At 45.7% G+C, this 71,879-nt stretch overlaps 1 protein-coding gene, 1 non-coding gene and 1 pseudogene across 6 annotated transcripts in view; 1 reads left to right on the top strand and 2 right to left on the bottom strand.

The window, feature by feature from the left end:
- ETV3 (ETS variant transcription factor 3) overlaps positions 1 to 1,379 on the bottom strand; it is a 15,104-nt gene extending 13,725 nt beyond the window's left edge. For 2 of the 4 annotated variants that reach the window (XM_043453187.1, XM_043453194.1), the window contains exon 1: positions 1,109 to 1,324. The gene's annotated coding sequence lies outside the window, so the exon portion shown is untranslated. Of the gene's footprint in view, positions 1 to 1,108 lie in introns of all 4 variants that reach the window. The other 2 variants (XM_043453170.1, XM_043453177.1) reach the window with 2 other exon arrangements.
- Positions 1,380 to 24,573: 23,194 nt separating this feature from the next.
- Positions 24,574 to 38,692, bottom strand: LOC122431736 (annotated as a pseudogene). Its single transcript, XR_006266614.1, has 3 exons — positions 37,970 to 38,692; positions 29,585 to 29,587; positions 24,574 to 24,583 (listed from the first exon to the last, which is right to left on the bottom strand). The product of XR_006266614.1 is annotated as a clathrin light chain A-like (transcript).
- Positions 30,599 to 30,670, top strand: TRNAC-ACA. Its single transcript has one exon. It is a non-coding gene; the product is annotated as a tRNA-Cys (tRNA).
- Positions 38,693 to 71,879: the final 33,187 nt, after the last annotated feature.

Raw genomic sequence — 71,879 nt, 5'->3', positions numbered from 1 at the left:
CTCCTTTAGCAAAAAGCAAAGAAGAGTAAAACAGCCAGAGATATGCAAGCAGGAGAAGGCAGATTTACCCTTACTCAGGCAGTTCCCCAGGGTGAATGACAGGCCCTCAGCACCAACATTAGCAGGAGTCTAGAGGGAATGTAGGTGCCTTGGTGACCCTAGGGCGGGGTGGATACAAATTCCTAATCTTGAAATTTCATCTAACCTAGGATTCTTCTAGATCCTTTGAAATTTTTTTTTTTTCTCCTCACCATACACATTTAGAAGATCAGCAAATTTCGGTCTAAGAAATTACCAAGGAATGAGGATGGATAAATGCCCCAAAGGAGGGAGAAAACAAACATAAACAGAAACACACAGTTACATACACAAGATACACAATAACAAGGCCCCAGAGCTGAGGCAGGAGTTTCCTCTCCTGGCTGCTTCCATCTCCGTGACAATGAGGGAGGAAAAACGCTAATTTCCCCAAGACTCCAGGAAGCTGCCTTGAACGTTAACAACTAGGTTGCTCTGTCAGATCGCAGGGTCTTTATCCTGACACGGGAATGCCTTCACTCACGACGACTCTGGGGTTCAAATCCCGCCGCAACAATGACGTGCCCAGGAAGCTCTCTCCTGACATCCCAACTCTCCGATTTCACCTATAAAGGCCTTCCTCCCAGGAGTCCGGAGGCGCCTCTTCATGCCTTTCGCAAATTCACTCCGAGGACACACTGTCGAAGTAGGGTCACTCATCTTAACTCTGCACAGCCCGGCAGGCCCCTCGCCCTCCCTCGGACTGCGACCATTCCCCATAGAGTGAGGCTTGCAGAGCCTGGTGCCGCGTCCCGGCTTCCACAGCCCCCGGAGCCTCCTATCTACCTGCCTCCCGACCGGGCCTTCCTCTCCCCGTGGTCTCGGGGCTCCGCGGAGCCGCCGCAAGAACGCTGCCCGGGTCCCCGTCGCCCCTAAGCCATGGGGGCCCCCTCCCTTCCCCGCCCCCGCGCAGGGGGAGGCCCAGCAGGGTTAGTACGTGGCTCTCCCCGCGGCCCAGGCAGCAGGGACGCCGTCCCCGCCGAAGCTTGGGGGTCGGCCCGGACGGGTCGGCGGCGAGGCCGGGACTCACCTCTCCCCGGCACGGTCGGTCTTCGGTCCGGTCTCCTCCGCGGCGTCTCCGGCTCCTCCTCATCCACCCCAGCAGGAAGTGACCTCCTCGGCTGCTTTCGTCACTTCCATCCTCAGCGGAGAGGGCGGGGGAGGAGGCGGCGCCCTCCCGCCGGTCTCCCAGCCGCGCCCCGCCGCACCCAGCCGCGTCTCCCTTTCCTTTCTCCTTTCCGCAGACGCTGGCTTCCGCCCGCACCCCGCCCCCGCCGCGCGCTCCTCCCGCCGCGCAGCCCGCGCAGCTTCCCCGGCGCGGCCCGTGCGTCACGCTGCGGGGGCACGTTACGCACGCTCGCGGCCGGTGGCCGGGCGGCGGGCCTGTGGTCGGAGGGACTCGTAGGGGGATGCGGCGGGTTTTCCCGCCGGTTCGGTGTGGATGAGGCTGTGCCCTGGGGGCCTCACCTGTCGCCGGAGGGCACCTCGCAGTTCTCACTGGACCGAAAGCTTCCTCGAGACCACTGGGCGGGGTGGGGGTGGGGGGGTCCTCCGCCCCGTTTCTCCTTAGCAGGGGCCTGCGACCTCCCAGAGAGGAGAGCCTTCACAATGGGAAGAGACCCGCGGACCTCAGTGGGAGTTCTTTTACCCTCTTAAGAAGAGCCTTTTCAGATACTTTGAAAAGACTCCATGAGGCTTTCTGTGAATCCTTGCTTCGGCATTTTTACTCCCTCCGCCCACCCATAAGGGGATTGTGATGTTTCTTCGCTGATCCCTGTCCCTCTGCATTTAGTCTTAATTTGTCCTCTTCTAAACAACTTGCACGTCTCCCTAAGTCATTCAAATACATCTCCCCTTTCTTTTTCTCTTTTGTTCCTGCTCAAGCAATGACAAGCATCTTGTCCAAAGCACTTTTTGTTCTTCCTTTAAGGTTCTTTAATAGTAAAGGACCTCAAACAGTTCAACATTAGCTCCATCCCTGCCCCGTATGTTTGAGTGATGTCAAGGCCTAGTTTTACCCTAAAGAAAAAAAAAAAAAAAAAGGGAGGAATGGGGATCAGTAAAGTTGAAGTGAATTGATCAGTAAGAATGTGCCAGAAGTGAAGAAGAGAAATGGAATTGAATGACAATTTGGATAAAGGAGTAAACTGTTTTGTACCGCTGTTCTAACTATACGGTTATGTCCTGAATGCCAAGAAGAACATGAAACATCACCATTAGTTAGAAAAGTTGGCTTCCAGTTTTGGGCTTGCCACTCGCTGTTCTCTAGTTACTGTAAATTAACTAGTAAGTTGGGCCCTTCTGGGCCTACAGTTGCCTTTTCTGTTTAAAAAGAGAATGGCGTTGGTGATACAAGGTCTTTTCTAGTGAGAAAATCCTATGTAGGTGAATAAAATGAGAAAAATTTAAGTGCCATATATAGATTACTGTAACAGGGAAGAATAGATTGCTTTAACCTTTGTATTGTATTGCTTTTCTTCAAGTTAATCCCTCAAGAAATGCTGCCTGTAGTCTTAAATTGTAAATAGTGGACCACCTCTGGGAACTGTGCCTGCCATGTAATGAGTGTTAACCTGAAGCATCTTTCTTTAGCACATAGGAAACCTCCTGACTAGGCTCTCTTGGAAATGGCTGCAGGAAGGAAGAAGTTAACACATCCTGAAATCAGGACTTTACCTGCATCCCTTTTTTATATAAAAGAAGCTTGAATTCTAACTCAGGGAAGATGGTTCTTTGGGACACTAGTCCACCATCTTCTCTGTCTCCTGGCTTTCTGAATAAAAGTTGCTCTTCCTTGCCCCAACAGCTCATCTCTTGATATATTGCCCTGTCATACTGTGAGCACTATGAACTTGGGCTTGGTAACATTTTACCAATATTTTCAGCTATACAGTGAGTCCCTTAAGTTCAGGAACTGTCTATATATCCTTTGTATCTTCTGCATAGTACCTAGAACAATGCTTTATATGTAGATTTGGCTAAACATTCTTTTAAAAGTATTGGAATTTGGGGAGTTCCCTGGTTGCCTAGTGGTTAGGATTCAGGCTTTCACTGCCAGGGCGCAGGTTCTCTCCCTGGTCAGGGAACTGAGATCCTGCAGCTGAGCAGTATGGGGGGGGAAAAAAAAGAGATTTAGCTAAATGATGTAAATTGTAGGCAGGTCCTAGTGCCTTCACTGACTAGCTGTGTGATCTTGGCTAAGTTACTCAACTTCTCTATGAACATAATACCTATAGTGTCTACTCACGTGGTTGTATTAAATGTGTTAATATATGTAGAGTGGTTAGAGAACAAAATGGCACTTTATAAATACGGCAGAGAAACAAATGTTGGTGAAAATAGTCATAAGAACCATCATAAAAATCCTCAAATTCTCATACCACCCACACAAATCTTAGTATTTGTGTCAACTCAGAAACTAGGATGAGCATCCTCCTCTGAAAGTATGAAATTGCTAACCTTTGACTCATGTCTCAAATTGTCGTGGATAAGCCAGCACTTCACCTCAAAAGATCTTACGTTCTACAAGGAGCCAGCATCAGAGTATAGGACTCTTTGCATATTCTTAGCCCAATCCCCCGGGCTTCTCTGGTGGCTAAGATGGTAAAGAAATTGCCTGTAGTGCGGGAGACCCAGGTTCGACCTTGGGGTCAGGAAGATCCCACTGGAGAAGGGAATGGCTACCCACTCTACTATTCTTGCCTTGAGGATTCCATGGACAGAGGCGCCTGGTGGGCTGCAGTCCATGAGGTCACAAAAAGTCAGACATAACTGAGCGACTAAGCACCAGCACATGGCCCAGTCTCCTACAGGTCCCCTGCTGCAGCTTCTCTTGCTAATTAAGGCCCCAGAGGATGACTTGAGTAAACAAAAATTAGCAGAGACCAACAGGTATCTCTACCTGGCTGGAGTTTGGTTTGATATATTGAGAAATGTTCATATGCCAGCAGAGCTCAACAGAGTTTTTACATTAAGAATCTGATCACTGACCTGAAACTCAACAGGTGAATTTGGGTCTGTTTAAAGCAAACTGAAAACTCGCTAACAATTTGTGAATCCGGATAAGGGAGTTTTGCCCTGGTAACCTCTCCTGTGGAGTTAGAATCTGGGGAGATGGAGTTTGAGGGCAAGATAGGGACTTCTTGCCTTCATGTTGGAACCTTGGCTTCACGTATCCAAGGTTCCTATCTCCTCCACCATGGCGCTGCTGCCTTCTTCATCTGCTGCAAACAGGTTTCACAACTTGGAATTTCTTGTTCCTGAAGTGTGGAGAGCTTGAATTTCCTGAAAGCATGGGGGTGGAAACACTTAGATACAGTCTGGGAGTCAGGACAGGTAAATACCTCTTGAGTTTCCACTTGCTCAAAGGCCCTCTTTGTCCACTCACTGCCTTCCACCTCTCCTTCCACCCATCTTTATGATTGTTCTATAGTCCTAAGGATAAATTTCTGTTTTAAATCTCACACTCTCAACTCTACTCTGGCTGCAACACAGCTAATCCATTGCTTCTTAACTTAAAAGAGAGGGGAAAAAAGAATTCAAAAATTTTTTTTTCCTTCCAAAAAACCCCTTCTGAATTGGTGTGTGTGTTTCTTTCTCCCCTGGCTCACTTTTCTTTATTGTTCCCATTTGTATTTATGCACTCACAGGCTTTCCTCTCTGTTCTTGTTGTAGGTCACTGTAGTAGCTCTGCTGTTAGATACCATCTGTATGTCATGTACGTATTTGTTCTTAGTGTGTTTGTCTTAGACTGCAGGCCCTCAGAGGTTAGAGTTGCAGTTGATAGGTCCCCACAGTGCCCAGAGCAGTTCTGTGTCATCATTTGAAATGCCTAATAATGATGATTTCCTTTTCTGTGAATGCGCTGCTGAGACTAGCTTCTTCCTATCTCCCTCAGAGTCCTCCAAGTCTCTCAGGAAAAATCAGGTAGCCTCTTTTCCCCAAAGTGTGTCTTCAGTAAACTTGGATTCAGAAGACCCGAGTTTCCATCTCATTTCTGCCCCTTCCTAATGAACTCTGTTCTGACTAGCCTCTGTGTTTCAGCCTCCTAATCTGTAACAGGGGCATGCTATTGATGTCCTTGATGAGGACAGAGTGTAACAGTGTCTGTGGAGTGCTTGTCAACTGTGAAACCCTTTATAAAAGTCAAGGATCCTGATTACTTTTGTTGCCACCCCAGACCCTACTCTGTTCTTGGTATCAAGAACTCAAACTTTACAGCACTTATCACCTAATTTCACAAACTTTGAGTGGATTTAATGTTTCAAACTTGGGTAGGAATCTAATGGAAAAAGAATTTTGCCATGAGAATTAGTGTTCTTGAGTTTCTCATCTAGGCACTATCTTATGAAGACAGTACATTGAGGCAGTACATTTCAATCACTCTGTGCCTTGGTTTCCCCATTTATAAAGTGATCATGACAGGAAATTCCAGAAAGAAAAATACTGTAACGTTAGACTATTTACAGTCGTCCCTGGTGGCTCAGATGGTAAAAAATCTGCATGCAGTGCAGGAGACCTGGATTTGATCCCTGGATCAGGAAGATCCCCTGGAGAAGGGAATGGCAACCCACTCCAGTATTCTTGCCTGGAAAATACCATGGACAGAGGATCCTGGTTGCCTACAGTCCACGAGGTCCCAAAAAGTCTGATATGGCTAACACTTCAAACTATTTACACTGATGAGGGCAAAGACTGAAGGGTATATATAAAATTAACTTATTCCCATTCATTGTGGCTCAGTTTCTTCTTCGGTAAAGTGAAGAGAAATGATAATAAGAGAATAAATTTTGACTAAGTATTATTTGCATTTTACCACATTGGACTCAAGTGTCTCATAGGATTTTGTGTTTTGGTTTAGTTTTCCCATCAACTCAAGGTTGTTGTGAGGCTAGAGGAGTTAATGTCAGTAACATGAGTGGGGATCCCCAGATTAAAGGTTAAGTGAGTCCAAAGCAGAAGTAACTTTGCCCAAAGTCACAGCTCAGCCAGAAGGAGTAGAGAGCCTGATTGTTTATTTAGCAGTGACTTAGGGACTCAAGGACTCTCCCCGATTCCACGTCCATCACAATCCACAAATACCCCTTCCTCTCATTTCCCTTTTCTAGGTCTTGGTTCCTTCATGTCAAATCAGCACTGTGGAGAAGGTAGTGAGAGATCAAGAAGGAACAGATCAGGAGAACAAGATTAACACGAGGAAATGGCCACTTAAGTTATTCTGACTTTCTTGCCCCCTGACAGCCTAGGAGAAAGGTTGCCCTAACCAAATGTTTGATTGCCAGAATCATGCTGCATGGCTTGTGGGATCCTAGTTCCGGGACCAGGGAGTGAACTCATGTCCTCCAGTAACAAAAGTGGGGAGTCCTAACCACTGGACCACCAGGGAATTCCTAGAATCCATCTATTTCTGAAGGTTCATTTCTTTCAGAAAGCCTGCTGAAGTTAACTGGAGCAGAGGGCTAGATTCCCTGGTCTTAACTTATATAGGATGTTTTTTTCTAAGACCCTAGGATATTTGTTCCCCAAGCTGAACCTTGACCTGTTTGCCATATAAACCTTTTGCTATCTTTTGTATTTATTCACTGTTCGTATCCGGCTCTCACTATATTCTCTTTATGACTGTCCACATCGTTTGTCATCTTAAGTGGGCAAAGACTGTATCTATCTAATTCTCATTATATAATGGCCAATAAAAGTGATAATCACTGTAATAGACTTGGAGAGCATAGTCTAACAAACACCAATAATAGTTGTAGTGAAAATGGAGTGAGGCCTCAGACCTAGTTAATTAACAGGTAATCACTTTAAGAATATTTTTTAAAGCATTCCTTTAATAATTTTGCACATATATTTTATATGTGTAGAATCTTAGAGATGGAATGAGTGTCAGAGGTCATCTATCACATCCTTTCTCTCAGTGCTCCCAGCCTCTTCTTGGACCCTCATGATGATAAGGAGGTCACTGCTTTGCTAGACACCTGTATTTTTTCAATATTTTAAAAAATATATTACATCTACAAAAGAGCATATGAAAGTATACATGTATCAGATGCAGAACAATAATAAAACAAAGTCCTTAAGTACCTACCACCCAGGCAGAGAACAGAAATTACCATACTCTAGAAGTCCTCTTTTGTACCTCCTGATTCATCCAAATTCAATGTTTAGATCACCCTCATTATAGAAAGTTCTTCCTTATATGGAGCTGAAATGTGTTCCACTGACATGACTAGCCATGACTCCTGGTTCTGGGCACTGGGGCTATGAAGATTAAATTTAATGTTTCTTCTGTGTGACAGTTCACCAAGTTATTTGAAGACAAGTATTATGCCTCCATTAGCCATTGCTGGAAAAAAAAAACAAACCTCCTTAGTTCCTTTTCTCTGCAAATGTGGCTTCAATAACTAGACACTGTCCTTCACAGACCTGGTCTGAGCAAAGTAGAGAGTAAAACTATTCTGCTGCCTTTATTCATATGCTCTCCACCCTCCTTTTATTGGGGGGGGGGAGGATAGGATTGACTTTTTCAGAGGCCACAGTACACTGCTGAGGGGGTGTGTGTGTGCTCACTCAGTCGTGTCCGACCCTTTGCGATCCCATGGACTGTAGCCCACCAGGCTCCTCTCTCCATGGAATTTTCCAGGCAAGAATACTGGAGTGGGTTGCCATTCCTCCTCCAAGGGATCTTCCTGACCCAGGGACTGACCCGTGTCTACTGCATTGGCAGGTGGATTCTTTACCACTAAGCCACCTGGGAAGCCACATTGCTGAATAGGACAGTCAGAATACTCATGGCTTTCTTTTGGGAACTGTTACCCAGGACTCTTCTGTTAAGTAGTTTTAAAATCTAAATGCCAGACTTTAAGTTACATTAATTCTTGTCAATCTTTATTTGACCTGTTTTGATCAGCCTGTCTACATCATCTTGATTTATTAGAGTATATTATGGTGTCATTTGTTGATAAACTGTATTTGGGGCAACTGTATCTGCATCTGAAAAAATGCAGAATATGCTGAAAGGCCAATGTTAAGCTATTCTAAACATAATCAAGTATTTTCTAAATGGTTCAGAAGTCACTGCAGTGTCTCCTCAATTATGATACCTTTGATCTGTGAGATGCCAGTTAGCAGAGTTGCAGGTAATGGGATTTCAAACAGCAGAGTGCCTAGTGCATGGGAGTCTGGCAGAGAGTTAAAGCCCCTGTGAAAGCAGAGAGCATCAAAGTGAAGCTCGTCATTATGTTGGCAGCAGGGAGGTGGGGTGGGAGTTCATGTACAGTAGTTGGACATCATAAGGAACTGGAAATCTATCATATTTTGGCATCAATTCAGAAGGCGGACTTCTAGATACATGTACTGCCAGGATATTTTTCTCTCAACAATAGATTATTGTAATGGGCTTGGCTAATGTGCTTGCAGTAATGCATTAAGACCAGGTTCCTTGGCACAATTAAAAAAAATCACCATCATTATAATAACAGGTCTTGATTTTGCAGCAAAAATCTGGGCTGCTAATACTTTAAGGAAAGAAGAAAAAATCACGACTTGGAAGGAGAACACCCTAGCACACACCTTCTTCTGGCTGTTAGGAAAGCACCTGGGGCACAGAGAATAGGCACTGCAGAAGCACACACACGCACACACAAGTGCCATCTTGTTCACCTTCTACATTATGCAGATGCTGTTTGCAGACCAAGTCCTCTCCTGCCCCTGCATGTCAGTGAGGCCCAGAACAGTGCTAGTTTCTCTTATATTCCTCGTGGAAAATATTTTGTTCTAAAACTGCCCCTGAATCCCTGAAACTCTAATTGAACCTGAATGTTTTAATTGAACCTCATTACTTGAACTGCATGAGGGAGATGTGGGTCCCTTGCGTCTGAAATAGTGAGGAGACAGAACTCAAGGTTACACAAGTGAGTCTCCTGGTGCCAAAATCCACTGCCTCTGGGAACCCAGTTACTTGTGGCAACTTTGAGCTTTCGCCTCCCCTGCTCCTCCTTGACTCTGTGTAATTCCACCCTTAACTGCCTTCCTTTTCTTTTTTAGAGTTAAATTTTTTTTTTTTTTTTTTTGGCCACACCGCATGGCATGTAGGATCTTAGTTCCTCGACCAGGGATTGAACCCATGCCCCCTGCTTTGCAAGTGTGGAATCTTAACCACTGGATCACCAGGGAAGTCCCTCTTGATGCAGAGAGGGAAGTTGGAATTAGATGGAAATCGTGAGAGCCTTTCTAGCATTGGGGAACTGCCACCAAATAAGTCACTTATCCCCATAACTAATGCCATTCACTGGCTAGGGTGCCTGATTCTTCCTTATTCTGTAGAACATGGATGATCAAATCATGGGGTTTTGTGGACCAAATGTAACATGCAGCAGCACTTTCTGTGGATCTGTGACATCCTTCCTACAACTCCACAGAACCAAAATCAAGTATCACATAAAGAGCTCAGCCTTACAGTTGTTAGTCTATCTTTCCTTCTTAGATGAAATTGGTCTAAGCATTGTAGGCTGCCTGGCCAAGCTCATGAGGATCATTCTTTGTTAGAAGAGAATAGGATAGACATTTTTGTTGCTGTTCAGTCGCTAAGCCATGACCAACTCTTTGTGACCCCATGGACTGCAGCACGCCAGGCTTTCCTACCCATCACCATCTCCTGGAGTTTGCTCAAACTCATGTCCACTGAATCAGTGATGCTGTCCAACCATCTCATCCTCTGTTGCCTGCTTCTAGGAGGTGTCAATACCAGGTGATATACCACCTTTACAAGTACCAGTAGGGCAGAAGGGATGCCCATTTCTGGAAGACATTTTTCTAGAAAACATAACTTCTTAAGTTTACATATTTTTCAAAGCAGTGAATCTATTTTAATTTTTTTATCCATCCATCATTCATTCTACAGTCTGTGCAGCTGTTACTATATACCATGTCCTATGCTAGACTTTGGGGAAGCAAAGTTCATGGAATGTGGTCTCCTCTGACAGAAATAGCTGTTTCATTAGCTGCACTCCAAATGTGTGTATGCTCAGTCACTTCAGTTGTGTCCTACTGTTTGCGACCTCATGGACCGTAGCCAGTCAGGCTCCTCTGTCCACGGAATTTTCCTGTCAAGAATATTGCAGTGGATTGCCATGCCCTCCTCCACTGGATCTTCCTGACCCAGGGATTGAACTCACATCTCCTGTGTCTCCTGCATTGCAGGCAGATTCTTTACCGCTGAGCCACTGGGGAAGCCCAGTCATATACTGTCCAAATAATTAAAGGTATGAACCACAGATGAAGCAAGCCAAATTTGTTAACAGAGTTTAATGCAATAAAATATAACATAAACAGTTTCATCTAATTCATTAGATTCTATGTGTTAATTTGCTCAGTAGATACTGGCTGAGCACTTAACTATGAGACAGGCACTGTGCTAGTCATTGGGGATACACAGATGATTGAAACACTGGTCTCTGCTTCAAAGAGCCGAGAATCTAGTGGGAGAGGTAAAAACATAAGCAGACAGCCTTCACACAGTGCAGGGGCACAGTGCAACAGACAGTTTGGTAATCTACTCAGTAATTCCCAACTCTGTCTGTCTGGCCAGCAGAACCCTCTTCCCATTATAAAATCAAAAATACTTTCCTACAAGGAGATCCAACCAGTCCATCCTAAAGGAGATCAGTCCTGGGTATTCACTGGAAGGCCTGATGCTGAAGTTGAAACTCCAATACTTTGGCCACCTGCTTCGAAGAGTTGACTCACTGGAAAAGACCCTGATGCTGGGAAAGACTGAGGGCAGGAGGAGAAGGGGACAACAGAGGATGAGATGGCTGGATGGCATCACCGACTTGATGGACATGAGTTTGGGTAGACTCTGGGAGTTGGTGAGGGACAGGGAGGCCTGGCGTGCTGCGATTCATGGGGTCACAAAGAGTTGGACACGACTGAGCGGCTAAACTGAACTGAATGTAACCCTCCCCTTGTAACTAGGAAGAGGGCATGCTACCAAATCCTACTCTGAAAGTCTACTGGAGGAGTACTGGAAAGGATTCTTTATATGGAAAGAGATATTCCCAGAGGGGCTCTCCTATACCTTCATCTTCTGTTCTGGACTGAACTGTATCCTCCCGAGTCCCACAAATTCACGTGTGGAAGTCCTAACACCCAGTGTCTCAGAATGTGACTGTATTTGGAAATGGGGTCTTTAAAGAGATAGTTATATGGGCTTCCCTGGTGGCTCAGTGGTAAAGAATCTGCCTGCCAATACAGGAGATATGGGTTTGATCCCTGATCCGAGAAGATCCCACATGCTGCGGGGCAACTAAGCCCGTGTACCACAACTACTGAACCTGTGCTCCAGAGCCTGGGAGCTGCAACTCCTGAAGCCCACTCACTCTACAGTCCATGCTCCAAAACAAGAGAAGACACTGCAATGAGAAGCCTGTACATTGTAACTGAAGAGTAGCCTCCACTCCCTGAAACTAGAGAAAAGCCCGAGCAGCAAGGAAGGCCCAGTGCAGCCAAAAATAAATAAAATAAAAGATATGATTACATTAAAATGAGACTGTTGGCGTGGATCCTTATCCAAGGTGACTGATATTCTCATAAAGAAGAAGAAATTTGAACACACACACAGAGGAAAGACCATGTGAGGATACAGGGAAAAATGGCCATTTAAGATGGAAGAGAGAACTCAGAAGAAATCAACCCTGCCAACACTTTAACCTTGGACTTGTAGCCTCCAGAACTGTGAGAAAATAAAGTTCCATTGTTCAAGTACTCCCTTCTGTGGTACTGTTATGGCAGCCCTAGAAAACGAATAGATCTTCCCTGAATTTGGATGTTGTCATGAGTTTGGATCCGCTGCAGTCATCTAGCAGAAGGTCCAAAAGAATTGGTGAGATGCTAACTTAGTCCCTGACATCACTGAACCAACTCAGGAACCACCTACTTCCGGACATCTTGTAAAGAAACAATAAGCCCCTATTGTTTAAGCTGCTTTATGTGTGGGAGTTCTGTTACACAAACCCACAAAAGTTGTAGTTGATACATTCATGGATAGAGGCCTTGTGTGGAAATAGGGCACTGTAAGGCCAAGGAGAGGAGCCTAGATGACAACCAAGCTTGGGTCTTTAAAGATGTGCAGAAATTGATCAAGTAAATGACCGAAGAGCACTTCAGAAAGAGAGGATCATAAAAAGAGCAGAAGCCACCAACTATAAGGGAGAAACTTGGTAGCAAGAAGACTTTGGTGCTGTAGGAACCCAAAAGTAGAGTCAGGAGGGGCAAGACTTTACCTGGGGAGGTTGGCAGGGGTTGGATCGTGGAGTAAGTCTTTTTTGTTTTAGTTGCACTCTGTGGCATGTGGGATCTTAGTTCCCTCACAAGGGATGGAACCCACGTCCTCTGCAGTGGAAGCACAGATTCTTAAACACTGGACCACTTGGGAAGTCCCATGGAGTGGATCTTTGATTGCTGCTAAGAGCTGTGACTTTCTTCCTGTCAGCTTGGCTAGAAGGATATGAGTGGAGGATAAATTTGAGGGGTCATAACTGGAAGTGGGGATCCCAATTGAGAGTTTTATGAAAGTTCGGGAGAGAGAGAGGAGAGAACAGAATTAGGGCAGTAGAGTTGAGACGGAGAGGAGGAGCTGATGCCAGAAAGCTGAGGAGACAGAGTGATGCTGCTCAGTCAGTGTGCTGTCTGAACAACTAGGCATAGACTACTGTCTAATGATTAGAATTATGCTGCAGCTGAGAATAGAAAGCTGATCTTTATCCTAAATGCCAACCTTTGTCTAATTTGTATCATTTTTTAATTAAAAAAAAAAAAAGCATATTACCTACTTCCCTGTTGTCTTCAACAGAGTCTGCTAGTTGCAAACTAACCTCTTGATGACTCATAGTCATCATTATCAGGCATCCTGGTGTAGAGGAAAAGGGCTGTGTTAGACATCATAAAATCTGGGTTTATTTATCAGTGTGACCATGGATAAGTCACTAACCCTCTCTGTGTATTTTTTTTCCCCTCGACACCTACTTCATAGGCTTGCTGTGGAGTTGAAATGAGATAATGTGTGTGAAAGGGCTTGATAAACCATCAGGCACAAGACAATGAGGCATTATAATCCTTTCTCTAGAGTGAAGTGATATACAACACAATACTGTGTCTACTTTTGAGTCCTATTGTCCTTGGCTCTTAAGCTGTTTGCTGTCTCTTTGCTCTCCAAGCACTTCCCTCCTTAGAAGGCCTTTCACCCACACCCACCTGGTCCCCCTGGGACCGTGGGCTGGGAAGCCAGAGGTCAGCCTCTCAGGAACTGTGTTCAGTGTAACTCAGTAAGGCTCCGTGTGTAGCCCTAAGGATCTGACTTTGGTTCAGGAGCTCTGTGCTCGCTACTCTGTGCGCTTAAAGGCCTTTTTCACTTCTGAATTTGGTACTGTGTTCCACAGAATTGACGGTGTCAGAGCCTGATTTCCAGTTAAGCGAGGTGTAACTCTGGTGCTTTTATACTGCCAGATGAACGGTTCAGTTTCTCTCTTCTTGCTTAGTTAGTTCTCTTTTGTCTCTCTGTAACTAGTTTTCTATGGTATCACTTACAGATTTATCCTCACCACTGACTCACACTATATGACATAAGTTAAGACAGAAACCTTGACTATAACTTTTCAACAGAGAATATTCTTGGCATGCCCATTTTTAAAGACTTGGGGTCCCTGAGTTTCCTCCTCCCCTCCTTTGTCATCTAATGGGGGTCTTTGTTTTAGCATGTTGGGGGACTTCCAGCCCTCACATCTCATAAAGACGTGGATGGGTCATTTAAATGGTGTACAACTGGAAGATTGTTAGTCACTCAGTGGTGTCCTACTCTTTGTGACCCTGGGGGTTTCTCTGGTGGCTCAGATGGTAAAGAATCCACCTGCAATGCAGGAGACCTGGATTTGATTCCTGGGTTGGGAAGATTGCCTGGAGAAGGGAATGACTACCCACTCCAGTATTCTTGCCTGGAGAATTCCATGGACAGGAGACCAGTGGGCTACAGTCCATGAGGTGGCAAAGAGTCTGACATGACTGAGCAACTAACACTTTGGAGGAGTGGATGTATAATGTGGTAATTAAAGCCTGCACTTTTGAGTTGGCGCACACAAGATCAGGTGTGTTGCACACTTTCTCTGAGTTTCAAATTCCTTATCTGTAAAATGAGAGGTGTGCCTTGTTGTGAGGAGTCAATGTAGTAATTCATTTGAAGCACTTAACATAGACTCTGGTACAAAGGAAGTGCTCATTAAATGCAAGGTGGTGGTTACTGATTAGAGAAACTAGTCCTGGGAGATAGTAAGTACAGGGTCTGAATTCCTTGGGAGAAAAGGAGAAGACAGGAAGTGATAGAAGATGGGGAATAAAGGATCCTAGAAGAGGGTTCTGTGTTTGGGTAGAGTGGGTTTTGACCCATTGGATTTCAAATTAACCAAACTCCTGGGATCTGACCAGGCTAGGCTAGGTTTGGGGTGTAGAGAGAAGAGCTATCTGGGAAGTTGAGGTATTTATTACCTTTGTCAGGGACCCTAGTCACGTCTGAAACTTCAACTTTTATATCAAGAAACTCTCCATTGCATTGTTTTAAATCCCAGGTCCTTCACTTCCTCTCCCACACATCTTTCCTTCTGAGTCCCCATCTGGTTACTCTGTGTGGTGGATTAAAGATGACCACAAATTCTTGGATACTCCTCCCTGGAGAGATGGGGTCTATTTCTCCTTCTCCTGAGTGCTAGCTGGCCTATAACTGCTTTGACCATCAGAGTGTAGCAGAAGTGATACTGTGAGAGTTCTGGGCCTGGCCTTTGAGAAGATTTGCAGCTTCTACCTTTTTCTCTTGGACCTCTGAGCTACTATTTAGGAAGTCCAGTCCCTCTGCTAGAGAAAACATGTGCAAAGACCCTGAAACTACATGGAAATGGAAAGGCTCCCAACTAAGATCAGTCTTTCCAGCATCTCTGGCAATATACCACACATATGAGAAAATTATCTTGGACCATTGAGCTGAGCTGAGCCCCCAGCTGAATACCACTGGGTAATGCCATTCAATGCTTTGTGGAGCAGAAGAATCACCCAGCTGAGCCCTGTCCAAGTTCCTGATCCATAAAATTGTGAGATATAATAAAATGGCTCTTGTTTTAGACAGCTAAATTTTGGGGGGTTTTGTGTGCTAAGTTGTTTCAGTCGCGTCTAACTCCTTGCAACCCTATGGACTGTAGCCCACCAGGCTCCTCTGTCCACGGGGATTCTCCAGGCAAGAATACTGGAGTGGGTTGCCATACCCTCCTCCTGGGATGGTTTATTATATAGCAATAGATAACAAAATCAAATACAGACAAAATGTTAGTATAGTTTATTTGCAATATTTTGAATGGGCACAAGGAATTTCAGGGATAAAGGGCTCCCTAGGATCTTTCCATCTAAATACTCTTGGAGATCATTATTAGAATATGGAATACAGTCAATCACATACTGTTAGTGATTGAAGGCCTGAAGTTCAACTGACCTGTGAAAGGCAACTGACTGAAACTCACCTCACTTCTGCAAGACTCTACTACTCAAATCGTTTCATGTTTAGGTGGAAATAAATGAGGGAAATATATGGGAGAGAGGAAGTCCTCCTCTCTCTACTCGCTGACTACCGGAAGCAGGGGGAAGGGATCTGGGCTGAAAGAGCAGGAAGGAGGACTATAAAACATAATCTCAGATCTTGACAGTGTCATTTAGGGTCAGCTCTGTTTTCCTACTTAAAAGTAAACAAATAAAAGCTTCACCAAACCCAGGGAATCTTGAAAGGGCCAATCATATGCACAGTCCAGGATGGATAGGCACCAGCCTCAACATTCAGAGCCCCAAATCAGGAAAAGTAAGTCATGGAGAAGTTCTTTGCTCAGATTACCCAACATGTCAGGAGTAGATCTGACTCTCTTGGGCTCTTTTCAAAGACAGAGTTTTCTACTGCACCATGATGTTCCTTCATCCTTGCTGCTGAGGACAGAAACACATTTAAATCATGATTATCTTGTGGTTTTCTGGAACCCTGATTCCCAGAGAGTCAGCCTTCTTTTCTGAGTTATGGTCTATCCCTCTAAGAAAGTGAGAAGGAGCAGCTGTGTTTCACTCTCTTTGAAAATGCAGCACAGAGGAGTGGGCTTACACAGAGCTCAAAGCTCAGAAAGAGACATTCTAATGAGGCGGGGAGAATTTCAAAGGGGCCAGGTGTCTGTCCTCAGGCATTTATATTCAAGACGAAGACATGGCATCTGCTTCCTTCAGTGAGTGGGGGAGGCAGGAAGCCACGACTAAGTGAGGTCTGAGCAATTGCAAGGTAAGGTTGCCCCTGGAATCAAGGAGAGGAGTAGAGAGGCCTAGTGAAGAAGGGCTCCTGGAGGAGGTGATAGGCACGTATGTGGGAAGGCGGAGAGAAGGAGACTATCTAGCAGCAAATGTTTTGTGCAAAGTTTCGGAAGCAGATACAAGCAATGCTTATGTTCAAGACATGATAAGAAAACTACTAGAGATAGAGCACAGCCCTTGCCGAGGAGGCAGGAGAGGTGTGATTAGAAAACCGGAAGGAGGGAAAGGGTAATTAATGATGGCAGGAGGCCTGGACCCATAGAAGCTCTGTTCCTGATCTCTGGACCATGGGTGTGAGTTGTCTGGTCACAAGGCCAAACCTCCAGTTCTTTCCAGCTCAGTCTACATTCCCAACTCCCATTGGGATCTCCTGCCTCAGCAATAGTCACAATAGCACCCACAATGGCTGCCAGGTGTTGAGCGCTTGCAATGTGCCAGGCACTGCATCGTGGGCATATCCTGTGACCCCCGCTGGAAACACTAAGGGGAATCTGCACTTCATACATGAGGAAACGGTGAAACTACAAGTAGAGCTAAGAGCCTGTTGAGAGAAGCTGACAAATTTCCCCCTAAATCCCTTGTCTCCCGTAGGTGGCAGAGCCAGCAAGGAGCCCCGGCTGTGTTTTCACCTTCATCTGGGGAGACCTTCTGAGGGCTGGACTCTGTGCCACTGTGCGGGTCACCTACTCACGAAACCCGGTGATTGCGTGGGTCACTGCGGAGACTCAAGAGTGGCACAGCAGGCTTAAGAGCTGACGGGGGCCCTGTGTGCCCTCCCTGCTCCTCCACGACTCCTCTCCTACCTCAGGTAAATCTCAGTGCCCTCATCCAGGGAGAAGAGGGAGGGAATGAAAGGACAAGGAGCCGGCACTGCCAGTGGAGAGGGAAGAGTAACGCTGTGCTCTGGCTGATCTGCCCTCAAAGGATCCCAGCTCCCAGAATCTGAGGAAGAATCTGCCTTCAGGTGAGGTTTATGCATGTCTGCCCAGGGTTATGTGTTGTATAGATATGCATCCATACAGTAAGATACAAAGATGATTAATAATCTAGGAATTCCTGCCTCTTCAATGCCTTTCACATCTCGATTTATTTAAGGAGCACTTGCTGTGTGTCTAGCAGTCTGCTGAAGTGATGAGGGGAGGAGACAGAATAAGTGAAGGGAAAGTTAAGTTTCTTGCCCTCAAGGAAGTTTTGTACTGGTTGGGGATGTATGATTTCTAAATATTAGATAATTATAAGACAATGCCAAATAATATATAATTACACTCTCAGTTAAATATGTGCATGTGTGCTAAGTTGCTTCATTTGTGTTTGACTCTTCGCAGCCCTATGGACTGTGGCCCACCAGGCTCCGCTGTCCACTGAATTCTCCAGACAAGAATATTGAAGTGGGTTGCCATACCCTCCTCCAGGGGTTCTTCTCAACCCAGGGGTTGAACCTGTGTCTCTTACGTCTCCTGCATTGGCAGGCAGATTCTTTACCACTAGCACCACCTGGGAAGCCCCAATTAAATATGGTCAAATGTCAAAATACATGTCACAAACATACTGTCTGGGAGAAGCCAGGGTGGGCTTCAGTGACTCAGTGTGGATGGCTTACAGAGACGCTGAGCCTTTAATGGTGGGTGGGAATCCGAAAAGTGGAGGGGGGTTAATCAGAGGTGATGTGGAGAGTTGGTGGGGAGTGGGCATTAACAAACATGGTGAACAAGTGTGGTGACTGTGTGAGCTTGGGAGGTGAGCAGATAGGCTGAGCCACGGGAGAGTGCTGGGCAGAAAAGAAAACTCTGGGGTTGGACAGATCTGGGTTAAAGCCTGACTATCCAGGGAACTGGCTTGTAAGACTGGGACATTACTTAACTTTTCTGAGCCTTGATTTTCTCACAATATGATAATATCTGCCATTCAAGGTTGTTCTAAGGATTAAATGCAAGTCATCATCATAGAGCCTGGCACAGAGTAGAGCTCTCAAAAAAAAGTTATTATTACAATTAATTATTATTAACAAAATAATTATTATTACAATTATTTTGAAGATAAACTTGCACAGGTGAGAATGACCAAATTATGAAACAGTGTCTTGCCTCAAATTCTGGCATCAGTCCTTTTTAGTTGGGCTCACTTGGGCAATATACTTAACATCCCCTGAGCCTTAGCTCCTTCATCTGAAAATAGGAATGACTGTGGCCTCTGTCTCACGGGGCTGTAAGGATAAGTTGACCTGTTACCTATAGAACACTTAGGAGAGCGCTTGGTACCTAACAAACACTAATAAATGTTGGCTATCATTACAGCTAATCCTCCCACATCCGGCAAGGGTTTACCATCCCCATACTGTTGCTGTGGAAACAAAGTCTCAGAGGTGAAGTAACTTGTCCAACGTCCTCCAGCCAGTCACTGGTGAGCAGAACTTTGCCCTTTCCATGAAGGAAGCACAGAAACAGTCCAGGTTGCCTTCCTCATGTCCCCAGTGGAAATGCAGCTCTCCAACTCCAAACCTCTCAGGGCTTCCAGTATGGAACTTACTACAGTGAGACTAACACCTCGGTGACGCCCTTGAGGGCAAGGCTGCTGCCTTACTCATCTTTTGTGTACACGCACCTGACATCAGTCAGGCCCTGGCAGGTGATCAAGAATGCTTGCTGACTTGAGATGAGGTGAAGTGACCTGGGTTGGAGCCCTGGAAAAGGCAGGGCTGGATGTGAGCCTGTATCTGGGCTGTTGGAGGAAAGAATCAAGATGACTCCAGGTTTCCAGCTTCAGTGAGTAGGAGAGGGGTAGACCAGTTGGCCGAGAACTGGAAGTTGCCAGAAGCTGATGGTTTGGGTTTGAGAAGAAAGTAGGCAAAAGGGAAGATACAAGGTCAGGTTTGGGCAGGTTGTGATGGAGAAAGAGACCCTTTAATTAGGATTTGGAGCTATGAAAATCCACTGGTGGCTCCCCCACCCCGTCTCCACATGGACTGGCTTGTGACCTGATGTCAAGGTCCCTGCCCTGGACTTGTAACTAATGGGAGACATGAGGCACACCCAGGAAACCACAGTGTTTAGAACACTTATGCAGCCACCTTTCAGAGCCCAGAAAAGGGTTTCTGGCCATTGTGGTGGGGATGAGGAGCCCTGGAATGCCAGGGATGGGGGAGGTCAGTCTAGGAGAGCTTCCTGGAGGAGGAGGCAGCAGCTCAGGTTTGGTCAGGAGGGGCAGTTAGCTGCAAAGGAGGGAGACAGAATGTGGGGTGGGGTGCTCACTGCAGGGAAGATTCTGGGCCTGGTCCCAGCGGGGGAGCTGGGGGAGGAACATACCACAGCTGTTGTGAGGGGGCCTGAATGAGATCTCTAGGGAAACAGGACAAGAATAACCACTGTAATGCCCAGCACCACCCTCTGCGTGCTGCTTCTCTTCTGCAGGGGCTTGGCTTTCTGCCACGTGGAAACCCCTCACTCTTACTACCTCCTTCCTCCCTTCCCTATCTTCCCACAGGACCACCAGTGGGGGAGAGTGGGCCTTGCCAGCTGTCTCCTCCCCACCTCAGCCCATCATGATCAGATCCCCTCCTCCTAGGCCTGACAGGCAAACCAGGCACCCACTTCTCCGTGTCTCCTGGCTGCCCCCAGCCCTCACCCTCTCTCCTGAGCAGGATGACAGTGATAGAGCCAGATACCCAGAAGTGAAGGGTGTCCCCTCTCCCTCCTTCCGGGGCTTCTGGCCCTGCTCCCCGGTCTCCCCAGCTCCTCTCTCCTCTCTCACCCAGCCCTGCCCCCCGGAGTGCCCTCAGCTCTCCGCCTGCCTGGCACTCCCTCTGCTGTGGGAGGGCCCAGCAGCTCCCTGCCGTGGCCTGGCCGCTGGGAGCCCCTGTGGGGCAGGGGAAGCTCGGCTCCTGGGATTTCCCCGGCCCCTGGCCAGCAGGAAGTCTGCCCTTGGAGAGGGAACCTTGCTCTTGGCCTCTGGCCAGCTACTCAGCCATACCAAAGTTCAGGGGAGGTGCCTGGGGACTCCCGCTGATCTCTACTCTTCAGGTTCGGGGTTCAGGCCTCAGAGGCCCAGAGAGCAGCCCCAGGTCAGGGTGGGGACCGGACGGAGGCACTGGAGGGCGGTGGGGGGAGCCCCGCATCAGCCCACGCTGGCTTCGGTCCCCCAGGCTGCGGAGCAGTGGGGAGGGGGCTCCCTGGACGTCTCTCCTCTCCGGGCTGGCTGTGTGTGCCAGGCGGGTGCGGCCTGGGCACAGAGCCCTGATAAGGGGCCGCAGCCCCGCCGCCCCAGCCCCGTGGGCTCCTGGTGGCCCGGAGCAGAGCGGCGCGCGCGCAGAGTCCGCCCCCCGTTTGTCCTGGTCCTGACACTTCCAGGAACCAGAGGCAGGAAAGGAGGTGCCTGGAAGCCTTTCTCTGGTGCCTCAGTCTCCCTCCCGGGGCTGTGGCTGATGGAAGGGGATAAACCCTGCGAGTGAGGTTAGGGGGAGAGCGGCCTCCTTTCCCAGGGGCTCTGGCGGGCAGAGGCCCCCTCTCCTCTGGGAATCTCTCTTCAGCCCTTGCTCCCAGGTTGCCCTGTTCCCTGGCTCCAAACGAGCCCCCGGGGACCCCTCAGCAGCAAACACAACAGGGAAAGAGCAAGAGCCAGCCCCGGGGAAGCAGGGTGGACGACACGGGCGACTGTGCACACTCCCCCCGCCCGCCCCTCCGCGTCCCCCACTCCTCCGCCCCTCAGACCCGGGGGGCGGGGGCGGCGTGCCCTTTCCAGAGCTCTTCCTCAGGCCGGGCGGGCTCAGCCCGCAGCTCGGGCAGAGGTAGGAGCGGGAGGGGAAGGCGGAGAGAGGGAAGGAGGAGACCGAGCGGGCAAGCCTGGGGGGAAGGAACCACCGCGGGGCCGGCGCTGGGGTCGGAGTCAGGCGGGGCAGGCCTGAGGGCCGAGACCGGGGAGTTTCCAGGGATGAGGGGAGAAGCGGCGCGCTGGGCCGGCGCCCCCTGGTGGTCAGTGCTGCAACGGCAGCCACGCTGTCTCTGACCCGCGGGTGTGGCCACCTGGGTGGTCTTTCCTGGACGTTTGGACGGAGTGGCGGGCACAGCCCTGCACACGACCCAGGCAGGGTCCTCACTAGCAAGAGCCGGGCTTGAGAAACTGCACAGGAACCAGGGTCTATTCCAGTGCCCGTCAACCCTGTCCACCTCATTTTCTCATCTGACCAGCAAGTGGTGCATCATCATGCAATCTTCGAGGCCCCTTCTGGCAGGGGCCTTGCGACATCCCAGATCTAGATGGACCTGATCTGGCTCCCTGTTTCTGCTCTGATCTCAGACTCTCTTACCGCTCTTGCCTCAGCCACACTGGCCTCCTGTTCCTGGAACACACCAGGCACAGTCCCCCCAAGGGCCAGGATAACTATTCCTTAAGATGTCCATTCCATCACCTCCTCCCAGTCTTTTCTCAGAGGTCTTCTCTTTGATGAAGCCTGCTCTGACCTCCTGATATTAAATTGAAACCACTCTCCAGAGCTCTTATCCCCTAACACACTGTACCATTTCCTTATTTATCATGACTACTGTGTCGTGTCCTTCTCCTTCTATTGGAATGATGAGGGTAGAGGGTTTGTTGGACTCATGCATGGATGTATCCTGAGTACCTGGAGCAGTGACTGGCAGGCAGTAGGAGCTCCTTAATCGCTTGTTGAATATACCATTGAGGAGGGCTGAGGCCAGACAGGTTTGGATTGAACTGTGTCCCCCAAATTAATATATTAGAGCCTCAACCCCAATTTGATGGTATTTGGAGATGGGGCATTTGGGAGGTATTTGAGTTAGATGAAGCCATAAGGGTGGGGTTTTCATGATGGGATTAGTGCCCTCATAAGAGGAGGAACCAGAGAGCTGCCTCTGACTCTGCTGTGTGAGGACGGAGCACAAAGGTGGCCATCAAAAGCCGAGAAGAGAGCTCTCACCAGGAAGTGAATCAGCTGGCACACTGGTCTTGGACACTCTGGCCTCCAGATCTATGAGGATCTCGTTGTCTAAGCCAGTCTAAGTTGTCTAAGCCAGTCTCTGGCTTGCCCCCGTTCCCCCCTGAGTGGCTTGTGGGATTTTAGTTCCCTGACCAGAGATTGAACGTAGACCCTTAGCAGAGTACAGAATCCTAATTCCTGCCAGGGATTTCCCTCTGGCATTTTGTTATGGCAGCCTAAGTAGACTAAGACAAAGGTTTGCCTTAAGAGCTCCTAAAAAACTAAAATAGGGTTTTATCAAAAGGATTACATTGTTGATGAGCTTTTATAGCTGGTAGATAAGGTGAGGAGAAGGCAAGGATTGTGGAGAGAGTACAACACAGCTTGGTTCCTGTGCTCACTGTCACTCAAGTTACCTACATCAGAAATTCTGAGTGTGCTCCTGGGAACGGCAGTTCTGAGAAATGCTCCTCAAGAAAGGCAGAGATCAGAGAAATTTAGGAAATGTAGAGACTGACCCCTTCTGAGGTATTCATGGTTCCTACTCCAGTGGGAACATTACATTCTTCAGTCTGGTATTTCACAACATGTGTGACCATGGGATTGACATTCCTTCTGTCTTATCAAGCAAGAGCCTTAACTGTTCTGCTAAATTGGCATTCTGACATCACATACTTTGGAGATACCGACTGACAAGATAAAGTTGAACTCTAAGCATGGCATTTAGGGCCTTTGTAGTCTCTTCAGACTAGTTTCAAACATGCCTGATATTTCACCCATTCCATACAGTTTTCTATTTGCTCACAGCTCATTTAGTTTCTCCCACTCCCGCTGCCCCTGTCCAAACCCCTTCCTGGACCAGTTCAAGTGCTCACTTCCCCCTCCGGCCTGTGTGCATTGTCTTCCCTCCTTCACTGTATCTGTTCTATTCAGCTCTGTCTCACTTGTTTTGTTTTATGTTGCCTGAGCCCCTCTGGGCTTACTCCTCCCGGGCAGGTATGAAGTTGGCTCACTCTGCATCCCCAGGGCCTGTCCCTTGAGCTGCTTCAGTGGACACAGGATGGTTGGAGTCAAACAGAAAGGATTCTCACAGCTCTGCGCCTGCAGCCTGGGGAAGGGACACCAGCTGCTCTCTCTGGTTACCCCTGTCCCCCCGCCCCCCTTTAGGTGTCTTCCTCTCCATGGACATTTCTGCTCTCAAAATGCTGAAGATTCAGTATCCCAAATGTGACTGGATTTCCCCAAAGGGTAGCATGGGAAGACATGCACAGATCATTCACAAAATAAAAAATACAGCCTGCAGAAAAACATTTGATGCTTTCAAACTGTGGTGTTGGAGAAGACTCTTGAGAAGGAGAAGACTCTCCTTGGACCACAAGGAGACCAAACCAGTCAATCCTAAAGGAAATCAACCCTAAATATTCATTAGAGGGACTGATGTTGAAGCTGAAACTTCAGTACTTTGGCCACCTGATGCAAAGAGCCAACTCATTGGAAGAGACCCTGATGTTGGGAAAGATTGAAGGCAGGAGGAGAAGGGGATGACAGAGGATGAAATGGTTGGATGGCATCACTGACTCAATGGGCACAAGTTTGAGCAAGCTCCGGGAGATGGTGAAGGACAGGGAAGCCTGATGTGTTGCAGTTTATAGGGTCGCAAAGAGTCGGACACAACTGAGTGACCGAACAACAGCAAGAAGCATTTAAGAACATGCTGTAACTTACTAGTAGTCATAGAAATGCAAATTAAGCAGTGAGATCACATAGGGTCCGTGTATCAAGAACTGTGAAATATTCATACCATCTGCCTCATTACCCACATCTGTGATGAATCCTAACAACCCTCCCCAAATATTGGAAACATTTAATGCCCAACAGTTATCCACAATATTCTTTTGTTGAATAACTTTCTTGATTGTAGAAAATAATACACAGAAAGTATACGATAATGAACATACAACATAGTGAATTATTATCAAGAAGTACTCAACGTAAGACTCTAGGGTAACAAGATGGAACACCCTTGTACTCCAGGAGTCTCCATGTGTCCCTTAAAAATCACAAAGTCCCCATCTCCAGAGATAAGCACTTCCTTGCTTTTCTGCAGAGTTTGACCTCCTCAGTAGGCGTCCGCAAGCATGCTGGTTACTTTGCCTGTTTGGGGGAGTTCACACAAGAGAAGGCACATAATTGTGTCCTCTCTGACTTCTTCCACTCAACCTCACAGGAGGGCCCCCCCCCTTTTTTTTCCTATTTTACTCTTTCCCTATTTTTTTGTTCTTTTTTTAAAAAAATGAAGTCTACTTGATTTACAATACTGTGTTTGTTTCAGATGTACAGCAAAGTAATTCTGTTTTTTTCCAGATTATATTCCAATGTAGGTTATTACAAGATATTGAATATAGTTCTCTGTTCTGTACAGTAAATCCTTGTTGCTTATCTATTTTATGTGTAGTAGTTTGCATCCCTCTCCCCTTTGGTGATCCTAAGTTTGTTTTCTATGTCTGCAAGTCTGTTTCTGTCTTGTATGTAGATTAATTGGTATGGTTTTTTAGATTCCACATAGACATGGTATCATATAACATTTGTCTTTCTCTGTCTGACTTAGTTCACTGAGTATGATATTCTCTAGGGTCCAGGAGTTTTTTCTCGTGTTCCCTGGAGCCAGGTGCATGCAGGTAGTTAGGAGCAGAATCACTGAATCATGGGGATTATGAGGGAGAACGTATATAAGATCCTGGCCTGGTGCCCTGCACACAGTAGGCACTTAATACAGTTTCATCCTTACCCTCCCTCTATGACATGGGCCCTGCTCCATTTCTAAGGATTCTCCACCCTTCCAATCACAAGGCTGATCTACTTCCTGTCCTGCTCCCACCACCTGGAATCCAGATTCTATCCACCTGGTCATCAGGGACAGAGTATTCTCAGCATTTTATCCTCTTCTCTTTGCATGGTTCCTCACTCCTGTGAGGGTTCTTAGGATTTTCTTCCAGAATAAGACAGGCAGAGCTCATCTCTCTGTCTCCCACCCTTCATTCTAGAATAAGACCCTTCACTGCCCAGGGTTGCCCAGGCATTTCAGGAGGCAGTCTTCACACAAGGATAGGGAAAGGTTTAATTTATATTTCAGAGGAGGATGACTACTGTTCAGACTCTTGGACAGTTTCTCAAAGAAGTCAAGGCAAGAGAATGAAGTCTGGAAAGTGGAGTCCAGAAGAGAGTGCAGGGGTGGGAGGCTGGGGAGGTGGGGAGGCAGGGAAGCCTCCTGACTGAGGGAAGCGCAGTGGTGGGCAGGGCAGGTGTCTGCAGAAAGAGCCTTGGTGCTTTAATCCCCTCTTTCTTTCATTCTCTGTCCTTTAAAAATGACTTTTACGTCCCCACTGGTCAGTGTCTTGGGCCATTTTGCAAGGTGAGTCTTCTGTGATTATCACCATTATATACTGGATCTGAGGAAGAATTCCTGAAAATCCGTCCAGGTTAAGGGATGGGTCTTATCAGGCATACTTACCAAGAGAAGTTGGCAGGAGAGAGGAGGCAGTGACGCTGGCTCTCTCACCATCCCGTGGGAAGGAGTGGTGGGGCCTCGGCGACTTGCTGCTGACACGGGTGGGGCTGTGTCCCCGAGGAAGGACTCTGCTCCCTTCTTACAGGGCAGGGGGAGACAGCAGCCTCGATGGGGAGGGCACAGACCATAAGAGACTGGGTTAGGTGCCAGTAACTTATAAGAGGTTTCTGGGAGTGCAGGCAGCCCCGCGCCAGCGACTCGGGAGACATGGGGCATTTGTAAGCCCTCTGCCCCAGAGATAGAGCTAATGGTCTCATGGAACATTGAGTGTGGGCGGAAACTCTCCCAGGAGGAGGAAGAGGAACCCCGATATCACTTGGTGTGGTGTCTAGGAAAACTGGAATGAGCTCCAGAATGTTCAGTTCGGTTCCTGACTCAGAGGCCTGGGTGACAATCAGCCAATGCGAACTGAGTCCGTGGATGAAGTCCTATGCTCTGGTGTGGGGGAAAACCAGACTCTTGGCTGGCAGACGCTGTCCCCTGTCCTGAGCCTGCACAGGTCCTGGGTCTTGGCCTTGCTGGGGCAGGCGTGAAGCAGGTGCTCACGGGGTTAGGTCAGGGGTGGTGGGAGGAGGGAGCCTTGGCTGTCAGAACCTCTGGGAACTGGGTGGTTGGCAGGCTGAGGAGCAGAGTTCAAAGCAGGCAGGCACCTCTGAGCATTGGCTGGAGTCAGGAATTCCTTCTGGGGAAAGATTAGCTCAGAGGCCAAGGCCTTTATCTTCAGTGATACCTGTTACAGGAATTCTCTTGTTTGTTTCGGGTGGAAGCTGAGTCATCCGCATAGCCAGCAAACATTTATTCAGCACCCACTCCCTGAAGGGCTGTGGGAAGCCTGAGGTCACAAGTGAAAAAGACTGCTGGTCTCAGGGCTCCGTTTGGTTGGGGAAAACCTGGGTAGACAATGGGCTCCCTTATTCCCCTTTTGTCCTTTCCCCTTATGCTGTCATGCTCCTGGTAAATTTTTATGCTTGAGAAGTTCATTTTTTTTTTCTTTTAAAATTAATATTAAGGCCACTGCTTTGGCCATCTCTAACTTCCCCAGCACACTCCCATGCCGACTCAGGAGCCTGCATGCCACAGCACGTTGGACCAGTCTCTTCCAGTCTCCTCCAGGTTACACCTGCCTTGACCTCTATCAGGCACAGAGACTCTGGCCACAGCCCTGGGAGCTACATTTCTTCCCAGTCCTGCGTTTCTTCCCCGCCCTCTCCTGGTGGTGGCACGCGCTTCACCTGCCCCCTGCAGGCCATCTTGCACACCTCCAAGAGGGTTTCCGGCTTTATTTCAGTTTTCACATGTTCTGCTTTCCTCTCCTAGATGAAAGAAAATATATTGCAGCCCACACAACCTGCGCTAAAATGATTTCTGCTTATACCTCCCTGCTAGACTATGGACTCCTCTGGGACAACAACTTTGCTTTCTGTGTTTGTGTTCAGGGTGCTGCCCACAAAGGTCCATCTAGTCAAAGCTACAGTTTTTCCATGTATGGATGTGAAAGTCGGACCATAAAGAAGGCACTGTGGTGCTGGAGAAGACTCTTGAGAGTCCTTTGGACTGCAAGGAGATCAAACCAGTCCATCCTAAAGGAAATCAGTGGCTTCCCTGGTGGCTTGGGCGGTAAAGAGTCTGCCTGCAATGTGGGAGACCTGGGTTCAATCTCCAGGGAAGATGCCCTGGAGAAGGAAACGGCAACCCACTCCAGTATTCTTGCCTGGAGAATTCCATGAACAGAGGAGACTGGTGGGCTGGAGTCCATGGGGTCACAAAGAGTTGGACACGACTGAATACTTTCATTTTCTCTTTCAAAGGAAATCAATCCTGAATATTCATTGGAAGGACTGATGCTGAAGCTGAAGCTCCAATACTTTGGCGACCTGATGTGAACAGCAAATTCATTAGAAAAGACCCTGATGCTGGGAAATGTTGAAGGCAGGAGGAGAAGGGGACAACAGAAGATGAGATGGTTGGATGGCATCACTGACTTAATGGACATGAGTTTGAGCCAGCTCCAGGAGATGGTGAAGGGCAGGGAAACCTAGTGTGTTGCAGACTGTGGGTTGCAAAGAGTCAGACACAACAGAGCGACTAAACAACAATAGTGTTTTTTGTATAATACAGTGTTGACATGTTGGAAGGCCTCCCTTCAGGAAATCACAAGCGGCAGTTTGATCTTGAGCCGCCAGGTGGCACTGGGGCCCAGGCGCTGCCGGGAGGCAGGGCGTAAGGATGCTTTGAGTCAGGCTTTGGTTCCCTGTTGGTTGCAGGTAGTGCTGTGGAAACCTGGAGTCTTTCCCTTTCACTGTCAGACGGAGCACGGGGGCTTAGAACAGAGACAGTGGGAGACGTGGTGAGTTGATGGCTGGGGCGGCAGCACAAGTGTAAAAAACTAAGTCCTGGGCAAAATGAGCTCATTTTGAGTGAGAGATCCATGATCTGGGTGAGAAATCAGGGGCAAGGTCTGGACGCGGAAGAAGCCTAGGCTAGGGGTTAGAGTAGGGGAACCTGGGGGTGCACGTCTCAGATTAGGCTGGGTGAGAAGAGTGGGGCAGGTTACCAATGGGAATGGGGGACCATTGAAGAGCCTGTGTTTCAGATCCAAGCTCTTGATACAAATGAGAAATTTCTGAGGTGAAACAGCATCAAAGTGGGGGAACTTCTGCCCTACCCCTTGAGACAGACTCTAAGAGGTGAAGGCAGATTTCCCGGGCAGGGGCTTTTCTGGAGCTGTGGTTCATACAGGGAGAAATGCCCTGCTCTGGAGAGAATATTTCGATCCGTGGATGTAAGACTGCTTTGAAGGATGGAGAGAAGACCCCATATCAACAGCAAATCCAGCGGCCACAATTATGTATCAGGCAGCTTTTCCATCCTCACTTCTGCACCTCTCTGAGCTGGCTTTTTTCTCTGTAGAGTGGGGCTCCCCACCTCTCAGGTCAGTTTGGAGACAGACTGAGATGAACAATGGGCAGTGCTTTGGAACCTGTAGGGCACTTCCTAGCTGGTTCTTATCTTGATCACTCACAGCTGGGCACCTGCCCGCTTTTCCCTCTCCTCCTGTGGGTCCCCGGGTGAGTCACCCAACCCCTCTGCACCTCTGATTTCTCATGATCCCAGTGATGATGTGAACAGTACAGATTTCATGAAACTGTTGTCAGGATCTTTAAAGTGGCTCCTGAAAATGGCCTCATAGACTGTTTTCACTTCGAAGTTTCTTGATTTGTTCTTCTGGAATCTTGAAATATTGCAGGTGTGCATAGGTGTGGGTACTGATCAGCATCATCTCTGTATCTTTGGGAAGTTACATTTGAAAGCGATTTCCTGGAAGGCATGATTATATACTGCACATATGGCCATGGAACACATCTAACCTGTGGAACACACCCAGCCGATGGTTTGGATTTAGGTGCTCTGTGGTTGGCTTGATGGAGGCCTCTAGTGTCACACAGATTTCACATTAACCACCAATTCCCACAGGCTACTGATATTTTCCAAGTCATTAGAGCTGAGGCTCCTTTCTTAGGCATGATGCCACCAGACAGTGGCCTAAAGGAGATAGCCAGAGAATTGATTAGCATCACTGAGACTCCCTTGGCAGCAACTTTTCAAATTCCATAAAGATGCTGTGGAAGAACTGCCTTCCAGAAATTAAAAGACCAGAGCCAAAGTTGGAGCCACCCACCCCCATCCTGCCCGCCCCCCACCCCACGCCCTCCCCCCGGCCCCCGGGAGATCTTCAGAATGTAAAGGTGGATCTGTCATTGCAGGAGTTGAACTGATCAGGAGTGATCAGTTCAACTGAACAGGTACAATAAGCCTACTTTTCATTTTTTCTTTGAAGTAAAAAATGCCAAATAGGACTCTTGCCACCTTGGTGTGGTCTGGTCCTTTATGATGACCTTGGGGTCCCAGGAGGACTTGCCACAGTTACTTTTGATTCTGTGCACTTGGGACCATGGTTTCCTCCATGACTCTCAGTGAATCTGTCTCAGCCATTGGGACAAGCTCCCAGTTCTGCATAAAGACCTGGCTTCTTTCTGCTAGAACTTCTTTCTTTGTAGACCATCTGCAGCCCCTAAGGCTGCAGTCTGGAAGGTCTGGGACTGCCGTGGATGGATGGCCTGCCATCAGGGAGAACTTGCTAAGGCCTGAGCTGCACAGTAATCAGAGGCTTCCAGCGGCTATGTGGTCAGCACTGTGTATTCCTGGCCGGGTTACCTCAATAGAAACACTTCTTCTTGAAGCCATGGCATGTCCCTCTTCCTACTGGCCAACAGACCCACTGACTCACCTCCGTAGACTTCCTTACCCTACTCACTGCAGAGTGCTGCATTTCATTCCACTCAGGGTTTCCTTCCCAGTATTTTCCACACAACTGAGCACCACAGACACCAAGGTTCTCCTAGCGTCTGAGGAGCTGGGGGTACTTAAGACTGCAACACTCTTCTACTTGGCCAATGTCCTTCCTCAAAACCTTATCCCTGCCCTAAATCACAGATGGCTTCTAGCCATTCAAGTCCTTGATGGCAGGGTGGGAGAGGAAATAAACAAAGAAAAAGGGCACGTTGGAGAAATATATTTCCTATACATAAAGTAGATAGATAACTCTTTCCCACAGAAACTCTTACAAATAAATAGGAAATAGGACTTCCCTGGTGGCTCAGATGGTAAAGCGTCTGCCTACAACGCGGGAGATCTGGGTTCAATCCCCAGGTTGGGAAGCTCTCCTGGAAAGGGAATGGCAACCTACTCCAGTATTCTTGCCTGGAAAATCCCATGGACGGAGGAGCCTGGTAGGCTACAGTTCATGGGATCGCAAAGAGCTGGACATGACTGAGTGACTTCACTTCACTTTTTCAGACTAACAATAGATAGAAAAGTGTGGGGAGACTATGGAGAGTCAGAAGAATAAATACAACTGGCCATTTAATGAATACTAGAATTTTAAAACTTGCATGAAAATTTAAGGAATGAAAATTAAAACCATGAGCTATTTTTGCAGACATTGGTAAAGTTAAAAAATTTTAACAATACTGAAGGTTGACGAGGGTTTAGGGAAACTGATACTCACATGCTCTCGAGTTTTAATTTGATACAAAAATTGAGAAAAAGGTGACATATTTATTAAAATATATAATGTGTATAGCCTTTGCCCCATCAATTTACCCTTTAGAAAAACAAAGATCACAGTGATATATACACAGCCAAATTCACTGTAGCAGTTTTCAGTAATAAGAAACAATCCAAATGGCCACCAATAGGGAATTGTTTAAAGAAGGAAAGAATGTCACTGTTAGGACAAGTGAGTAATTCACTGTTAGGAGAGGTGATACAACCAGATGTATCACCAAGTGAAGATGTCCAAGATATGCTTGTCAATGGAAAAAATTACAAAACTATTCTATAGTCTCATTTTTTGCAAAAACATATATATAGATACACACGTGTATATAGATGCATGTACAGGAAAAATCTATACTATACCCAGGTTAACTGTACTACTCACTCAAAGATGAGGAATTGATCAGGGTTTGCTTATTCACTTTCTGCAATGTACACTTCTATATTGTTTGAATCTTTTATAGTGCTTTGTCACTTTTTGGTAAAAAAAAATATTGTTATTATTTAAAGAGTAGTTTAGGTTCATGGCAAAACTAAAGTGGAAGTTATAGAGATTTCCCATACACCCTCTGTGCCCCCTCAATGCACAGTCTCCCCCATTTCAACGTCCCCCACCAGACTGGACATTTGTTACAACGAATGAACCTACATGGACACATCATAATCAGCCAAATTCCGTAGTTTACATTGGGTTCTCGTGGTGTTGTCCATCTGTGGGTCTGGACAAGTGTGCGATGTCCGGTATGTACCCTTACAGTATCACACTAAATATTTCCACTGTCCTAAAAAACCTCTGTGCTCCACCTGTTCAGACCGCAGTCCCCACTAACCCCTGTCAAACAATGATCATCTTACTGTAGCCACAGATTTTATCATAAATGGGTGTTGATACTTTCTTTTGGGCTTAAAGAAAACCCTAAGGGCAAACATTTACTTGATTACTCCATTTACAAAGTAGGAAGAGAAGTCTTATCCCAAAACAACCCTGATGGCATCTGTATCTTGAACTTCTAGCCTCCGAGAGTGAGAAAACAAATGTCTGTTGTTAAAGGCACTCAGTTTGTGGTAATTTGTAGTGGGATCCCGAGATGTCCAATAGGCCCATATTTTTTCCCCTGGTTGTGTGAAACAGTTGCATTTCCTGTTTTGTGATCTGTTTGTTCCTGCCCTCTGGCTGCATAATAAAACTTACAAGTTTTGCTCAGATTTAGTGGTGTTTCTTTCCTGTGAGTGAAGACTACAGCATTTGTGTGGACAGATGCACTATTTTTTTTTAAGTTTTTATTTATTTTTAAGTTTTTTGGCTGTGCTAGGCCTTTGCTGCGTTTGCATGGGCTTTCTCTAGTTATTGTGAGCATGGGCTACTCTTTGTTGCCATGCATAGGCTTCTCATTGAGGAGGCTTCCCTTGTTGTGGAGCATGAGTTCTAGGCACGCAGGCGTCAGTAACTGTGGCACGCAGGCTCAGTAGTTGTGGCTTGTGGGCTCTAGAGCGTGGGCTCAGTTGTTGTGGCTCACGGCCTCAGTTGCTCGGTGGCATGTGGAATCTTCCTGGACCAAGGATCAAAGCTGTGTCCCCTGCATTGGCAGGTGGATTCTTATCCACTGCGCCACCAGGGAAATGCACTATTTTAAAATAAATATTTTTTGTTTTTATTTTCATTTGGACAAGGGTGCTATTGATACACATTTACATTTTTCTTTTATTGCAAACAAGCTTCAGTGACTGAAACTTAAAATCCAGAAATGAGTTGGTGAAGGAATTAGTGAGAATCTGTCTTCAGTTGTTTTCTATCCCACCTTTTAAAAAGAAAATTAGGAAAATGTGATGCCACGAGGGGGCGCTCCTGGAAACCTTGTCTAGTATTAGAGCCAGCCATTTATAAAAGCAGCATCTCCTGGAGAATGGATTCTGGAAAATAGGCGTTTTTATGAAGGATTTGTGGCCTCACTGGGCACATGCACAGGTCTGCCCTTACTTAACCCAGAGTCCTGAAGTAGGAACACATCCCCAGTGCTGTGACAGCAGGCAGGCTCAGATAAGTTCAGGTATTTGTCTAGAGCACTCAAAACAAGATGGGATCCAGACCTAATAAGTAAATATGATGGCCCACCAGGGAGGATTTATAACCTCAAGGACACTGGCCAGCACTGACAATGCGGGTCACTGTGTGTCCTTGGAATTCAGGGTCATAGCAATCTGCCCGCCAGCAACGTGCTTCTGGTTGGGTCAGGAAGTTTCAGAAAGTTCCTGAGTGTGGGAGAAATAATCCCACCCTGATCATCAAGGGTCTGTGCCCAGCAAGCCCCCTTGTTGGGGAGAGAACTTGTTAATGGGAAGGGGGTGTCTAGGGTCCGTGGCTTGATACCTGTCCCCAGACTGGAGAGTCTTTTATTGCAAATAAATAACGTGGTATTTTACTTTATATAACATCTTTGACATAATTTTGTCACATGAGTGTGTCACCAAAACTATCCCTTTTATTGAAATATTGTGAAGATTTAGAGCTTTGGGACGTGAAGTACTGGGGATGACTGTGGACTCTGAGATCTTTCCTCTTGGGGTAAGGGGAATCCTGAAAACAGAGTTGAGAAGATGAGGCCAAGGAGGAACTACTCATGGGAACTGCAGAGGCAGGAAGGTGATATTTATTAGGTTCTGGGAAACAGGGCTGGGAAGAGGGCTCAAAAGGAGAATGGCAACAAACACTGAGTGTTTATCTAATGACACAGAAATCATTATACCCATTTTACAGATGAGGATACTGAGGCTCAAGAAGTTAAATAACTTGCTGAAGGTCAGACAGCTAGATTCTGGCATAACTGTAACCTGAATCCGATGCCAGTGCCCCAGGTCATTCCATGATACCAGGCAGCCTCTCAGAAACTGGGTCTCGATTCCCACCATACACTTACCAGCCCTTCCCTTCTTTAAAGCGGTTTCCCTCAAATAGAGAACAGCTACGGGCCTTTTGGGCAATTCTGAGATCAGCCACTGGGTGGCGACATTGTCTGACGATGGCTCAGGCTGCCTCCCTGGGAGGATGGGAGGAGGGAAGCCTGTTGGGGCTGCCCTGTACTGACTGCTTCTTGCACCATATTTACTTAGTTCTCCTAACAAGCCAGGGAAGGAGGACGTAGAGGATCTGCCCATGATTATCTAGCCCGTGGTAGAAGCAGGAATGCAATCAGTCTGTGTCTGTGTGTCTGTCTGCAAAGTCCTGCCTCCCAGCACCGGAACTGGGGTGGGCGGTGCAAGCGAGGATTGGGTTGGAAAGAGGGGCCGGGGATGGGGTGTGGGGAAGGGGAAGGCTTCCACAGAGACAGCCGTTCTGTTCTGCGCTCTCAAGATACACAGGCTGGTGTGCAGGTAGGTGGGGGACCCACTGAGCCTTCGCCAGGGGTGTCTAGTGAAGAAGGAGAGTGGTGAAGGGTGACAAACCTTCACTTTGGTTATTGAAAGGGAGAATTAGGTTTTAAAGTGAAATAAAATACAGTTGGGCTTCACAGGTGGCTCTGGTGGTAAAGAATCCTCCCTGCCCACGCAGGAGATGCAAGAGATATGGGTTCGGTCCCTGGGTTGAGAAGATCCCCTGGAGTAAGAACTGGCAACCCACTTCAGTAGCCCTGCCTGGAGAATCCCATGGACAGAGGAGCCTGGCGGGTTAAGTCCATGAGGCCACAAAGAGTCGGAGGCCTACTGAGCACACACAAAATACAGTGAAGACCACTCCTGGATCCCTAGGATGCCGCTGCGGTGCAGACCCATGGACCACCCTTGGGAAGTTGTCCTCCTGCCTTGGGAGAGGCTGCCTTTTCCTCCTGATAAACATTTGTCTGTGTTTCTGGGCAACGCTATGTGAAAATGTGTCTGTAAACTGAAATGTTAGATTCTCCTCAGAGAGTGATGTGTTAAAAACACCTGGAGCTGGCTTGTGAGACAGAACTGGTTTTGCTCGTCTTTTTCCCAAGTTGGTGCTCAGTGTCAGCATGCCGGTGGTTTGAAGTGAGCCACAGAGGGGATATCCACACCGTGTGCGTGCGTGCTGAGTCACAGGACACCCAGGAAGCCCAAAGTGTTCGTCACTCAGTGGTGTCTGACTCTTTGCGACCCCATGGACTGTAGCCCGCCAGGCTCCTCTGTCCATGGAATTCTCCAGGCAGGAATCCTGGGGTGGGTTGCCATTCCCTTCTCCTGGGGGTCTTCCCCAGCCTGGGATTGAACCTGGATCTCCTGCATGCAGGCAGATTCTTTACCATCTGAGCCACCAGGGAAGCACCCACACCAGAGGAATTGGCAAATGCTGGAGACCAGGGGCTTCTCCTCCTGAAAAGCCAGCCCGGCACAGCCCTACCCTCAAGGAAGGCGGGTGGGAGCAGAGAGATGGATCAAGGGGCCCGAGGGAACCTGTGGATTTACAGCTTCCATCTGACGCTCACTCCAGGCCTTCAGTTTGTGAAGACAGTAGATTCTCCTAGAGTGGAATTGCTGCACAATTGAAATTGCTCTTCTCGTCTGTCTTCTTTATTGTTGCTGAGAGCAAATAACTGAACATGAAACACACATAAGCTGTGTCTCCACTGGAAGCAAGATGGTGGACACGGACTGTGTCTTTGGGCCCAACCTGTGATGGACACTGCTGGGTCCTAAAGAGGTGGGGCGCCTGCAGGGGACTGGGTGGCTATGGGGTTAGCTGTGGAGGGATGGGGCACATGTGGTGCTCACCTCGGGACTCAGCGGCTGCAGCAGATGGTGACTGGACAGGAAAGGAGGGCCCTGGTGCTCAGTAAACATTTGCTGAGTGGAAACCCATCAAGGGTGCCATGTGCTGCTTAGCTGAAAGCTGCTTGTCTTATTTAAGAGCATGTGTGACACCCCAGCATTCTCACAGGAGGGATGGGACAAGGGTGAGTCAACAGGGCCCCACTCTCAGGTGCCAACCTGGACTTGCACCAGCCGGAGAGTGGGGTCTCCTTGCCTACTTGCAGGGGGCTGGGGGTCTGCGTCAGAAGGGGAGGGCAAGAGCCAGTGACCTGGTCACATCACAAATGACTGACAGCTTGCTGAAGTGCCGTGGGAGCCCAGCACAGACAGCACCTGATTCCAGCTGGGGCAGGACAGGGCGGGGTCCCAGGGTGCCATCTGAGCTGCATCTGGAAGTGTCAGTGGGCACTGGGTAGGAGGGAAGGGTCTCACTCCAGGGAGGAAGAGCAGGTGTGCTGGCTACAGGCTGATGGGGTTCTTGCTTAGACCCATAAGAGATGGGGAGTGACCCCTCAGATGAGGTTTTCCCCATTTACCTGCTCCCGCTGGGGCTTACCCTCACCTCTGTGCCCCCGATGCGAGAGTCTCAGAGATGTCAGCATGATCTCAGGGGCCGTGAGTGGGGATCTGCAGGGCCCCACTTCCTGTTCCTTGTGGGGTGGTTAGTACGTCCCGAGCCCCTGGGGTGGGTAGGAGGTTGTGCTGGCTGTTGTGGTCTGCCCTCCTCCTGCTGGATGGAAGAGAGATGCTGAGAACCTGTCCAGCCAAGAATCAGGAGGGACATCTTGTGATAAAGGAAGCCCAGAAGAAAGAGGCCTGACCAATGGCCTGGGGAGAGAGTCACCACAAACGGAGGCTGGATGCAAGCCTGGGGTGGGAGCAGTCTCTGCACCAGGGGTGGTTCTCCAGGTTTAAAAGGTAATGTACTTGGTGTGACTGATGGGATGGATGTTAAGACTAAGATGAGACAAGACCCCGTGAAAGCAGGACCATGGGATTCTCTAGCAGGACGGTTCACTGCCCCAGGAAGGAGGGAAGGTCCACTAGCCTGCAGCTCACAGACAAGTGAGGGTCTTTGGGCTCTGGGAGACCAACCAGCTGAGGCTTCTCAGGCCACCAGCCCTTGCAGGTCTGGGCTGGGCTGAGGGTGCAGATCTGTTTGTGACTTGCTGAATGCACAGGGAGGTGGGTGTGGTTGGACAAGGGCCGCCCTGGGGCCTCAGAGGACACTGACATGGAACCAGAGGCCAAATGATGTGGGGGAGGTGAGAGGCTCTCCTGGGACAGGCCTGGTCTCCCTCCCTGTCATGCAGCTTCTCAAGGTCTGAAATCTCCCATCTGGAGTGTGAGATTCACTGCACCAAGAGGGACCTGGATCTGGAAAGACCAGTGGTCTGAAAGGGTGGGGATCTGGTCTAAGGTCAGGCTCTGCCATGGACTGACTTTCCACACCTTGGGGTTCACCAGTTAACCTCTCTGGAGCCTCAGTTTCCTCGTCTGAAAAATGGGAAGGTAATCACAGCAGTACTTATCTGCCTCTCACAGGTGAAAGTATTTTTGCACTGGAAAGTAACTAGACAGGTGGGAGGCGTTGACGGTGGTTTAGCTCCCGGGTGCCCCTGATGGGCTGGACACCAGGGGAAATGTCTGTCATGTAGATTCCGCAGGAAGAGGTGAAGCAGTGCCCCGTGTATCCAGGGGTCGGACTTCTCCCATCCTTAGTCCTTTAGAATTCAGTCCAGGGCTGGGCTCCCACCTCATGGTCATGGGCATAGGGGCCTGTCTCAGTGACTTGAGCAGAGGACCTCCCATTGCCCACTTTTGGTGGCTCCTCACCCACCAGAGAGGTTTCCCTCAGGCTATTCAGCTTCCCCAAATGGAGGTATTTTCCAACTGTCTCATGCAGAACCATGCAGCTGTTTTTCTTTTCTTTTCTTTTTTTTTAATTATTTCTCGGATCAGAAATTTATTCTCTGAATAATGCACAAAAGCATAGGTTGAGGCTGCCTTTGGGAGGTCTCCCTCCCTTCCTCTGCCGCCACCTCGCCTCCTCAAATGCCAGGGAGAACACAGTTGAAGGAAACATTCAATCACAATGATCAACTCTAAAGACAGAAGGTTTGGTCCAAAAGGACTCAACATAATTAATCCAGTTACCGTGAAGAGCTTCACTGAGTAGGATTAAGATGCTGCAGATGTAGTGTTGCCGCAGGGAGGCTCTTCAGTGCACCCGGGGGGCCTGCTTGAGGGAGTTGAGGACAGAACGCATGCGGGAGACGTCTTTGGCCTGCTTGCTGGACTTGGGGTTAAAGTCACACAGCCGGGCCACCCGTTCCCACTCAGTGCCTGGGGATGACTCCTCAATGGCAAAGGCTTCTGCTGCTGCCCTGTTGTCGGCTTTTGTCTTCTGGAGCTGCTCGTCCTGCCTTGCATACCACTCGTCCAGCTCCTTTTTTGCTTTTTCTTTCCGCTCCGCTTTCTGCTTCTGAGAATTGGCATCAAGGGCTTCCAAGCGGCCGTTTGCTCTTCTCTCCATTGTCGGATACTTTCAGGCTCTGACTGCAATCGATCCACTTGTGAAATAGCTGCATAACTGTCTGTCGGCCCATTACTCTCCTGATAGTGTTCTCCATTCTTCACTCCATCAACAGCATCTGGAACCCCCGGCGGCTCGCCGTGAGGCTGGAATCCGTGGGCACCGCCGTCCAGGATGGCGAAGGCCTTGTCGTTCTGATGCCCGCAATCTCGCTCTCCTGCTGTGCCAAGAAGGCCGCGGCAGGGTCCTCTTCCCCGGCCACTGCGTTCCCCAGGGCGGCGGGACCGCCAGCTGGGACGCCGAACGGATCTAACTCAGCCATGGCGGGAAGTTCGACGGCACCGACTTTCAGAGAAACACCAACCGACCAGCAGACACAGCGTCCGGCAGCGGCCGCTGTGCTTGCGCCTGCTATCAGACACAAGCTGGAGGAGGGAGCTCTTCTCTTTTTTTATTCTACGTACGGCAAATCACATTACAGACTTAAAAAAAAAAAGTCCTCAACAAGCAAGACGTAAAAAATTTAAGTGCTATAAAACGGATTCTTCAGTGACTATCCTGAGACCATGAATATACTTAGCATTTTATCTCTGCTGTCTAAGTGTGTATGGAGGTGAAGAGACAGAAGTCACTGGAAGGAGTGTCCCCAGCTTCCCAGCTGCTCTGCGTCACCCTGACCCTTTTGGGGGCCTGTGAAGGGAAGCTCTGAACCCAGGCCCCAGAGGGAGGTCATGTTTCTTTGAGAATGAGATCTGTCCTGGGGTCTTGCTCTGGAAGGGCCAGAGTTGTCCTGGCTCTTCAGGTCAGCCTTGGGCCGTGGCCTTGCAAATGTGCTCTTGGCATCAGTGATGGAGCTGGAGAGTGGAGAGGGTGCAGAAAGAGGCTGCCTGAATGGCCTGAGTGTGACCCCGACAGTCGGAACCCACATCACATACAGCTGTGGGAGTGCTTCTGACATAGGACAATCCTTGGTGTTTGTGAGTGATGGGTGTTCCTACCTTTGGGTCACTTCCTCACTGATCCCTGCCTCTTCTAACCCAGGTGGTCCTGTAGGCCCCTTACACTCAGGTCCCCAGACTGTGCTCCCCTTCTTGCCCTGAGTCTCCAAAGGCCCAGCACCCTCTCCCTGGACACCTGGGTACTTTGTTGCCATCACCCCTCACACCCAGTCCTTTGCCAATGATTCTACTGCAGTCTTGTCTCTCCACCCTGTTGTCCCTGCCCTCCATCCCTGCCCTGCCCTAGCCCCCCTCCTCTGCCTGGATTTTACAATGTCTCCTGTCTGGCCCGGTGCCCCCAGGGTCTCGCAAGAGGTGATGCCGCCCTGATCAGTCCTCCTAAGGCATCCTCTGATCCCGTCTCATCTCTGTTCAAAGATCTTCCCCGATTTCCAGTTATCCACAGAATTTATTTCAGTTGACTCAGCCTGGCTTTACATCATCTGCACCCTGCTACTCAGAGTGTGGTCCTCAGACCAGCAACTTTGGTATTGCCCAGGAGCTTGTAGGAAATGCAGAGCCTCAGGTCTCCCAGAGTTACTGAGTCAGAGCCTGCTATTGTGGGCACACTCAAGTTGGACAAGTGCTGCTTTATGATTTCTTTAAAAAAAAAACACATACAGGGGCTTCCTAGGTGGCTCAGTGGTAAAGAATATGCCTGCCAGCAGGTGACGCAAGAGACACAGATTCGATTCCTGGGTCGGGAAGATCCGCTGGCTGAGAAGTGGCAACCCACTCTGGTATTCTTGCCTGGAAAGTCCCATGGACAGAGGAGCCTGGTGGGCTACGGTGTATATGGTTTTAAAAACTGTACTGAAACATCTCAGTCTCTTGCTGGCCCCAGTTCTTCTCTCCAAAGGCAATCCCTTCTATTATTTCTGGTTTTAGTTTCAGTGCTCAGCCTTTCTTATGGTCGGCATAAGTCCACGTAACTCTTATATCCGCGCATGACTACTGGAAAAACCATAGCTTTGACTGTACAGACCTTTGTCAGGCAAAGTGACATCTCTGCTTTTTAACATGCTGTCTAGGTTTTTCTTTGCTTTCCATCCAAGGAGCAAGTGTCTCTCCATTTCATGGCTGCAGTTACTGTCTGAAGTGATTTTGGAGCCCAAGAAAAGAAAATCTGCTGCTGCTTCCACTTTCCCCCCTTCTATTTGCATGAAATAATGAGGTTGGATGCCATGATCTTAGTTTTTTGAATGTTGAGTTTTTTTTTTTTTATTTATTATTATTATTATTATTATTTTTTTCCAGTGGGTTTTGTCATACATTGATATGAATCAGCCATGGATTTACATGTATTCCCAATCCCGATCCCCCCTCCCACCTCCCTCTCCACCCGATTCCTCTGGGTCTTCCCAGTGCACCAGGCCGGAGCACTTGTCTCATGCATCCCACCTGGGCTGGTGATCTGTTTCACCATAGATAGTATACATGCTGTTCTTTTGAAATATCCCACCCTCACATTCTCCCACAAGTTCAAAAGTCTGTTCTGTATTTCTGTGTCTCTTTTTTCTGTTTTGCATATAGGGTTATCGTTATCACCTTTCTAAATTCCATATATATGTGTTAGTATTGCTGGCTTACTTCACTCTGTATAATGGGCTCCAGTTTCATCCATCTCATTAGGAACTGGTTCAAATGAATTCTTTTTAATGGCTGAGTAATATTCCATGGTGTATATGTACCACAGCTTCCTTATCCATTCATCTGCTGATGGGCATCTAGGTTGCTTCCATGTCCTGGCTATTATAAACAGTGCTGCGATGAACATTGGGGTGCACGTGTCTCTTTCAGATCTGGTTTCCTCAGTGTGTATGCCCAGAAGTGGGATTGCTGGGTCATATGGCAGTTCTATTTCCAGTTTTTTAAGAAATCTCCACACTGTTTCCATAGCGGCTGTACTAGTTTGCATTCCCACCAACAGTGTAAGAGGGTTCCCTTTTCTCCACACCCTCTCCAGCATTTATTGCTTGTAGACTTTTGGATAGCAGCCATCCTGACTGGTGTGTAATGGTACCTCATTGTGGTTTTGATTTGCATTTCTCTAATAATGAGTGATGTTGAGCATCTTTTCATGTGTTTGTTAGCCATCTGTATGTCTTCTTTGGAGAAATGTCTGTTTAGTTCTTTGGCCCATTTTTTGATTGGGTCATTTATTTTTCTGGAATTGAGCTGCAGGAGTTGCTTGTATATTTTTGAGATTAATCCTTTGTCTGTTTCTTCATTTGCTATTATTTTCTCCCAATCTGAGGGCTGTCTTTTCACCTTACTTATAGTTTCCTTTGTAGTGCAAAAGCTTTTAAGTTTCATTAGGTCCCATTTGTTTAGTTTTGCTTTTATTTCCAATATTCTGGGAGGTGGGTCATAGAGGATCTTGCTGTGATTTATGTCGGAGAGTGTTTTGCCTATGTTCTCCTCTAGGAGTTTTATAGTTTCTGGTCTTACATTTAGATCTTTAATCCATTTTGAGTTTATTTTTGTGTATGGTGTTAGAAAGTGTTCTAGTTTCATTCTTTTACAAGTGGTTGACCAGTTTTCCCAGCACCACTTGTTAAAGAGGTTGTCTTTTTTCCATTGTATATCCTTGCCTCCTTTGTCAAAGATAAGGTGTCCATAGGTTCGTGGATTTATCTCTGGGCTTTCTATTCTGTTCCATTGATCTATATTTCTGTCTTTGTGCCAGTACCATACTGTCTTGATGACTGTGGCTTTGTAGTAGAGTCTGAAGTCAGGCAGGTTGATTCCTCCAGTTCCATTCTTCTTTCTCAAGATTATTTTGGCTATTCGAGGTTTTTTGTATTTCCATACAAATTGTGAAATTCTTTGGTCTAGTTCTGTGAAAAATACCGTTGGTAGCTTGATAGGGATTGCATTGAATCTATAGACTGCTTTGGGTAGAATAGCCATTTTGACAATATTGATTCTTCCAATCCATGAACACGGTATGTTTCTCCATCTGTTTGTGTCCTCTTTGATTTCTTTCATCATGAATGTTGAGTTTTAAGCCAGCTTTCTTACTCTCCTCTTTTACTCACATCAAAAGACTCTTTGGTTCCTCTTCACTTTGTGCCATTAGAGTGGCATCATCTGTCTATCTGAGGTCTTTGATATTTCTTCTGGCAATCTTGATTCAAGCTTGTGATTTATCCAACCTGGCATTTTGCATGATGTACTCTGAATAAAAGTTAAATAAGCAGGGTGACAATATACAGCCCCGTACCTTTTTCAATTTGGAACCAGTCTGTTGTTTCATGTCTGGTTGTAACTCTTGCCTCTTGACTTGCATACAGGTTTCTCCAGAGGCAGCTCAGGTGATCTGATATCCCCATCTCTTGAAGAATTTTCCACAGTTTGTTGTGATCCACACAGTCAAAGCCTTTAGCATAGTCAATGAAGCAGACTTTTTCTAGAATTCCCTTGCTTTCTCCATTTTCCAACAAATGTTGGTAGTTAGATCTCTGGTCCCTAAATACAGTTTGTACATATGGAAGTTTTCAGTTCACATACTGATGAAGCCTAGCTTGAAGGATTTTGAGTATAGCCTTACTAGCATGGGAAATGAGCACGGTCGTATGGTAGTTTGAACGTTCTTTGACATTGCCTGTCTTTGGGGTTGAAATGAAAACTCAGCAGTCCAGTGGCCACTGCTGAGTTTTCCAGATTTGCTCACATATTGAGCAGCACTTTCACAGCATCATCTCTTAGGATTTGAAATAGCTCAGCTGAAATTCCATCACCTCCACAAACTTTGTTCCTTGTAGTGCTTCCTAAGGCCCTCTCGATTTCACACTGCAGGATGTCTGGCTCTAGGAGAGTGACCACACCTTTGTGGTTATCTGGGTCATTAAGACTTTTTTTTGTATAGTTTTTCACCTATTCTTAATCTCTTCTGCTTCTGTTAGACCCTTACTATTTCTTTATCATATATTTGTGGGTATACTATTTTATTAACATTTACAATTTTTCAATAGTGAGCTCAAGTATATGCTAGTCACATGTTCAGAGTTTTGAAATAAAGATAGAAAGGATAGACAGACAGCTTTAAGGGTGCAACATATTTAACACTGTACAATATATTCAACAGTTAGACAATCTAGGGAGTGATAGAAGTGTACGCGTAGGAGCACAAGCATAGAGACAAGCCCTGAGCTGGAGGAAAAGCCCATTACTCAGGACTGAGCAGAGGTCCTTGGTTGCTGACAGAATCTCTCCTTGACTTGGGACTTGAGATGAACCGAGGGAGTCTGTCAGTTAACACAAAAACAGTTATCAAGATAGATTGGCTAGAGTCAATTTGGATTGCAAGGGCCCATTTGAAATGAGCGGGGTTGGCTGGAGGCTGGAAATATTGCAACTGGAGTTTAGGATCTATAAACTAGAGCAGCCATCTTATAAAAATCACTGGCTGACTTCCAAACAGACTCCTTGAATGCTTTTCCTAAGCAGGGCCATATTGCTTTAATAAGTGTGGTTTCCTGATATATTTTAGTACCTGTTAGGGCTAGTGCCCTAATTATGCTTATTTAAAAAAATATTTATTTTTATTTATTTGGCTGTGCCAGGCCTTAGTTGTGCCACTCAGGATCTCTACTTGCAGCATGTGAATGCTTAGTTGAGGCATGTGGGATCAAGTTTTCTGACCAGGGATCAAACTTGGGCTCTCTGCATTGGGAGTACAGTCTTGGCCACTGGTTCACCAGGAAAGTCCCTAATTATGCTAATTTTTCAGAATATCTTTAAATGTTCTTGTCTCTCATATTTCCATATAAGGAACCTGCTTGTCTGGATTTTTTTTTTAAGTCCTAATGATATTTTTTATTAAGGTCATATTAAATTTATAGGTTAACTTTAAGAGTTAGTATTTAATTTTCCTATTGGAGAGCATACTATGTTTTTCTATTTGTCCAGGCATTATTTTGTGATCTTCTGTTGAATTTAAATTTTTGTATATAGTTGTTTATTTTCTGTTATGATTATACATAAACATTTTATTTTTGTGATGCCATAACATCATTCTAGTTGTTAGTATCATGTAATAATCTATTTATTTTGCTATCTTAATTTTATATCTTGCTTTCCTGAGGGTTTTTTTTTTGGTCATCTTCTGCAATAATTTTCCTATGAGTTCAAGTGAAAAATTAAATAGTCTGTAAATAATAAAATAACTCTCTTTTGAAATTTTTGTACCTCATTTCTTTCTCTGGTCTAACTGTGTTAACTAGTGTGTGTGTGTGTGTGTGTGTGTGTGTGCGCTCAGTCATGTCTGACTCTTTGCAACCCCATGGACTGTAGTCTGCCAGGCTCCTCTGTCCATGGGATTCTCCAGGCAAGAATACTTCAGTGGGTTGCCCTTTCCTTCTCCAGGGGATCTTCCCAACCCAGGGATCGAACCTGTGTCTCTCATGTCTCCTGCATTGGCAGGCGGGTTCTTTACCACTACTGCTACCTGGGAAGTCCATGTTAACTAGTATGTTCACAAAAAGGTAGGAGTGAAGGAATATGAGCACAGTCATATGGTAGTTTGAATGTTCTTTGACATTGCCCATCTTTGGGGTTGAAATGAAAACTCAGCAGTCCAGTGGCCACTGCTGAGTTTTCCAGATTTGCTCACATATTGAGGAGCACTTTCACAGCATCATCTCTTAGGATTTGAAATAGCTCAGCTGAAATTCCATTACCTCCACAAACTTTGTTCCTTGTAGTGCTTCCTAAGGCCCTCTTGACTTGAGACCAAAAATCTTATCAGGAGAGCTACAAGATGTTCACACAGTAGTGAAGCTACATCTGTGTATCTGTGTGGTCTGCAAGCTGTTCTCTCTCTCTCATATATAAATAAATTTATTCAGCTGTTTCTCATAGATTATTAAAAATATTCTTTATCAAGAACAGAGAGATGGATCCTTAAAAAATTCAGGTTCCAGTTCTTTCCCAACTGCACATCTGGAGTCCATAAAGCATACAGGAAAAGGGCTAAATCCAATGATGACTGAAAGGCTGGGGAAGAGCCGTGCTATTACTAATGTTTTCATCTCATCTCTACAGACACGTCCTGTGCCTTGAGGGTAATGCAGACGTATGTCCATAAAATTTCTCCACTGCAAACTTTTAAGTATAAGATGAAATGATCACTCAATGCCATATGCTTTAAATGTTTTAAAAGATACTCTTTTAAATAAAGGACAATAGCTAACTAGTTTGGTCAATTTTGGCTCTTAATGCAAATGGGCTAATCAATAACCCAGCCCTAGCTGAGTCTGCTTTAATCCAAGATACATTTAGGGGAAAGAGTTTTTGTTTCATCACTGTTCAAGGAATGGAAAAGACCTCACGGTTAGAGCCGCTGGGACCCACCCAGCTCCCCGCCCTCCCTCTCCTGCGGGACTATACACAGTCTTGTGACGGTTGTTCTCGATCTGCTTATAGTTCGGCTGACGCCTGTTTGCTTGAGGCAGGAGCAGCTGCATTTTCTTTGGGGGGCCTTCCAGTCCTCAGTGGTTGTTTTGCAACTAAAGTGCACAGACAGACAGCAGATGGGCAGATGGCTTCTGTGTCCCCCTTGCCCTCTCACCTACACAACTCTCAGAACTTTGAAGAGTGCTGTAATGGCAGAACAGTGGAAGTGCTCTGGAAGCACAGAGGGGCCGGCCTAGATGTAACTGCATCTCAAAAAACAAAAAACAAAAAAAAATCAGGACAGCCTGCCCAAACTACTCACTAGCCCCACAAACTGCATGACCCCAGTGAGGTAATTTAGCATTTGTTGACTAGAAAAAGGAAAGAGAATTCAGATGGTAGAAGCCACTAAGGGAGCAGCTGTTTCCTTGCTGAGAAATGTAAATAGGATCATTTTCTTAGAGGCTGGGGATGGAAGAAAGGGCCAGAAGTAGTGAGAGGAGAGCAATTTCTTTTCTTTTTTTTTTTTTTTTGAGCAATTTCTTTTAAACTGCAGAGGTTCTCATATCCCTGAATTAAGAGGTCAGAGTTCTGTGTTCGGGGGGAGTGGGTGGGGGTTAGGACTGTGAGGACAGTGCGGTCTGAGACAGAACACGGTCCTGGAGCTGCTAGATGCCTACTGATACTTCTTAGTTCTGAAACCTCAGGCAAGTTAGTTAGCCTCTCTGAGCCTTTGTTTCCACAAATGCACAATGAGGGTCGTGTCATCTACTTAATGGGGTCCATGTGTAAAGCCAGATCCCAGACATATGTCACAGTCCCTGGTGCTTAGCAGGGGGTCTTCCATTGTATGACCCTTCCTGCCTCATCAGGAAACCCCATAGGAAGCATTTAGGTTGTGAGGCTGAAATGAGATAACCTATGTAATACTCCTAATATAGACCTTGCATATGGTAGAAGTGCAACACATATTTGTTCTTTTTTTTCCCCTTCTAAACCAAGTCCTTTTATCTTCTCACTCACCCAGCCAACACTGTTTACCTATAGTGGTCATTGTCACCACCTTCATGTTGTAACTTTTGGTCTTAAGTAATTTATCCTCTTATTGGGTTCCAAAGTTTTCATTATTATGGATGGTGGTAGTGATGGTGTCTCAGAGGTTAAAGAGTCTGTCTCCAATGCGGGAGACCCGGGTTCGATCCCTGGGTTAGGAAGATCCCCTGGAGAAGGAAATGGTAACCCACTCCAGTATTCTTGCCTGGAGAATCCCGTGGATGGAGGAGCCTGGTAGGCTACAGTCCATGGGGTTGCTAAGAGTTGGACACGACTGAGCGACTTCACTTTCACTTTCTTTCAGTGATGGTTTAGTTGCCAAGTTGTCTCTGACTCTTGCAACCCCATGGACTATAGCCTCCCAGGCTTCTCTGTTTATGGGATTTCCCAGGCAAGAATACCAGAGTGGGTTGCCATTTCCTTCTCCAGGAGATCTTCCTAACCTAGGGATTGAATCTGGTTTCCATAGTTGCATGCAGATTCTTTACCATTGAATCACCAGGGATGCCCTTTCATTATTATAAGTAAACCAAAAGGAATGCCTTTGTGCATACCTTCTTCTGCAGGATGGGGTCTTCTTTGGGGTTAAATCCCAGATGTGGAGTTACCAAGGAAAAAGTACAAACATTTATTTGTTTAAATGTTTCTGACACATCAAATGAACTACCAAGAAGTTTTTTACTCATTTAAAAACGGAATGTGATATATGAGAGCACCTGTCACACTGTCCCATTGCCACTGGCGTGTTCTCATTAAAGAAAAACACCTGTTACTTTGAAAGGCAAAAATATGATATCCAGTTTTCTTACTCTGCTTTTGTTTGTTTACATGTGCTAATAACTATCTTTTATGCTTTTTGTATCTATTTTTTCTTTATGTTTTATCTGTTCATATCCTTTGTTTACTTATCAACAATAAAGGCAGTATTTCTCTTACTGATTTGTAAGAGGGAACTGAATTTTTTAAAGGTTTCTACAAGGATGTTCACCACGTGTAAGAGATGGAGGGGAAGATGGGAGCATAGGAAAGTGTGTAGTTTCTATGTGACCACAACTACCTCGGATCCCAGGAAAACATTTTCTTTTTAAACTGTTGGATCATGATAAAACTGTCAGTTATGAATCAAGGAAACAATACCGTCTTTTATCTTTTCCAGTGTCTATTTACAAATTTTTCATCAAGAGAGAAAAGTATAATATACATGAGTAACCTGTGTCCCTGTGTCAGACACTGGTCAGAACGTGTTCTACTTCATTTAATCTCCCACATAACACCTCAAAGTCAGGTCTTACCCATTTTACAGGGGAGGACATTGAAGCTCAGACAGGTAAAGCCACTTGTCCCTGGATATAAGTCTTTTGCCCAAGACTTCATGGTCATTATGTGGCAGAACCAGAATTTGGGACCTGGTGGGTCTGACTTTAGAGCTCAGTCTCTCTTCATCACAAGGAGGTTTTGGGGGTCAAGGGCAGAGGCCAAGTCATTAAATTGGAGCCTGGATCACCCAAGGTTATGCAGCCTCTGCAGCATAGCCACCACTGCCTCCTTATACCCCACCCTGAAGAGCTTGGAAACAGCTTGTGACCACAGTAAAGGTCACCAGCAGAAGACAGACCAGGGTTCTACTTCCCCCACACCTCCCCCACCTCTGCAGATGATGCCACAGCTCAGCTGTCCCTGAATGATGGGGCAATGGGAGGCTGTCCTGGCCCCTCACTCACCCCACATGTCCCCCTCAGCCCCAAGGAGAGGAAGGAAACAGGCTGGTGTTTGGGTAGCGGATGGAGAGAGGGCTTGAGATTATGATCATTCTTCTCTGAAGACAGGAACACAGGATGCTGGAAGATAAGACATTGCCCTTAATGTGGCAGAGGCAGCAGCCAAACAGAGCAAGGGAAACAATGCCTTTTGAAGTAGAGGTTTCATGGTGATTTTGCTGGGGCCCATGTTCTCAGAAAGAAACACACCAGCCACACCGCAGAGGCTGTGGGGATTGTCATGCTCAGGAAGGTCCTCTTTGGGAAGCTTTAGGAGAAGAGTCAGGAGCTGAGTCAATGATGGAAGAAGAGCTCTCATCCTGCAGGGTGGGGATCCTGAGTGGGAGGGCAGCTTGGGGAGGTGTCAGAGGTCATGACAGGACCATGTGTGCCTGGGGACTTGAGGGCAGGAGGGTCACAGTAATGTAGACTAAGGGCAGTTCAGTTCAGTTCAGTTGCTCAGTTGTGTCCAGCTCTTTGTGACCCCATGGACTGCAGCATGCCAGGCCTCCCTGTCCATCACCAACTCCCGGAGCTTGCTCAAATTCATGTTCATTGAGTCGGTGATGCCATCCAACCATCTCATTCTCTGTTGTCCCCTTCTCCTCCTGCCTTCAATCTTTCCCAGCATCAGGGTGTTTTCCAATAAGTCAGTTCTTCACATCAGGTGGCCAAAGTATTGGAGCTTCAGCTTCAGCATCAGTCCTTCCAATGAATATTCAGGACTGATTTCCTTTAGGACTGACTGGTTAGATCTCCTTGCAGTCCAGGGGACTCTCAAGAGTCTTCTCCAATACCACAGTTCAAAAGCATCAATTCTTTGGTGCTCAGCTTTCTTTATGGTCCAGCTCTCACATCCATATATGACTACTGGAAAAACCATAGCTTTGACTAGATGGACTTTTGTCAGCAAAATAATGTCTCTGCCTGTTAATATTCTGTCTAGGTTGGTCATAGCTTTTCTTCCAAGGAGCAAGCATCTTTTAATTTCATGGTTGCCAATTGTGTTTTATCTAAAAATGACCCAACCTTCCTTAGAGGGAAGATGCCAGGGTTTCAATGAGATAATGGATAAGAAAGCAAGAACTGGAATGCTCTCCACTCACGTGAGGCTCCTTTCTTTTATCTCGTCTGTCCCAGAGCCCATGCCCCATCCCCAGGTCCTGTTCAAGTCATCATCTGTCACACCAGACTGGTGTGATGTCATCCTGGAGTTCAAGGCCTCAGAGAACAGAGAGGACCTGAAAGTGACCTGAAAGAGCCAGGGCAGGGGCAGCTGGAGCTGAACCTGAGCTGAGAGAGGCAGGTGTCTGCAAGAATCAAGCTTCGAATGGAGGTGTCCTAGTAGTTCTGATTCTTCTGCTTTCTCCAGTTAAATTATTTTTATGGCCTGTCTCCCTGGCTTGTGAACCTCACTGTACACAGTAGTAAGAGGCTTCTTTTCTTCTAGAGGTTGTTCACCCATTCCCTAGGGATGCAAGACAGAGGGTTCCTGCAATAGCTGGGGGACAGAGAGGCTGAAGAGCGACTCACAGAGGACCAATGCTGCTGACATGAACTGCATGGTCATTCTCCCAAAGCGCCCAGCACTACACTGGCCCCAGTTATAAATTTCCTTAGTAAGTACCATTGACTGCCTGGAAAGAGTTAAAGAGACAGCTGGGCCAGGAAAGGCAGAGGACCCAGACCTGGGGGAGGGCAGACCCAGGAGAACCAGGGCTGGGCACAGCTCCCAGCTCCCATCTCTCATGGGTCTCTGTCCTCTCAAGACCCCTGGTGGCTCAGCTTTGCACAGTGAGTGGCACTGTCACGGTCCCTGTGATCCTCTTGCACTCCGTACCTGAGTCATACACGGAGTAGAGCTGGAACCGGGAGTTTGAAAACCCGTACCTTCCCCCAAAGACTGTGAACTAAGGGCCAAGGCCACACGCATCATCCCCAGTGCAGAGATATTCCTTGAGCAGCAAAATGCAGGAGAAAGAGAGCCAAGGGTTCAGTGTTGCGCCGGGGGGTGGGGGGGTGGTGGGGGTGGTCTGGGGCAGGAAGGAGAAGTACAACCTGCTTTTTTCGTCTCCATCTTCTTTCCTCTCCCACATACCTTTCAATGGCACAGTCCATCTCCCGGGATCCACAGCACAGCCACAGGCCCACTACGATGACTGTCAACATTGGCCTGTCCACGTGAACTTGTTTCCCTTCCACCGAGAGAATGAAGAAGGTTAAGGCAAGACAGAACTTGAGATACCCATTGCCAAGGGGAGACAGAGAGAAGACAGGTGGAAAGGTCTAAAGGGTCCTGATTCAGAAGCTGAAGAGGGAGGAGGGTGGCAGGTTCATTCACTCAACCAGGTCCCAAGCTTCTGGTGCCAGGGATACTGAGATGAACATGACTGATGACCCAGGGGGAAGGCTGAGAAAACACCAAAATCTGCCAGCCAGAGAGATGGCAGTGCATAGCGGTGTGCACCTTGTACACAGGTCTTCATAGAGGGCTTTCCGGAGGAGGTGATGCATAAGCTGAGCCTTGAGGAAGGAGTAGGAGTTTGTTATTCAGGGTGGGCGCAGCCTTCTGGGAAGCAGAAGCATCACGTTCAGGGAATGTCTGTGTCAGATCGTCAGCCCTGGGGGTTGCCATCACCCCCCTGCAGCAATCAGGAGAGGGACAGGGCGGGGAGGAGCCAGGCGAGGAGGACCGGAGGAAGGAAGGAGTCTTTCTCTGTGTCCCACTGGGTCATGCTGAGTTGAACTTTATCTGAGAGTCCAGGATGGAGCTCAGGGGAGGGTAACAGGTAACTTTAAGTGATGCTTATACATTAGCTTCTCCCAGAAAGTCTACCCAGTGGAGGATGGGTTAGAAGGGCAAGACTGTACGCAGGGTACCAGGTCGTTCACTCATTCAGTGGGATCCTGACTGTGAGCAAACTGCCAGAAGCTCTGCTTGGGACACAGATTTAAAGACAAGACGTGGCCTCTACCTTTAAGGGCCTCCAGGCTCTGGAGGAGACAAACCCACAAATAGTGGGTTCTCAGTGTGGGGTGGTCATGGACAGCTCCTTAGAGTAGGTGTGCTGAGGGCAGGATGGCTACGGAACCTGCAGGGCTGTGTACAAAACGAGACTGAGGTTCTCTTTGTTCCAGCTCTAGTAGGAGCAGAACCATAACCAAGTCCAGGGTCCTATGTGACTGTACTGGCACACGTCCATGACTCGGCTGTGACCTCGGGGAATCTTTCAACAGGAGTAAGGAAGTGAAAGACTCCTGATTTGGGAGTACTGATGGTAGAGGAAGAGCATTTATGGGGGCTCAGAAGCTTGCAATTGCAGGACACATTCAGGGAGGCCAAGCAAGCAATTCAGTGTGAAGGGTGTGCGCTAAGAAATATGAGCAGAGGAGCTTCTGAGCTCTGAATGCTAAGAGATTCCCTCAGATGACGCAGACAATTGACACAATCCAATTCACTTTTCCTAAAGACCTCTCTAGACACACAATGAATGATGAATGGGTGTGGGGAGAGGTACTGGAAGGCTGCTGCCTGGACCAGCAGGGGCAAGGGGTGAGAGGAGAGCATGGCCGTGAGGGATGTTTAAAAGCAGAAGCAAACTGGTTGTGCTTCTCAAGCTCCTCTTTGGGGTGACCTGGTGGAAGACGATGCTAAGAACACACTGGGGAGAAAAGCCCAGAACCCATACTTCAGTGCCCTGAGCTCTCAGAGTGCTGCTTCCCTCTGGCTGGTGCCCTCACCGTGGGAACAGACTCCCCCAAGTCTGATGTGGCAGTTTTCTGGTCCACCGGGTTGCTGACCACCCAGGCGAGGCTAGCACTGGGCTGGTTCAGCGGCAGGCTCACAGGCAGGCTCTGGGAGTTGCCAGCTGGTCCCAATGTCCTTCTCCACACCAGCTCCCTGGGGAGGCCCTTGCTCTCCCAGGTCACCTTCAGGTCCTCTCTGTTCTCTGAGGCCTTGCACTCCAGGGTGACATCACACCAGTTTGGTGTGACAGATGATGACTTGAACAGGATCTGGGGAAGGGTCATGGGCTCTGGGACTAATGAGATAAAAGAAAGTAGCCTCACATGAGTGGTGAACATTCCAGTTCTTGCTTTCTTATTCATTATCTCATTGAAACTCTGGCATTCGCCCTCTAAGGAAGGTGGGGTCATTTTTAGGGAAACTGCCCCCCCTCAACAATTTGCCAAAGATAAATACATAGCAGTGACAATAAGGAAGGGAGTCACTGAGTTAAGTCCTACAAAATTTCACTAGTTTGAGCAAGTCTTAAAAATATCTCACAAGAAAATAAAGCCTGGAGCTCACCTATCCAAGTCTTGTTATATTTTGAAATTGGAGTCTTTCCTAGAAGGATAAGAAGTCCGGAACAGAAGGGTTGGCCCTTGTGCTGATTCTCCTGCTGAGATGATGTCTAGGATGTCCACTGGGAGACAGGGCATCAGGCCAGCTCTGGGAAGCCAGAGAGAGTCCATGCTTCTCAAAGTAGAGACATTTGTGGGAGATATAGTGGTAGTGACTAGGAATGACAACTCCAGGTCTCGTTAGAACTTGCCACTGAACTTTAGGCACAGACAGGAAGCTAAGTGACAGGTTGGCAAGTTAGTCTTAGAAGTCACACGGGGACCTGAGGCTGTCAAAGTCACTTTCTTATAGCTGATATTTTCCTATGTAACAGGAACTTTAGGGAAAGAAAGAGTTGCCAAATGGAGGTCTTAAGAAATGTTGCAGTATAAACTTTCTCCTACATCTAATCATAATTTTGGAGCTGGATCTGGGGAGTCTTTGTGAGTGAGGCTGGTGCTGAGTGAGAGGAGAGGGGCAGGTGAACTAACTTCACACAGATTTCAAAATATGGTAGGTGAGTGCGTGCATGTGTGCTCAGTAGCTTCAGTCCTGTCTGACTCTGCGACCCTGTGAACTGTAGTCCTCCAGGCTCCTCTGTCCATGGAATTCTCCAGGCATGAATACTGGAGTGAGTTGCCATGGCCTCCTCCAGGGGATCTTCCCCACCCAGGGATTGAACCCACATCTCCCGTGCAGGCAAATTCTTTACCACTGAACCACCAGGGAAGCCCATGATAGGTGAATAGAGACCTCCAAATAAGTTCACGACCAATCCTCAGAACCTGTGATTATGTTAGGTTACATGGCAAAGGGGAATGAAGGTAACAGATGGAATGAAGTTTGCTAATCAGCTGACCATAAAAAAGGTTTAAGCCAGATTGTTCTGGGTTATCTGGATGGAACTAATGTAATCACATGGGTGCTTGGAAGTGGAAGAAGGAAGAAGAGGAGGAGGTCAGAGAACTGCAGTGTGAGAAGGATTGATTCCACTACTGCAGGCTTTGAAGTGGAGGAAGGTAGTCTGGAGATAACGAAGGTAGGCAGCCACTAAAAGGCTAGAAAGACAAGAAAATGCCTCCTCCTCCAGGGGAGAAAGGAACACAGGCCTGCCAACACCCTGACTTCAGCTCAGTGAGACTGTGTCTAACTGCTGCCCTACAGCACAGGAAAGTAATATATTTATGTTGTTTTATGCCACTAATTTACAGTAATTTGTTATAGCAGCAATATACAACTAATACACAAATTAAATAAAGTTAGTCCTATGAAGACGTGTTGTGGCAAAAATTCCGTCTCCCCAAATTTCCATTCTCCTCTCCCAAAATGTTTAAGTGATTTTTATCCCTGGTGTGAATCTTAAGTGGTGGGCTCTCCATTTGTGGTGAACCCACTAATTCCTAATTTCTAAGGATAAAATAGAATCTGAAAATTGGGATATAAATGAAATTCTAAAAAATTGGCCTATGTGACACTTCTAGAGACAAAAGAAGGAGGGAAGCCATAGGATGGGGTGAGAGGTTGTCACTTATGATAGACAGTGAGATGGAAAACCCTGTTAAGTTCTATTCCTCCAGTTAACCTGGTTTTAGCCAGTACTGCCCACTGTCCTCAAAGGTCAAGTTCTCAGATCTCAGGAACAAGATATTGGGCACATGGACCCTCTGCTGGTACTTGTCCTGGAAGCTGACCCAGGTTGGGGTCCAACTCGCAGCAGGACTCTGTAGTTTGACTTAGGGCAGAGGCCCCATGGTTCAGCTTCTTGATTCTTGATCACGTGAAACAACACAGAATCTCCTCAGATCCCCTCCCAGGGAAGATGGGCTCCAGAATCCTCAACTCCAGGACCAGGTCCTCCAGAACTCTTGCTCCCAGTGCTGCAGATGCCTAGGGCATTTAAGACAGTAAGTGTAAATGTTTTCTCATCAAGAATAAAGAAGAACTACAGAATCCATATTTTAAATGAAACCCTTAACGTTTTCCCTAGATTTCTGAAAGGCAGCCTAGTACAATGAATTTGAAGCAATTCTGGAACCAAGTCCTGGTCCTAGTGAAGTGTAACCTTGAGTAGCACACGCCGTGGGGTGTAGGATGGACTCCTCAACACGACCCACAGAAGGCTGACTGAGAAGAGCTGGATGAGCCTGTGCTACCAGGTCCCTCTGAACAGGTCATGAAACAAATGCCAAGGCCAGCAGATCCCCGCAACACAGTGCCCTATCCCTCTCTCACCAGACACAGAACTGACCCAGAGCTTGATTTTGGACTCTTGCTTCCAGAATGGTGAGACAATAGTTTTCAGTTATTTTTAGTCACCAGTTTCTGGAACATTGTTATGGCGGCCCTAGGATCCCAGGAAGGTGGCACTCGGGGACTACATGCCGACCCTGTGAGAGCTTCCTGGGAGCCAGGGCTGGACTCTTGGTAAGAAAATCAGTGAGGTGTAGACTCTGGAGTGAAACAGACCTGGGTTCAAGTCCCAGATCTACATTTTACTGGCTGAGTAATACTTAGCAATTTCCTGTATCATCTAAGCCTTGGATTCCTACATCTGAATAATGGGGTGAGAATCGTGAATATTTATGGAGTTCCTGGGAGGTTAAATAAGATGATACTTAAAAAGCACCCAGGAGTAAGTATTTAGTTGCTATTATCATTACTATAATTAGGATTATTTTTAGGTGGATTTTGATGATTTCACTGTCTGGAAATCAGTGAAATGATTTGGGTAGCCCATCCCCCCATGACTGTGATTCCAGTCCCTACATTTCAGCAGCTCCATCAGACACTGAGTATCTAGTCATCCTCAGGACAACCCCGCTAAAGCTGACAATTACTAATGATTATCCCCATTTGAAGGATGAGGAAACTATTTCAGCTACACTGAGTCACTATTTAAATTTTAAACAGGTTATACCTTCACATGGTTAAAAAAGGAGGGCAAATAGAGATTGAAAATGAAGTTACATGCCACTGTGACTCCCAGTGCCCAGTTCCCTTTTACACAGGCTGGCACTATTATCGGTTTCTTGTGTACCATCCAGAGACAGTCTACACATTTATGAGCATGTACAAGTTATCTGCACATACATGAACACACTCAGCACACACTGTTCTCCTCACCTTTTCTCATAACACCATATGCAGGAGCCCACTCCGGGTCTGTACACTTGGACGTGTCTCATTTAATGGCCACAGATGTTCCACGTGGGGCTCTGTTTCTGGACTACTTCTCACCAGTAGTTAGATTATTTCTTTCTGCTCCAGACAATGCTACAGTGAATATCCTTGGCTTTGAGTCTTTGCACACATGTGTATGTACCTCAGGATAAATCCTTAGGTGGATCTAATGGGTCAAAAGCATGTACATCTGAACGTTTGATGGATAGTGTTAAATTACCCTCCAAAGGGTTTCTTGTCTACACTCCTACCAATTATGTTTAGGTTTCCCTAAACACATAATGAACAAATTTTCCTCTTTGCCAAATTGGTAAGGGTTTTAATGAACATTTTTTATATAAATGAAGTTGATCATTGTTTCATGTTATTTTCATTTTAATCTTCTTTTCTGTCAACTGTGAGCTATAATATCTGCTTATGTCCTTTGCTGTGCAGATTTTTCCCCCAATTAGTTTATAGGAAATAGACATTTGTAGAAAATTTGTCCTGTTTCTAGCATAAGTAATAGAAATATTTTCCAGTTCACTTTTTGGTTTTGTCCGTGGATGATGTGCCATACCAAATTGTTATTTTTATGATGTTAAACATATTAATATCAGCCACTTTTAAGGCTTCCTGGGTATTATGTCTTGCATAAAAACTTTGCCCCAATTCAAAGGTATGTTTTTAATTCTCTAATTCTCTCTCGTTTTCTTCTGGAACTTTTAACATTCAATGCTTATGTTTTAATCTTTGACTCATTGACATTTATTAGGTGTGAGACTAGGTGACCTAGGACATCAGAGCTGTCAAATCTCGGATGTCAGAGTCAGTGAGACTTGAGCTGAGTCCAGGACCTCCTATGTGGACTTGAGCAGTTATATAACCTTTCTGCCTTCAGTTTTCTCGTCTGTGAAGTGGAAATAATAACACTTTTCTGTCATAGAATTATTATTAGAATTTAAGAAGAGGAAAGCTTACAGCACAGTTAGAAAGCTTACAGTTAGACAATTGTTTCCTACGTGTGAACTGCTCTCATCACTGTGAGAAGACTCCTGAGCAGGCACTCCTGGGGTCTGAACCAGGCATCCCCACTTCCCAGGGTGGACCCTTCCCTCTCCACCAGCTGACCCTCTCAGGGGTCTCTTCCTGGGGTACAGAGCTAGGCTTCAGGTAGCTAGACACCCATGGGTGCAATTCCATAGAAAGCCATAGGGAGACAGCGTCCAGCCAGGGCCTCCTTCTTTACCAAAGCCCCCAGACTGAAAAGAAATTCATGCTGTGTCCACAGCAGCTGGAATCCACAGCCTCTGTTGACTCCCACGTCACCAAGTACCTCAATATATCTGCTGCCAGGGACAGCAGGGAAGATGGAAGGAAGGACAGGCTACATGTTACTCCAAGTTGGGCTGAAAAATTTTATGTTATTGACTCTATTTGGTGTGGGCATTATCCCTTCCTTTCCTTTGTAATTATAAACATTCTTTGTGTTCATAAAATCTAATTATATGGATTATGGAGTTGACTCAAGTCAAAATTCTAAGTGTGCCTCCTCCCCAAAGTAAGCACTGTTAAAGATGTGTATACTTCCAGACCTTTATCTCAGTTCAGTTCAGTTCAGTCCCTCAGTCATGTCCGACTCTTTGCGACCTCATGAATTGCAGCACGTCAGGCCTCCCTGTCCATCACCAACTCCCGGAGTCCACTCGAGTTGGTGATGCCATCCAGCCATCTCATCCTCTGTCGTCCCCTTCTCTTCCTGCCCCCAATCCCTCCCAGCATCAGGGTCTTTTCCAGTGAGTCAACTCTTCGCATGAGGTGGCCAAAGTACTGGAGTTTCAGCTTCAGCATCAGTCCTTCCAATGAACACCCAGGACTGATCTCCTTTAGGATGGACTGGTTGGATCTCCTTGCAGTCCAAGGGACTCTCAAGAGTCTTCTCCAACACCATAGTTCAAAAGCATCAATTCTTCGGTGCTCAGCTTTCTTCACAGTCCAACTCTCACATCCATACATGACCACTGGTGTTATCACAAATACTATAACCTATGTAAGCATAGGATATCTGTTTATAAATTCATTCCAGCATTTCTGTGGTGTGTATAGGTGTGTCTTTGACTCTTCCTTAGAATGGGTTGTAAGACCCTGCTGGTTCCCTCATTAACTAATGCCCAAAATAAAAGTATCCTTAAGTTAGCATCACAGTCATCATGGTCAGCATTAATTTAATGTTGAAATATACAATTTTGGGGATACTAACCATTAAATCAGAAAAACAGATCTTTGTTCCAATGGGGGGAGGATGCAATTGGACTTCCCAAGATACAGCATTTCAGTCTCAAATGTAGCACCTTTCTATGAGATTGTCACAAGTAATTCTGACCAAATAGTTTGTCTTATTCTTGCTCTCCCCACCAACCCCCCATCCACCCCACTAGTGTTGGTAAGAGGGGGTCAGCACCATGGAAACAGGGAGAAAGAAGCTGGTATTTTCTGCTAAAATAGCAAGAACAATAAAACTCTGGCCAAGGCTATTAGTTAATGGTTTCTTAACAGCTCTAGTTTGCTTTCCTGAGCGTGGTTTGTAGACCAGTTTTCCACACACTGTGGGTAAGGAGATGGTGTCCTTCAGCAGGTGATCTGAGGATGATGGGTCCTGAAACCACTCCTAGGAGCAGAGACAGACAAAACAGAGGGCCAGGCTGGATTCCCAAGAGGGGCTTGAAGGGAGCACCCCTCTCTTTAAAGGGCTGAGAAGTGACCGAAGGATGGTAGGGAGTCTCTTCTTTGAAGATGTCCTAAACAGACTTATCCCTACCGTAGTTTGTCCTCAGGCCAAACCGTAGGGAGGGAACACAGCCCTGTCCCCAGAAAACTGGATTAAAGATTTACTGAGCATGGCCCTGCCCACAAAGCCAGAGCAAGACCTGGTTTTCCCCACAGTCAGGCCCTCCCACTAGGAAATTTCGATAAGCCTCTTATCCTCATACATCAGAGGGCAGACAGAATGAAAACCACAATCACAGAAAACTAACCAAACTGATCACATGGACCACGGCCTTGATTAACTCAACGAAACTATGAGCCATGCTATGTAGAGCCACCCAAGACAGACAGGTCATGGTGGAGAGTTCTGACAAAACGTGGTCCTCCAGAGAAGGGAATGGTAAACCACTTTAGAATTCTTTACTTGAGAACCCCATGAACAGCATGAAAAGGCAAAAAGATAAGACACTGAAAGATGAACTCCCCCAGGTCAGTAGGTGCCCAATATGCTACTGGAGAAGAGCAGAAAAATAGCTCCAGAAGGAATGAAGAGGCTGAGCCAAAGCAGAAACAATGCCCAGTAGTGGATGTGTCTGGTGGTGACATGGACCAACAGACTGGTTCCAAATTGGGAAAGGCGTACATCAAGGCTGTATATTGTCACCCTGCTTATTTAACTTATATGCAGGGTACATCATGCGAAATGCCGGGCTGGATGGAGCACAAGCTGGAAGCAAGATTGCTGGGAGAAATATCAATAACCTCAGATATGCAGATGATACCACCCTTATGGCAGAAAGTGAAGAAGAACTAAGGAGCCTGTTGATGAAAGTGAAAGAGGAGAGTGAAAAAGTTGGCTTAAAGCTCAACATTCAGAAAACTAAGATCATGGCATCTGGTCACATCACCTCATGGCAAATAGATGGGGAAACAAAGGAAACAGTGAGAGACTTTATTTTTGGGGGCTCTGAAATCACTGCAGATGGTGATGCAACCATGTAATTAAAAGAGGCTTGCTCCTTGGAAGAAAAGCTATGACCAACCTCGACAGCATATTAAAAAGCAGAGACGTTACTTTGCCAACAAAAGTCCATCTAGTCAAAGCTATGGTTTTTCCAGTAGTCGTGTATGGATGTGAGAGTTGGACTATAAAGAAAGCTGAGCACCAAAGAATTGCTGCTCTTGAACTGTGGTGTTGGAGAAGACTCTTGAGAATCCCTTGGACAGCAAGGAGATCAAACCAGTCCATCCTAAAGGAAATCAGTCCTGAATATTCATTGGAAAGACTGATGCTGAAGCTGAAGCTCCAATACTTGGGTCACCTGATGCTCCCACCTGAAGGCGGGAGGAGGAGGTGGGGACAGAGGATGAGATGGTTGGATGGCATCACAGACTCAATGGACATGAGTTTGAGTAAGCTCCAGGAGTTGGTGATGGACAGAGAAGTCTGGCGTGCTGCAGTCCATAGGGTCACAAAGAATCAGATATGACTGAGCGACTGAACTGAACTTGTTCTTGTGAACCAGCTGAACCAGCTTGGTGATTTCGCTTTTTCAACTGAACAACTGAGCCTCAGTAGGTGGCACCTAGTGAGACTCATTGCCACCTACTGAGGCTCAGTTCAACTTGTTCAACTGAACCGGCTTGGTGATTTCACACTCTCCACAACTATATTCACTTGAAACCCTTACCTGTTTCCCTGGGTTAATAGCTCAGCCTAGGCTGCCCTGCTCACCAATGTCAGCCCGTGATCATGCACAGAAGTCATGCTATTACAGCAAGACTTGGTGAAGCTTCTCCTGCATTTGTTGGCTATTCTCTGGCATAAATCCTGTCGAAGGCAAGTTTGGCCTTAAAGATTTACCCATCTGAATGCAGAGTTGCAAAGAACAGCAAGGAGAGATAAGAAAGCTTTCCTCAGTGATCAATGCAAAGAAATAAAGAAACAATAGAATGGGAAAGACTAGAGATCTCTTTAAGAAAATTAGAGATATGAAGGGAACATTTCATGCAAAGATGGCACAGTAAAGGACAGAATGTTATGTACCTAACAGAAGCAGAAGATATTAAGAAGAGGTGGCAAGAATACACAGAAGAACTATACAAAAAAGATCTTAATGACTCAGATAACCGTGATGGTGTGATCACTGACCTAGAACCAGACATCCTGAAGTGTGAAGTCAAGTGGGCCTTAGGAAGCATCACTACAAACAAAACTAGTGTAAGTGATGGAATCCCAGCTGAGCTATTTCAAATACTACAAGATGATGCTGTGAAAGTGCTGCATTCAATGCCAGCAAATTTGTTCAGTAACTGAACAACAAAACAATATATGGCTTTCTCAGCAGCTCCCAATGTAAGTTATACTCTCTACACACAGGGCAATCTCACCCTGCCCCCCACAGAAGCTAAATCACACCCAGCATTTCCTTTAAACTACTGCCGGCTCTGCTCCTGCTATTACAGAAGGGCCGTGGGAGAGATGTATACCATCCTCCTGGCCACAGCCTCAGCTGCCTCAGACTCACTGCCACCTACTGAGTCTCAGGCTCTGGTTTCTCTCCCCAGACTGAATACCCACAACATCTAAGAACTCTCTACTCCCATACTCTAGAGAATTAACACCGTCTTCTTAGCCTCTGGGAGTTCTTTCCAGAAAGATTTCACTGAGGCTTCCCCCTCAGCTGTTCAGATTTTCAGGTTGGATCTGCAGGACTGACTCAAAGACCGTGCAGTCAAGGTATTTGGTTACTGAATATTAAATTCACTTTATGGGATGTTAAACCTAAGTCCTGAAGAGCAATGCAACCTGAAAAGTCATACAACAAATCATGAGTCAGAGTCTGGTAGTGATGTCAGCATTATGTTTGTATGAGATGCTGTCTTTGTCTCTTTCAATCTAAAACTAGTAAAACATTCATAATTCCACAAAGGTTCTTCTGCCCAACATACCAGGATTCCAGATATCCACACATCTGTATACACAAAAGTGAGTGGATTGGAACACATAGAGGAGGCAGAATTCGGAGACCAGCAGAAGGTCTCCCAGAAGAGATCCTAGACCCTGCGGCAACAGTGACTGAGCCCGCAGCCTCCAAGAACCTGGTAGTAACAGCAGATGATGCACATGACTCCTTCCAGCCACAGAGGCCCCATGGCCACAGGTAACTGGGCAGCAATGGCAATTGGCCCACAACTGTGGTCTTTCCAGTCTGGAAGTATCTGTGATTCTGGCCTCCCTCCCCACGCCCCTGCAGTGGTGGCAGCACCCGAGAACCCAACAACTCTGGACATGGGAGAGGTGCGTGCAATCCTGGCTCCCCTCCCCACCCCTCCCCTGCTGCAGGGGTGGTGCCAATGACCCAGCAGACCCCAGGTGCAGCAGAGGTGCCTGCCACCCTGGTGCCCCTCGTGGTGATGCCAGAGACAGCCCTGACTCCAGCACCAACAAGGCAGCAGCAGGGATAAGGGTACTGATGAGACCTTTGGTAGAGGTGCTAAAGGGTGGAAAGTGTTGACTCAAATACAGCTAAAGATGGCTCAGGTAAGAGAAACCAAAACCTTTGCTATAGTGCCACCTACTGAAAAACAGAAGAAAGACTTTTTAACCAACCTACTGAGTTAGAATTAAAGGAAAACGGAGCTTTACCTAAATAAGGTGTTTGCCACTTCAAATGTGCTGGTACAGGAAGAGTTCATCAAGCGCTGTCAAAAACCTTGGTAATGTATCACAAATACAAAACGACAATACTCTAAAAGCCCAAAATAAAGTTGCAGAATACTGTGATCTGATAGAGAATTCAAAACAGCTGTCATGAAGATACTCAATCAGCTTCAAGAGAACTCAGAGATGTAGTTCGATAAGCTCAGGATTAAAATGAATGAATAGAAGAAATATGTTACCAAAGAGATTGAAGCTCCAAAAAGGAAGAAAACAAATCCTATAGCTAAAGAACTCAATAAATGAGATGAACAATGCACTAGGAAGCACTGGAAGGGGAACAGATCATATGGAAAAGAGAATTAATGATAAAAGTCTAGAAGTTATTTAGATAGACAAGGAGAGAAAACTAAGATTTAAAAAATGAAGAAACTTTATGAGAACAATCTGACTCCATTAGAAAAGACAACCTAAGGATAATAGATATCCCAAGAGCAGAAGAGAAGGAGGCAGAGAGCTTATTTAAAAAAATAATTTTTGTTGTTGTTTAGTAGCTATGTCCGACTTTTTGTGACCACATGGATTGTAGCCCGCCAGATTCCTCTGTCCATAGGATATTCCAGGCAAGAATACTGGAGTGGGTTGCCATTATTTTTCCAGGGGATCTTCCTGACCCAAGGATCAAACCCATATCTCCTGCATCTCCTGCATTGTAGGTAGATTCTTTACCTCTTGAGCCACTAGGGATTATAAATACACACACACACACACACACACACACATATATATTTACATATATATATATTCATATGTGTTTAGGTGGGTATAAAGATTACCTAAATGTTGGCAATCATGAAGTCAGTAGTGGTTCTCTCTCTTTTCCTGATGAATCAAAGGACATAGAAGTTTAAGGAAGATGTATTTTTTCCTGATGAGAATAATCCATGTTGATTATATAAAATTTGGAGAATGATATAGAAGAATAAAAGTCACATCATACCTCACAAAGCTAACCATCATAAAGATTCATTTTTTCCAGCTTTATTGAGTCATTGGCATATAACATATGTATGTCTACGATATGATGATTTCATGCATGTTTATACTGCAATGGTGATAGTTCACACCTCAACCCCCTCACATAATTATCTTTTGTGTGTGTATGTGTGATTGCTAGTAACATTAAAGATTTATTCTCTTAACAACTTTCAAGTATACAATACAGTATTATTAGCTATAATCACCATGCTATGCACTAGATACCCAGAACTTATTCATCTTAAAGATGAAAGTTTGTACCTTTTGACGCTCATCTCCCCATATCCCCTTCTCACCACCTGACAGCCATCATTCTGGTCTCTGGGTCTATGAATTCAGCTTTTTGGACTCCATATGTAAGTGAGAACATACAGTATTTGTCTTTCTAACTTATTTCAGCTAGCATAATGCCCTCAAGGCCCATCCATGTTGTTACAAAAGGCAGAATTTTCTTCTTTTTATGGCCAAATAATATTCCAATATGTGTGCATACCATATCCATTTTATCCATCGATGGACATGTGTATTTCCATCTTGGCTTTTGTGAATAATAATAATTCTGAATAATAATTGTGAATAATCTGCAGTAGAGATGGCAGTGCAGATATTTCCTTGAGATAGTGATTCCATTTACTTCAGATATATACCCTATCACCTACAAACTGGCACTTACCATCTATATCTACAAAAGTTAGATTATGAGCTGTGGTAGCCGCTAACCTTCACTGAAAGGAGTTCAGGGTGAAGATTAGAAATGAGGCACTCTGTGCTCTGCGAAAACTGGCAGAACAGGTCCTCAGACAGATTGTTTTCAGGAGATGATTTTATGAGCCCAATTCTTGCATCTTTTCATATCTAGAAAAGCCTTCATGGTGAATGTATGCTCTTTGTGACTAGCAGTAACCTTCATATGATTAGTATAGCAGAAATTTTCTGCAAAAAAAAAAAAAGTGCTTGATTGCATGTACTCTCCCTTTACTAAAATTACATGTATACTGACCTTCCTTCCTAGCTCTTCGTAACAGTTTTTCAAGCTATCCAAAATGCTGTCTCCCAGGCTATAATCCTCGTTTTGTCCCAAATAAAACTGAGCTCAAAGCTCTCACGTTGGGCGTTTTTTCAGTCAACATTAATGGTGACCGCGGATAAGGGACCCAGAGTGGACTTCTCCCCTTTGCTTGACCTCTATGAGGAACCAGAGTTTTGGTACCTGCAGAGGCCCTTTGGGCCTGTCCACCTCCTCAGAGAGAACAGACATTTGAGTGGGTCTCTCCTGGTTCTTGGATCTCCTATATTTTAGGAGTTTTATTTGGTGATCCTGAGTTTTATTTGGTGGTTTACAACAGGTACCTGCCTCCCCTACACCCAGCCCCCAAGTTGAAAGATACTGGGATTCAGTTGTAAGAGACTGAGTGGCCTGGGCTGAATGATTAGATAAGAGGTGGATCTGAAGCTGCTGCTACTACTAAGTCACTTCAGTTGTGTCTTTTTGTGACCCTCTGGACTGTAGCCTGCCAGGCTCCTCTGTCCACGGGATTCTCCAGGCAAGAATGTTGGTGTGGGTTGCCATGCTCTCCTCCAGGGGATCTTCCCAACCAGGGATTGAACCTGCATCTCTTATGTCTCCTGCATTGGCAGCCGGGTTCTTTATCACTAGCGCCCACCTGGGAAGCCTAGTGGATGTGATGCTTTTCCTCAGTTTGGCTACCTTAATAGAATTTGCCCAGATAAAAGGGAAGATATTATTATGCATGAGAGTTTTGCTCTGAAGAAAAGGGACAAGACTCCTCCTGGCGGGTTATGGTTTTCTCAGGTGACTAAGAAATTTATGGGAGTGATGGAGGCAGAGTCCTCATACCATGCAGTGGTCCCATAGGGAAACACTCATTTATTAAAACACTTGCTCATCTGAAGGTCATGAGTAAGAATTGGCCATTCAGTGATCCAATCACCACAATGGTCTTAGACCACTGAAGGGAGAAACTGACATGTAAGAGGGCTGAAATGACTCTAGAGTGACACCTAGAAAAGTTAAGCTTACAAGCAGTGCATTGGCCACCACACAATTTCACTGGTAAATTTTATCCCTGACAAATTCAACTTTAAAGTGGGAAATAGAGCCTCTCAATCACAGAAGCAAGGAGCACCAGAAAGCCAGCCTTTGACTAACACCCCAGACAAGGTTATGTACATATAAAACTCGTACTTGCAAGTACTTACTTAATTGGAAAATTATACTAAAGGAGATCTCAGCCTAAAATGGCCAAATTAGGGTTCATTACTATTCCAAAATTGATATTTTTGTGCACACAGAAAAATTGGCCATAGGACCAAACAGACTGAATAAAATGTTTACTTTGATTGTCCTATAGAAGCTTCTAAAAGAGGAAATGATAACTTCTTTGCAGGAAACCAACAAAAAACTTCTTGAAATGATATCAGAACTACAAAAAAAAAAAAAAAAAAAAAGCCACTAATACTGACTCTGTCTCTCCTGCTCCTCCCATGTATCCTCTTCTATCTGAATTGCCTGATCCAGACACTCTTGCTTTTTCTCTTCCAACTCTTCCACCTCCTGCTGCTCCCACTTCCCCAGTAAAGATAAAAATAATAATCAGAAGTGATTATAGCTCCCTTTAAGGAGAAACATACTATAGGGAGAAGTGAACCTTCCTCAGTGCTTATGTACACACCCCAGATCTGAACAGAACTTAGAGCCTAAGGAATTTCTTGATCTAAGTCAGGAACCATTGGAATTTGCTAAGGAATTTAAGTCAACCACTGGACCTATGCGCCAGGGTTTTCAGATCTATATCAGTTAATATAGCTGCTAGTTTCTGAAAGCTAAGAAAGGAGTGAATAAAGAAAGCAGGATGGAAACACTCCTTAATGAATTTTGAACCACAAGTTCATACTGAATGTGAGGAATTAGCTCAGAAGTTACTCAAACTTATCCCAGAGCTTTGCTCAAAAACCATAGACAGGACAAAGATGCAGCAGTGCAAGCAAAGACCAGATGAATCAATTCCAGGCTATTATGGAAGGTTTTTTTTTTTTTTTTTTAAAACTTTGAAGCAAAATTCTGGCTTGACACCTAAATCATTCTCTAACTACCAAAATGATCCTTGCTTAACTCTGCCTTTTTAGATGATTTAAATGAGGATTTGACTACTCTAGTCAAAAGACACAATCTCGGTTGATCGGCATTCCATACAAAGGCCGTTGTTATACTGGCTCACCACTTTTCAAAATCATAAAAAAGAAAAGGGAGTATCTATGAAAATTATGAATCTTCAATTGCACCAATTAAGTACTCAATGCCAGTTGAAGGTTAACTGGCCTTTGTTTAATGCCCAACTGGTAGAGAAAGCAAGCTTGAAGGAAAAAAAGTCTTATCAGAATTCTGATCCCGAGGGACCAAATTCTACTAGGAGAACTTGATTTTCTCTCCCTGTATCTTGATACCAGAGCTTCCTGGAACATTTATCTTATCTAGACCATCTTTAAGTCCTGAGACTCAGGAGAAAAAAGGGGAAGAAACATTTTAAAAATTTACTTATTCCAACTGTTATTTATGTTAGTGAACTTTGTACTGTGATATCTGATTCATGACTAAATTTAGAAAATGAAGATATGGGATCTCTCGTGTCTGTCTATATGTTTATATGTGCATTATCTTTGTTTTTACCTTTGAATGGTATTGTGTGCAATGCGAGAGACCTGGGTTTGATCCCTGGGTTGGGAAGATTCCCTGGAGGAGAACATGGCAATCGACTCCAGTATTCTTGCCTGGAGAATCCCCATGGACAGAGGAGTCTGGTGGGCTACAGTCCATGGGGTCACAAAGAGTTGGACATGACTGAGCTACTTTCACTTTCACTTTGAATGGTTATTATCAAAGTTAATTTGTGAGCTATACTTAATTGAATTAAAGGAAGTTAAGCACTTTTATACTTTCTAAGAAAAAATACAGAACAGAATTAATTTCAGGTCATGTCAACTGGGAAATATTTAGTGTTAAATTAATACCTGGTATTAAGGTTTATTTGTTGATCTAATTAATATAGACATGTCTTTTGAGTCATCAATATTAAGTGTAATACTTTTATTGCACCTAGTTTAATACAAGTTAAATAAAAATCTTATCATATCTGTTGCAAATTTGTCAGCAAGGAAAGTAACTTGACGTGAAGAAACTTTTAAGGAAAGAAAATGAAAATGAAGTAAGAGATTTTAGGTAATTCCTATCAAGAATAATTATGTTTTAGAAACGGCTATCTAAAAAAAAAAAAAAAAAAAAGAAACGGCTATCTAAAATAGTCTCGGCAGATTTTGGTAACTTGAAATTCTATAGTTGTGGTAAATTAAGTTGTGAAAGTTATTGAATAATAGCTACATCATTTCCAAATAAAATATGATGCTGAAACATTAACTATTGAACATTGGCTTCCTTTTACAGAAAAACTAAAGGACTGAACTTCCCTGGTAGCTCAGCTGGTAAAGAATCTGCCTGCAATGCAGGAGACCCCAGTTCAATTCCTGAGTTGGGAAGATCCCCTGAAGAGAAAAGGCTACCCACTCCAGTATTCTGTCCTGGAGAATTCAATGGACTGTATAGTCCAAGGGGTCGCAGAGTCAGACATGACTGAGCGACTTTCACTTTTCAAAGGACTGAGCAGCTAAGAACACACTCAAATGTATTTAGGACTGTTAATGAATATGTTTGGTGCTATTCTGTGATGTTCTCTATTAGAAAGCAAATGCTTTTAGAAATTATCACTGATATTTATGTTCACCGATCTTCAGAGTGCTAATGTAAAGGATAGTTCATTATTGCTTACTTCTTAGTTTTCACAGGAAATCAAGACTTTCAGAGCTGAGGACTCTAATATGAACATGTAATTAAAGTTAATAGAAATAATAAAGGAAACATGTCAGTCTTCATCAGAAAGATAGGATGTATGTTTTCAGTAAAGAAGGTATGAGGAATGGAATTTCACTTTATTAGAGAAGAAAAGTAAGTGTGCTTTAGAGCTGCTTATTTCTGAATGGAAAAAATAAAGTTAGTGGATACAGAAAGTCATGAAAGGTTTGTGGGAAGTGGACCCTGAGAAAAGAGGTTTGTGCATGGTCAGGAATGCTAAATTTAGAATGAATTTAAAAGTAAGCTGGTGGAAAACTTGAATTTGGCTTTTCTGTCTGTTAAGAGGACAAATTTTCTTAAAATATTAAACTACCTTTGATAACAGGTTTTAAGTTCTTTACCTTTTAAGTAATCTATTCTATATTTGTCTTTGAAATATTTTATTGTCACTTTGGCTAAGTAAATAACTATTATTTCACAGTGACCTATGATCCTATCTGACTGAGTGTTCTAAATCCTTTTGATATTTTACTTTTTTGACAAAACTTCCTAGATAAATGAATAAAATTCTGATGAAGTCCCTTTGACCTCTAGCTATTTTTGGGATGCTTCAACGGGCTCCTGAAACAGCCCAAAGAGGGATATTAAACTAATTAGATTTATTTGGTATGTTAAATTACATGAGGAGCATTATTGAATCAGTAAAAAAATCTTCTTATATCATATGGTAGGTGTTATTAATATAGATGGTCTAGAAATTATATGGAATTCCTAAAAATCTGATATGTCCTGGTAAAATGCTATCAGTTATAATTCTAGCTATTATCTACAAGCATTGTATGTCACAACAGTAACCAATTTCTTTGTCAACTGCATGATAATCAAATTTTTTTTTTACTTTTAGTTTTTTTTTTTCCATTTATTTTTGTTAGTTGGAGGCTAATCAAATTTTAAATGTGCCTTAAGTCTTCTGTCATTATAAATGGTTATGGTTTTATCCTGAGGCCTTTGCAAAACTGCTTCCTCTTAAAAAATTTACAAAAAAGACTTTTGGATAAATATAAATTTCTGGTTTGGGGACCATAATGCTGAACTGAGTAAGAAATTGAAGGATTCTAATAGGAAACCTGATGGCTTCATAAAACTGTTTAACAGGAAGAATTAGTTACATAGGACTGGTGAACTGGTGAATATGGTTATAACTTTATTGTAAATTATACCTCCATAAGCAGAATTGAAACATTTATCTTTTCTATCTTTTCTCTCCAGAGGTTGGAAATTCTTAGGTTCTGGCAGCTTTATCAGATAAATTAGGAAGGCCACTCACTAACAGGTACAGAAAGCTCACAGTATTTTGGGGACCTTGAAAAGGGAGAAAGTCATTAGACCTTATTTTGCAAACAAATTAGTCTTAATTTGTTTATATTCAATAGAAATTAGGGTAATTTTAGAGAGAAAAAGAGTATGCTTCAATGAATGTTAAGTCCCAATTCTGTTAATGGAGGTCTGTATTTACTAAGACTCACTTCCCAGATAGTTCCTCATTGTTACATTATACAACATTAATGTAAAGATTAATTATTATAAGGACATTCTAAGTTTGTTTCTGAAACTTATCCCAGTAATCAATCTTTGGAGGAAGATCAAGTGCCCCATGATCTGCAACCAGGGGATTTATGCACAGTGAAAGGACACAATTTAATGGACTATCTCCAACTGAGATAGGAGAAACCATATTAGGTACTCTTAATTAGCTCATGCACAGTGAAACTGAAGGGAATTGACTCTTGGATTAATTCCCACTTAGAAAGGGCCCCCGTACCAGACTGATGTGGGTTTAAATCCTTTAATCTGTTATTTCAGCCTTGGATTTTGGACAAGTCATTTTGCTTTTCTATTCCTCAATTTCTCGTCTGTAAAGTGGATATAATAATCGTAGCTACCTCATAGTGTTGTTTCAGGATTCGTAAGATAACGCATCTCAAGTGCTGAATCAGTCTTAGCAAAGTGTCAGCGTTCAGTGTCAACTGCATGAAAGATGCCAGGTAGCACCTGGCTGGGGAGAAAAGGTGGAGCAGATGGCTGAGGCATGCGAGGCCTATTGGACTCCGGCAATTAAATTTTGTTAGAACAACAGATTTTGGTTTATATTGTGGATCGTTTTAGGATATGGATCAAAACTGTTTCATGGCTCAAAATATAGTGACAGGTGGAGCAATTAGTACTAGCTATTTTCCCAGGTTTGGGTGCGGAGGCTGCTGTATTGCTTGTGCATGCTCAGCTGCTTCAGTCATGCCCGACTCTTTGCAACCCTCTGAACTGTAGCCCACCAGGCTCCTCTGTCCATGGGATTCTCCAGGCAAGAATACTGGAGTCGGTTGCCATGCCCTCCCCCAGGGGATCTTCCTGATCCAGAGATCGAACCCATGTTTCCTGCATCTCCTGCATTGCAGAAGGGTTCTTTACCCACTGAGTCACCTGGGAAGCCTGCTGTATTGCTCATATTATGATAAACAGATCCTTTTCCAGTTTTTAAGCCCATTTGGGAGCATGGCATGCACTCAAAACTCCACCCCAGAGACTGTAACCCTAAGGAAAACATTTACTCAATTATCCCATGTTTTCTTCTACTTCATATGAGAGTAACTGAGTGTTTTGTGACCTGTTTGTTCCCGTCCTATGGCTATATATATATATATATTTAAAATCCATTTGCTTTTTTTTTTTTTTTCTGGTGAGTAAAGAACCTGCCATATGTTTGGGTAAATGTGCTTAGAAGTACCTTCACATTTTTCTTTAATTGTAAAAGGTTTCTATAGCTCTTATTTTAAAATGCAGAAATGAGTTGGTTGAAGAAAGTAGTGGGTATCCATCATCAGTTATTCAGCACCATCAGTGTTAGTCACTCAGTCGTGTCTGGCTGTTTGTGACCTCATGGACTGTAGCCCGCCTGGCTCCTCTGTCCATGGAATTCTCCAGGCAAGAATACTGGCGTGGTTGCCATTTCCTTCTCCAATTCAGCACCATCAAAGACAAGTTTTATTTTTTAAAGAAAATAAGAAGGTATAATGCCACAAGGGGCGCCCCTAAAAGTCTGGTTGCGTTAATAGTAAAACCATCACATTCATAGTGGAGGAAGTACCTCCTAGATAAGGGATTCAGTTTAAAATTGGTATTATTGTTTAAGATCTGCCAATGAACCTCACTGGGTGCATGCACAGGGCCCTGCTTATGAAACTCACAGACTCCTGAAGGAAGACCAATGTTGTGATAATTCCCAGGTTCAGGTAAGTTCAGCAACTTGTCCAGGGTCACTCAGATAGAGTGAAAGAGAGGAGACTTAGTTCTGTCTAGTCTTAAAGACCAGGCTTTCCCACGACAGCAGACATCTAGAGAGGGTTTATAACCTGAAGGGCACTGGTCAACACAGAAGCAGCACTGATCAGCATTTCCCCAGGATAGGTTC

This window comes from Cervus canadensis, chromosome 2 (genome assembly GCF_019320065.1).
Source record: "Cervus canadensis isolate Bull #8, Minnesota chromosome 2, ASM1932006v1, whole genome shotgun sequence".
NCBI classification, from domain to species: domain Eukaryota; kingdom Metazoa; phylum Chordata; class Mammalia; order Artiodactyla; family Cervidae; genus Cervus; species Cervus canadensis.
This window is presented reverse-complemented; position numbering and strand designations above follow the sequence as displayed.